The sequence below is a fragment of the Microtus oregoni genome, unplaced genomic scaffold, assembly GCF_018167655.1.
Source record: "Microtus oregoni isolate MIOR12 unplaced genomic scaffold, Mior012 000017F_ref0000208, whole genome shotgun sequence".
Lineage (NCBI taxonomy): Eukaryota > Metazoa > Chordata > Mammalia > Rodentia > Cricetidae > Microtus > Microtus oregoni.
The window spans coordinates 26,644,307-26,716,028 of record NW_024543076.1 but is presented as its reverse complement, the minus strand read 5'-3'; the positions used below and the strand labels follow the sequence as shown (position 1 = coordinate 26,716,028).

At 41.9% G+C, this 71,722-nt stretch overlaps 1 protein-coding gene across 1 annotated transcript; it reads left to right on the top strand.

Annotated features, from left to right (window-relative positions):
* The first annotated feature begins 12,439 nt into the window (after positions 1 to 12,439).
* Positions 12,440 to 40,348, top strand: Armc1 (armadillo repeat containing 1). Its single transcript, XM_041667756.1, has 7 exons — positions 12,440 to 12,596; positions 20,175 to 20,392; positions 27,659 to 27,750; positions 32,100 to 32,289; positions 37,208 to 37,324; positions 37,411 to 37,485; positions 38,147 to 40,348. Exons 2-7 carry the CDS (start codon positions 20,213 to 20,215, stop codon positions 38,336 to 38,338), a joined length of 846 nt encoding a protein of 281 aa, XP_041523690.1. The 5' UTR covers positions 12,440 to 12,596; positions 20,175 to 20,212; the 3' UTR covers positions 38,339 to 40,348.
* The last annotated feature ends 31,374 nt before the right edge of the window (positions 40,349 to 71,722 follow it).

Here is a 71,722-nt window from a genome sequence, read left to right as displayed (position 1 = left end):
CTAAAATCAAAACTCCCACAGATTCACAGAAATAGTAAAGTAACTCCTAGGTTGGAGCCTTCAACTCACCCTATTCCCTTCTCTTTCTCTCCCCTGCTCTCTCCAAACCCTGCCTGCTCAGAGAATCTCTTAACAAAGAAAAGACACCAAAAAGCCCAGTTCTGCATTCTTGGTGACTATGGCAACTTTCTACCCTGTTGCTACCAGCAACCCAAATCCCCACCTAAGCGCTCAGCTTTTGCCTATGCTTGGATACAAACCCAGCTTGTGGTGGACACATCATCACCCCTTGCCTACAACCTGTAAAGTCTCCCTGCTTTAGTTCAGGGGTGAGGTTTCTTTGGCCTTGATCTCTGGGACTGGCGAACTCACCCAAGAGTTGCTTGGCTCAAATAAACCTGTTGTTATACTTTTTCAATTTGGCTTGATTTGACTTTCTGCGTCAGTGGAGAAACTTGTTATCGGTGAGCAGAAGACCTATTAACTTTGTTTAAAAACAAGGCAATAACACATATCACATAAAAACAACACTGTTGGGATTGACAGCAGGCCACAGGAGTGTGAGTACTCAAGGACGCCACGTTACAGCCTGCACATTAATTCTTGCTGAGGCAGTTCTTGCTCTCTCTTGAACTTTTTTTTTAAAACTTTTTATTTATTTAACTTTATTATGTTCGTTGGTGTGAAGGTGTCAGATCTCATGGAACTGCATTTTCAGACAGTTGTGAGCTGCCATGTGGGTGCTGGGAATCGAACCCAGGTCCTCTGGAAGAGCAGTCAGTGCTCTTAACCGCTGAGCCATCTCTCCAGCCCCCTCTCTTGAACTTTTTACGTAGTCCAGGGTGGCTTAGAACTCACAGATTTTGTATTTTGTATTATTTGGGGGTTCTCTAAAGGGACAGAGCTTATAGAATAAATCTCTACACTAGGCCGGGTGGTGGTGGCGCACGCCTTTAATCCCAGCACTCAGGAGGCAGAGGCAGACAGATCTCTGTGAGTTCGAGGCCAGCCTGGTCTACAAGAGCTAGTTCCAGGACAGGAACCAAAAAGCTATGGAGAAACCCTGTCTCGAAAATCAAAAACAAAAAAAAAAAAAACAAAAAAAAACCCAAAAAACTCTACACTAAAGGGGGATTTATAGACTTGCTTACAGTATGTGGTCTGAGTATCTGACAATGACAGCCTGGTGATGGAAAGGCTGAGAACCTAGAGGTTGTTGAGCCCGACTCAGTCCCAGTCTGGCCCTGGAATCCTGAAGGAGTCCTGAAAAGCTGCTGTTTTCAGTCTATGTTGGAATCCCAAGAGAGTTGGACTTAATACTGCCTGCCCCAGTAGGATAGATGCACTTACTAGTGGGAATAAGAAAATGCAGACAAAAAGCAACGTTTCTTTCATGTCCTTTAATGTGGGCTGTTACCAGAAGCTATAGCCCAGATTCATGGGCTTAAATAATCCAAGAAAAAAAATTCCCACATGTGCCCAGAGATACTTGTGTTTTGGTTATTTGAGATGTAGTCTATTGACAACCAAAATTAGACACTACATCTCCTTAATTGAGTATAACAAACATGCACCACCATACTAGCTAACAGTCCATTGCTGATATGAGTTCATTAGATTTAGTTTTTGTTATTATACTAGTTTGAATGAGAATGACCTCCAATAGGCTCGTGTAACTTAAATGTTTGGTCCACAGGTGATGGAACTGTTTGGGAAGGATTAGGAGGTGTGGCCTTGTTGGAGGAAGTGTGTTTACTGGGGAGGGTGGGTTTTGAGAGTTTCAGAATCCCCACTCCAGGTTCAATCTCGCTGCCTGTCTTTTGGCCTCCTGCCTGTGGACCAGAATGTAAACTCCCAGTTACTGCCTCAGCACCATGCCTGCCTGCCACCATGAGGTCTCTGTGCTCATAGGTAAACATGACAGAAGCCAGAAATGTTAAGTACCAGGCTTGTCTCTTCAGAGGAAGGGATGTGCATACCTGTTTTCTACCAGAAGTGGAGGAATTAAAAGCCTGGTGATCTGTGCTATCTGTAGGGCTAGGGTGTAATGGATTATTAAAAAAATGCTGCAGGCAGTGGGTAGGGGAGTCTGCCGAGAGCAGCCAGTCCCAGGCAGGGACAGCACACAAGACCACAAGGCAGATCTCCGAAGGTGGCTGGTCCCCAGCAGTGGTGAACTGTGTGGTGGCGGCAGCGGGTGAGAAACAGATGGATAGGCACGCCATGCAGAGTGAGGTTGGATATTTATTCAGGGGGTTCTGGAAGGAAGGGGAGAAGAGGAGAAGAACAGAGAGGCAGAGAGAGAGAGAGAGAGAGAGAGAGAGAGAGAGAAGAGATGGAAGCTGTCTCTCTGAGAGGAAGACAGAAAAGAAGATCAGCTTGCCTTAGTGGATAGGGGAGGGAGTGGGCGTGGCTTGTCTCTTAAAGAGACAGATCATTACACAGGCCACACCCAAATTCACAGACTATTATGTTTATTCCAGACCCTTCTGTAGGAAATGTGATACAGTATTGGTGTTGGGATATCCTGACTCATGGGGAAAACAGGATATAATTATAGACATGATTGGACAATTCTGGGGTGGGGGGGCGTATTGAGCCACAATAGGACAGCTCAGCCCTGAAGGGAAAGGTGTCCTGACTATCGAGGAGACAGGCTACCTAAACCTGGGGTGCTGTGGGGGATGGTCTTCCTGCAGGATATAGGGATCCTGCTCCTCTCCTGGAGAGCTGCTACAGCTGAGTTCTGCTTTGTTCCCTTATGGGAGCTTCCTAGCAGAGCTGTCTGCTTCTTCTCTGACCCAAGATGTTTCTTCTTCTAACACTCTGCTAAAGGGAAGCCCCAGGCAGAAATGTAGCAATCTCCTGTGGCTCTGTTTCCTCCACTGGCCTTGCTCAGCCCCCTTAAGGAGTGTTCTAGCAAGGTTCTTCTGTTCTGCTCTGCCTTGCTGAAGCCCCCTAGGGAGCATCTCAGCAAGGTTTTTCAACTCAGTCCCCCAAGGGACATCCCAGCCAGGTTCTTCTGCTCTGCATGGGCCAATGACTCTTTTGAGAAAGCTTTAGGAAGGAGGAGTCCAGGAGAGTGGCTGCCTCTGCCAGGAAGGGATTAATAGCAGCTCTTAACTGAAAGGATGGAGAGGCTTACATAGGGCTTCTTAGAGGCAGAGTTTTCCCAGGGAGACAGGGGATTGGTCAGTTTAGCTGGTCAGGGCAGAGATGGCTCTGACATCATGGTCAAACTGTGTTTCTCTCACCGGTCCTTTTTAGCTTTTTTACTCTAATCTTAGGACCAGGGCATATTTCTTTCACTGGCTCTGATTCTAAGGACAAGGTGTGTTTCTTTGACACTAGCCAGGACCTGGCCCAGGTCTCAAATCCAGGGTGTGTTTCTTTCTCTGACTCTGGGTTCAGAGTCAGGGTGCTCAGTAATTGGTCGGTTTTCTGCTCCAGTTGTTCCTTTTACCCTACACTTCCTCCCTAGACCTTTAGCTTCAACTTTGTTTCTCCATCAATAGACTCCATCCTTAGGAGAGTTGTCACATGTAAGCCTGGTGACCTCTACCCTATCTGTGTGACTGAGTCCACACCACATCTAGGCCCTTAAGCTATAGAACCCATCTTCACGGTCAAGGTCACGTGTACTTTGCCAAAATTTCAACACAGTCATGCCTTAAGCTTTATTGTGGTAACTATCATGAGAAATTTCTTTTCTTAAAGTCATATTGTGTTTAAATTTGTCAAAGAAAATCTTCTCGGGGTCAGGCTCTAGAAGTTGGAACCAACACCAGCAAAGGAAGTCCTGTTGAACTGGATTTCCATCTTTTCTTGTGCAAATGTTAGTTGCAGGGACACTTACTAAAGGAATTAATACAGTTATTTATTATCAACAATGTTGCAGTACACATGGTTCTCTTTATAGTTTTAGATACTTTTTGTTTGTAAGGTTTAGATCAATGGTTCTCCACCTATGGATTGTGATTCTGGGAGGTCAAACAACCCTTTCACAGGGGTCGAATATCAGATACCCTGCATTTCTGATAGTTACATTACAATTCATAACAGTAGCAAAATGACAGTTATGAAGTAGCAAAACATAACTGTATGGTTGGGGGTCACCATAACATGAGGAGCTGTAAAGGGTTGCAGCAGTAGGAAGGCTGAGAAGTACTGGTTTAGGTACTTTGTTTCGTGGACGACCAACCTAGTTTAATTAGGGTTTTTTGCTTGAGCATTTTACTGAATCATTTAGCAGAGGATCCGCCAATGAAAGCAATTCCCTCTTTGTCAGCAACCATTACCCACCAATAGCTCTTCAAGGGGAGTGGGTCTTTCAAGTCTCTCCTTTTCCAAGATGTATTATTGAGAAGTTCCATCTTGTACGGGTCTTGTGACAGTAACCTGAGCCACTGTAAATTCAGAGTATGATGGTCAGGTCATCTCAAGAAGACGTCGATTCACAGCATTCTTCCTTACCCTTTGGCTCTTACAATCTTCAGAGATGCTCAGAAGACGGTTGGAGAGGGCGATAGTGACGTCTCATTTAGAGCTCAGCACTCAGCTGTCACTTATTCTCAGAACTTCGTCCGGATACAAGACTCTACCTCACCACTGTCTACTGCAAAGAGAAGCTAGGCTGACCATGGCAGGAAGAACTGGTCTATTGCCATAAACATCTGTATTTAGAAAGCAGTTTGACACCAGGCCCATTTAGAAAAACAACAGTAATAATTCTCTGTAGTAATGTGGAGGAGCTGACTGTGTCCTGCCACCAGACTGGCTTACACCCGGGCTGGCGGGCTGCTTGTAGTCCTGGCCACCCAGCTAGGTTATGCCCGAAATAATCACACAGAGATCTGTATTAACTAAATTACTGCCTGGCCCATTATCTCCAGCCCCTTATTGGCTAACTCTCACATATCAATTTAACCCATCTCCATTAATGTGTATCGTCACTTGACTGTGGCTTACCGGCATGAGTCTAACCAGCGTCCATCTTGACAAGGAGAGCCATGGCATCTGCCACACTGCCTTTTTACTCTCAGTATCCAGTCCTGTCTTCCCTGCCTATCTAAGTTCTGCCCTATCAAAAGGCCTAGGCAGTTTCTTTATTTGACCAATGAAAGCAACACATAGAAAGAAGACCCTCCTACACCATTTCCCCATTTTCTGTTTAAACAAAAAAGAAAGGCTTTCACTTTAACATAGTAAAATTACATATAACAAAAGAGTTATCAAGCAAGAATTACAGTTACAATATTTCTATCTATTTTATCTTTTATCATAACTAAGGAAAACTATAACTATCTATTCTTCAACTCCATCAAAGACTTCAGAAGGATATAATATTACCTAAGTAAACAGGAGGTACATTTTAAGCAGCTTCCAAAACTCTAGAAATGACAGAGACATCTCGCTGTCTGGACAGTCACCCAAAGTTCCCCTGTACCGTTGGGGCATCCATCTTCAGCCTACAGGCCCATAGTATCCAGCAGACATTTCCATGAAGCAGGAAATTTCAAAGACAGTTCAGCCACTTTCTTTTGTGTCCTGCAGAATGTCTCTCAGACTCTTTCATAAATCAGGAACCCCGAAGGATCATCTCACCTTTAGGCAAGTTCAGCAGTCCTCTCTCTGCGGGTTCTTTGTGTCCAGTTTATGCAACAGCCCAGGCAAGAGCAGTTTCTTGCCCAGATGGCTAACCAACTCCATAAGGAGCCTCTTCAATGTCCGTCTTCCTCTTGAAGTAGCTGGTGCTGCCAGGAGTAGACGTGTCTCATTGTCATAAAAAGCCCTAAGTTAGCCTGGCGGTGGTGGAGCACGCCTTTAATCCCAGCACTCGGGAGGTAGAGGCAGGCGGATCTCTGTGAGTTCGAGACCAGCCTGGTCTAATAGAGCTAGTTCCAGGACAGGCTCCAAAACCACAGAGAAACCCTGTCTCGAAAAAAGCAAAACAAACAAACAAACAAAAAAAAACAAAAAACAAAAAACCCTAAGTTATTAAAACATTAAATGCCACATTCTGTAGTCTTTGAAAGATATGAAGAATGCCTATCTAACTGAAATATATTTCTATATATCTAGAAAATCTAACTAACATGACTACAAGTTTGATTATTGATGATTATCCATTAACAACCTATATTTCCTAATTATACATTACATTTTTAAATGAACTACACAATCACAATACCTTAATTAAGAGCAGAAATATATATATAACAAAATTGACCTTAAATTTATATCAATAAAGCAAAATTTATATCATTGTAAATTATTCATATCTATATCATATCCACCTTTGAATATAAAAGAACATTTATAAACAATGTTTGGGAATATGGGTGCAGTTATTTCTCTCCAAACTGCTTTGTGCTGAATGGGGGCGCTGTTATTCAGGTCTTTCATGATGGAATGACTAGAAACAAGCCAAGTTAAGGCCGGTCATTCATAAGTAAGAATAAGTTTCCGTATATTTATTTGGGAGCTGGGTGACAGGCCCCCAAAGAGTTAAAAAAAGAAAGAAAGAAAAAAAGAAACAATCAACTACAAGCTAATAGCTTAGCTATGGCTTAATTTCCCTTTGCAACCATCCATTTCTCATGAGTAACCTATAAGAGCAGGAATAGTATGCACTGTTTTGGAGATTACTAGGACCTTAAAATCTTCAGATTCATTCTTTTTCTTTTCTTTCCTTCTTTCCTCCCTTTATTCTTTCCTCCCTCCTTCCCTTCCTCCCTTCCTTCTTCTTTTTTAAATTTTGCTCTTTTTTTTTTTTTTGCAAGAGAAGGTTTCTCTTTTAGCCTATTCACCCTGTTGTCCTGGAACTGTCTCTGTAAACCAGGCTGACCTCAAACCCACAGAGATACACCTGCCTCTGCCTCCTGGGTGCTGGAATTAAAGATGCGCACTACTGTGCCTGGCTAGATTCTTTTTTGAGATTTATTTTTATGTTTGTGCTATATTCATGCAGGTTCTCTCAGATTCCAGAAGAGGGTGTTGGATCTCCTGGAGCTAGACTTGCAGGCAATTATAAGCTGTCTAATGTAGATACTAGACACCAAATTGAGTTCCTCTGTAAGTGCAGTATGTACTCTTAAATACTGAGCCATCTTTCCAACTCCTAAATTCTTTTATAAAGATTGTTTTTTTTTGAGACAGAGTCTCAGTATATAGCTCTGGCTGCCCTGGACTCATTGTGTAGATCAGGCTGGCCTTGAACTTACAGACATTCATCTGCCTCTGCCTCCTAAGTATTGTGATTAAAGGTGTGTGCCATGACATGACACCTAGTGCAAACTGGTACAGCCCCTTTGGATATCAGTATGGTGATCTCTCAGAAAATTAGGAAACAACCATCCTCAAGACCAAGCAATACCACTTTTGGGCATATATCCAAAGGATGCTCAATTATACCGCAAAGACATATGCTCAACTATGTTCATAGCAGCATAGCAGCATTGTTTGTCATAGCCAGAACCTGGAAACAACCTAAATGTCTTTTTTTTTTTTTTTGGTTTTTCGAGACAGGGTTTCTCTAAATGTCCTTTGACTAAAGAATGGATAAGGAAAATGTGGTACACTTATACAATGGAGTACCAAACAACAGAAAAAAAGAATGACATCTTGAAATTTGTGAGCAAATGGATGACTCTAGAAAGCATCATATTGAGTGAGCTAACCAAGACCAGAAAGACAAATATCATATGGACTCACTCATACGTGACTTTTAGACTTAAAGCAAAGAAAAACCAGCCTACGGTCCACAACGTCAGAAAATCTAGACAACAAAGAGGACCCTAAGAGAGAGATACATGGGTCTAATCTACATGGGAAGTAGAAAAAGACAGGATCTCCTTAGTAAATTGGGAGCATGGGGAGCATGGGAGAAGGTTGAAGGGGAGGAGAGAGGAAGGAAAGGGAGAAGAGAAAAATATATAACTCAATAAAAATAATAGTTTTTTTAAACAACTAAAGTAGGTTAAGCAAGCCATGATGAGCAAGCCAGTATGCAGTGTTCCTCTATGGCCTCTGCTTCAGTTCCATTCTTGAGGTTCTTGCCTTGAGTTCCTTTGGTGGTGGACTGTGGTGAAGATTTTGTTTTGCTTTGTTTTTTGAGACAGGATTTCCCTGTGTAGTCCTGACTGTCCTGGAACTCATTCTGTAGACCCAGCTGTCCTCAAACTCAGAGATCCACCAGCCTCTGCCTCCCAAGTGCTGGGATTAAAGGTGTGCGCCACCACCGCCTGGCTGTGGTGAAGAACCGTAAACTGACATAAACATTGTCTTCCCCAAATCACTTTCTGCCGTGGTGTTTAATCCCAGAAATAGAAACCCCAATTAAAACACTGTGAGTAGACAGAAAGTGGTCTCTCTGCCTCCTGACTGCTTGTGGGCCACCAGCTCTTGCTGCCATGTCTAGCCTAACTTGATTCACTGTACACCTCCATGACTTAACCCCATTCTCCTCAAAGTCGCTTCTGGTCATGGAATTTCACCACAGCAACAGAAAGTAACTAATAAACATTCCAGGGAGCCAGCTAGGACAGGCTTGCATTATCAGGGGCGAGTGCCTTTATCTGCTGAGCCATCCTACTTGTCTAGCTGTAGGTTTTTTGAGATACAGTCTTATTTAGCCCAGGCTGGCCTAAAACTCACTAATAGCCAAGGATGTCATTAAACTCCCAATATTTTTGTCCCTGGTCCAGCAAAAATACTTTTGTTGTTATTTTTTTGAGACAGGGTTTCTCTGTGTAGTGCTGGCTGTCCTGAAACTTGCCCTGTAGACCAGGTTAGCCATGAACTCAGAAATCCACTTGCCTCTGCCTCCTGAGTGTAGAACTTCTATTTTTTTTCTTTTTCTTCCTGTTTTGTTTAAGTTACCATCCCTGCACCTCATATCTAGGTTGTATGTTGCAGTTCTTAAGGGCCAGGTGTAGTGGCGCAGGCCTGTAACCTCAGCACTTGTGAGGCTTGTGGCAGGGGTATCACAAGTTTGAAGCCAGCCTGAGCTGCCGCAATGTTATTTGATGAAAATAAAGATTATATAGCTCTGAAGATCTGATTTTTAATTCACCTGGAACTCTTTTGGGAAAAGGATGCATATATTCAAATTTATTTTCATCTAGATGGCCAGCTGGAGCTTCTATTTATCCTTATTTCTAATAATTTAACAATTTATATTTTGTATGCTTTAAAATATATGTATTTGATAGTATGTAGAATTTAAGATTAGAATTTATGAATAAATACATATGTGTGAGCTAAGTGCTCATTTTTTTTCTTTTTTGGAGACAGGGTCTCCTGTAGCTCAGGTTGGCTTCTAACCCACCACATAGCCAAGGATGGCCTTGAACTCCTGATCCTCCAGACTCAACATACAAAGTGCTAGGAAATTCAAAAGGGTTAGTTGGCATGCTGAGAAATAGATCAGGGAAGCAATCCAAGGCACAATTGCCGTGAAAAGGAAATAAGCAAGCAAGCAAGCAAACAAACAAACAGAAAATCACTTTGGAATAAATCTAACTAAGGAAGTAAAAAACCAATACAGTGAACAACTTAACCTTTAAAATACTCAAAAAAGACGTTGAAGAAGATACTAGAAGGTAGAAAGACCTATCCATCACCATGCTTATGTGAGAAATGCAGATCAAAACCAAGTTGAAATTCCATTGTATTTGAGTCAGAGCGTTAGAAGACTAATCTTGGCAAGGATGTGGATGAAAGGGAACCTTATCTCCTGCTGTTGGCAACGTAACCTAGCCTGGCAACTCTGGAAATCCGTATGGAAGTTTCCCAATAAACTATATATCAGTCTACCATATAACCCAGGCTGTGCCACACCCGTGTATTTATCTGAAAGACACTAAGACAAGGTATCTAAGAGACATTTGCACATTAATGTTTACTACAGCACTATCCATAATTGCTAAATGATGAAAGCAAGCCAGCTGGATAAAGACAATGAGGTAGGGAAACACAACGGAGTCTTTTCAGTCATAAAGAATGAAGTTATATTGCTTGTAGGAAAATAGACATAATTGGAAACAATTATATTAAATGAATTAAGCCAGTCTCAGGAAGATAAATATATTTTCTCTGTTTACAGTTCCTAAGTTTTACATGATCACGTAAAATCATGAATGTACACATGGCATGAAAGTAGAGGTGAAACTGTCTTGGGGAACAAAGGGGGACAATTGGAAGGACAATTAAAAGGCAGAGGATATGGGTGGGAGGGTAATATTCCTGACATATATCATATACCTGTAAGAAAATTAAAAATAAGTAGGATTAAAAATTTTAAAACTGAAAAAGGACCGTCTGATCTCAAAATGCTAGAAGCCAGTGCTCTTGGAGCCCCTGACTCTGAGCTCTCTGAAGGACTGCGTTGCCTGCTCTTTGAACCACAGACTGTCTCTGGCACAGTGTGTGGAATCAAAAGATGATGGGTAAATAAAACTGACAGGGTCTGAATGGTGTCTTAAGCAACACCGCGATTGAGAAACTTACATTCCAGCCTGTCCTGTAGCAAGATACCTAAGACTCAAGCTATGACTCATAATGGTAGGTATCATAGCTTCATAAGTGTCTGGTTCAGACACTTCAAAATCATGAATGAGAATTCATAAAAACTTCAAGACTTCCCTGAGGCTTGTAACCAATCTACACGAGTTCAGGAAGCACTAAGTATTTTTTTAAGGCATCCTTTGCTTTTTAGTTCCAGCCATCTCTTCTTGGTAATGGCAGTGTGCAGAAAGCTTAGCCCTTCAGAGCTTTAAAGGCAGAAGTGTGAATGCATTCAATTTCAGATGGGAACTTCCAGTGGATAAAGTCTTTGTGAAATATATTTTCCCAACAGTGTCAAAAACTTGTCAGTAATTACTATTTGAAAGAATACTCTATGTCTTTTCTTAATCTACAAATTAACCTTAGCCAAAATAGTAAATTTACATTTCTAGATTCCTGAATTACCTTTTATTAGAATATTAGACAATTTTTCATTTATTCAACCAGAGAGGTTATGTTTAACCGGGTATACCCTTTGGACTTAGTGTATTTACTTTTCTTCCTTTCCTTTTCTTTTCCTGTTTTCTACACTCACAGTTTTAATGTTCTCTTAGCACACTCCCCCTCGTGGCTTGGGGAATAGAGCACGCCAGACTTGTTTTTGCCCTAGGACAGCTAGCATTAGAGACGTGTCATTGTTTCCTACTGAGTTCTACTTTGCTTCTATTTTTATTTTAGGTTCATTATACTACGATAACCAAGAACAAGGGAACACAAAGAATCTCAACTACACGGATTCTTTTGCTGCTTTGTTTTTAAAGCCGAGGTCTCTGTGAAGCTCTATTTAGCCTAAACTGGCCTTGACTCTGGAATGATCCTCCGTCAGCCTTTGCCTACTTAGTGCTCGGATCACAGGCCTGGGCCACCCTGGACGTCTGGTTTATAAATTCACTTACAAAGTATTGAAGATAAAAATTTAGAGTACAGTCTGGTACTCTTCCACGCTCTTTCCAAATTAAGCCCCTTCAAATTCCTTGCGACGACAACCAATCTCTGTAACTTTAGTATGTGAACTACACGTCAGAACCAGACAGTAAAAGAGAAAATCCACAATGGCTGTAATGGATGCATTATTTTTCAGATTGGCCTGCGTGATTTGGCTACAATTCGAGAAATACTTTGGAAACTAAAGTATGTATCTAAAGAGACCTCTCAGTGACTACTATCGATAAAACAAGTATGTGTTTACCCTGATAAATAGAAAGCGGGATTAACAAAACTTCATGATGAACTTGAGAAGCTAACAGAAGACCCTCGAGACCAGCCTGGTCTACAGAGCTAGTTCCAGGACAGGCTCCAAAACCACAGAGAAACCTTGTCTCGAAAAAACCAAAAAAAAAAAAAAAAAAAAAAAAAAAAGAAAGAAGAAGACAAACTCGTTCCAAAGTCAAATCACCTCAGCCAACCCGAAAGCTCTTAGCGCCCTTAACTTTGCTAGAAAGCGACACTAACAAGAAATGAACGAAATCGAAGGACGCCAGAGTGCCGACGTTCATAGTAAAAACTACAAAGAAACGTCTGAAGATTCTGAGTAAAGACTCACAGACGCGGATGAAGGATTACGAGGTTGTTTTATTAGACCTGGAAGACTTGCTGCAGACGGAATATTCGGTTTGAATTTCTAAACGCAGTCGCTCTGCCGCGGGAACTCTGGGAATTGTAGTCCCGGAACAGCAAGGAATGCAAATTTAGTCAGTTCTCGGTGGACGGCGAGCTCTTGGGTCCAATTCAGTGTTCTGAGATCTCATTGGTCCTGGCTAGTTAACCAATGAGAGAGTGGGCTTGAAAAATATCCCTTCGCTGATTGGATATCCCTCCTCACGTTGGACGCATTTTCAGCCAATGGGACGACAAAGCCAGCAGAGGTGACAGGGTCACCGCGGAGCCTGCTGATCCTCCTCCGCCGGCGGCACAAGCCTGTGGTTCTTTGAGTCAGGCCCCGGCTAGGGCTTGCCGCGCCGCCGGTCGTGCGCCCTCGTGGGTGCGGCTCTGATGCTGCGGCTGGCTCCGGACGCCCGGAGCTCTGCAGGGTACGTGAGCCGGGGGCAGGCTGGGGCCGGGAGGCGGCCGCCGCACCGCGGGCCCGCCGCTGCGCTCGCCTCCTGCCAGCATCCCGCGGGACGCTCGCTCTCCTCCCCGCCTCCGACTTTGACCAGCCAGCCTGCCTTACGGGTAGCGGGTGTCGTCTGCCTCTTTGCTTTTGCTTCGTCTTGTCGGCGTGCTATCTGTAAATCCCGTCCACCCGCCAGTCTTAGCGCGCAGGCCTTCATTCAAGAGACACCCGTGTCTACAGGTGGTGGGCATTCGCTCAGTTAGCGGCTCCTTTCGTGCCAGCGCTTGCAGTCGAAGGCCCCGCTTGGGTCAGTTGTTCTGTGCTTGCTTGCTTGCCCGAAATTTTTCCTGTCTTGTGTTCTTATTTCCTGTCACTCTGAAACTCACTCAAGACTGTTATATGAAGAAACTGAGGCTTGGAGGAGGTAACTCAATTCCCAGAGAGTTACAGTTAGTTAATCGCAAGGAGAAGCCAGATCGGATCTCAGTGTTTGGTGGCGGTGTTGGCTTTTCAACCTCACTTAATTCCTTAAGGACTTAGGCTAGGTTTCTACCCGCCACAGCTGTCAGCACATGAGAGCTAAATACGTCTATGAATTAAGTGGTGATTTCTTGGCTGAAGGAAGAGAAGAACCTATCCGACCGACATCTGCCCAAGTACAGATGTCTCACATGCCCCGTGCTCCTAAGACTGCCTGCCTGTCAGCGGCATAGCCCTCATCTGGAAGCTGGTTGGACATCTCAGATTCCCAGACCCCATTGCACTCACTGCGCTTGAACTTGGCGTTTTAACAAGATTCCTTAGGTGATTGCAGTGCACATTAAAGTTTGAGGACTGTGTTTGTCCAGATAGAACCAAGGAAGAGAAAATAGGCTGGGTAGTGATGCTGTATGCCTTTAATCCTGGTGTTCGGGAGGTAGTGGCATACAGATCATTGTTAGTTCTAGGCGAGTCTCATTTATATAGGCCAACCAGGACTAAGTAAGGAGAAGAAAAGGTAAAGGCATACATTATATGCCTTCTGAGACTGAGATACAGACAGGCAAGGACACAGTTTTTTCAGTTTTGTCATTTTGCAAGACTGGCTTTTCTTTTTCAAAAATGAAATATGCCTCTCAACAGTTTTAACTTAACTCCAAATCTTAAAATAGGCATCATTAGTTACGGTATTTCCAAATTGTCTCGTAAGCCATCAGGTGCTGACTTTAAAGGTAAAAGAGCAAACTAAGACTACAGACATGTTAATTTACTGCTGACGGTTAAAACCCTTCCGTTTATTCACACACAGTTGCTGGAGCTGTCCTGTGTAAGGCGCACCCCTGTTTTCTCCGCTTTTCTTCATTTGCCATGAAGACCTTCTAGTAACTTTCTTTGTTTGGAAGGAAGGGTTTTTTCCAGCTTATTCATTTTGGTAATTTAATAATAAAGCTGAAACAAACAGCCAGATTCACAGTATCCCACGGCTCAATAATTAGTGTCTTGGAGAGTTTTAGTTTTCAGTGTTCTCTTAAGAATTAAAAAAAATTTTTTTCAGTGATTGCTTTGCCTGCATGTATGTCTGTGCACAGTGTGCATGCCTGGTACCGGAAGAGGGCATTGGATACCCTAGAACTGGATTTGCAGTTGTAAGCTGCTGTCTAAGTGCTGGGAATTGAACCTGGACTTCTGGAAGTTCAGCCTGTGTTCTAATTGCTGAGCGTCTCTCCAGCCCTACTTCAGTACTTTGTTTCGAGGCATTCACATATATGTACCAGTATAGTTTCAGGCTACTCTCTGCACCAGAAATCATTTGACGTGCTTGAGCTTAGGTCTTGCCTTCAAAACTATCTACTGACGTTTTGGAGACACTCAAAGAATCTTTTTTTATTTTTATTTATTTATTTTTTGTTTTTTTTCGAGACAGGGTTTCTCAATGTAGCCTTGACTGTCCTGGAACTAGCTCTGTAGACCAGGCTGGCCTCAAACTCACAGAGATGCACCTGCTTCTGCCTGCTGAGTGCTGGGGTTAAAGGCGTGCTCATCCACTGCCCAGCAAGAAATTGTCCAGGTCTGTGCTTGCCATTAATGCTTTGGATGAAAATACAATCAGCAAACAAATGAGCAAACATATTTGCATTTGACCTAGTGTGGTATTTACTGTAGAAAGTAAGGGAAGGATTTTGTTTGTTTCAATCTTTATTGTGGTTCATTATCTACTATAAACTTGCTCCGATCAGGATTTCAGTTATTTTAAATTCTTTTTGTGGGTGCTGTGTACTTGTTTGGGTATGTGTGCACTGTATGTGTGTGTTGTGTATATGTGCATGTATATTGTGTGTGTGTGAATGCCTGTGGAGGTTAACTTTGAGTATCTTCCTCTATCTCTTACTACCTTAGTTTTGGAAGCAGGGTCTTTTGCTGAACCCGGAGGCTCATTGATTTGGCTGATGTGTGAGTTCCAGGGCTCTCTGCAGCCTCAGCCCTGGAATGACCAGCGTATGCCACTGTGCATGGGTTTTGTTTGTTTGTTTGTCTTGTTTTACATTGGTGCTTGAGATTCAAATGGAGGTTCTTGGGCTTGCTCATTCATCCCTTTATCCACTGAGTCATCTCCCCAAGTGTGTGTGTGTGTTTTCAAGTGGGTGCGTGCATAAGGATGTGTGTATGTGTCTGTGCACATATGCGGATGCCAAAGATCAATATCAGGTGTCTTGTAAGTCTTCCTCTACTTTACTCTTTGTGATAGGTCTGTCACCGAACCTCCAGGTATCCACCTGTCTCCACTTCTGCAGCTAGGATTACGTACATGCACTGCGTTACCCTGCTTCTACATTTGGTGATGGGAATGCAAACGCAGTTTTCATGCTTGCACAGCAGACACTATAAACTGAACCATCATCAGCCCTAAAGTTATTTTTAGTGTACCACCAATGAATTTAAAAAACTGTCTTACATTAGCATGTGAAGTAATGGATTTCATAATGGCATCTTCATATGTCACTATATGTTGCTCTCATTCATTCCCTTCCTCTGTTTATTTTGAGGTCAACTAAATTCTAAATGGAGGAATTGTGGAGTGAATCCCTCAATAATCACTTACAACCATTTTTCCAGCTTGTGAAGGCCAATATCTTCATTATACGATTTAAGTTTACTTGATAGGTAACAAAAAAAAAAAACATACTGAGTATATTCAGTAAAAAAGGTTGTGTTTAAAACTTTAATTTAATAAAAGATTTGTTTTTATTTCTATGAGTGTGGGTATGTGTACGTAAGTGCAAGTGCCCATGGAGGACAGAGTACCCTGGAACTGAAGTTACAGGTGGCTGTGAGCTACCAATCATGAATGTTTGGAGCTGAACTTGGGTCCTCTGCAGGAGCAGTATGTGCACTTAACTGCTTAGCCATCTCGTCATCCCCCAGTTCTAACGTTTAAGCCAGGCAGCATAACCCTAGTACTTCAGAAGCAGAGAGAAGAATGTGTTTTTCCTCCTCCTCTTACTCCTCCTCCTTCCCTTCCTTCTCCCCTTCCTGTTTTCCCTTCTTTGTATGTATATGTGGCACTGCCTTGCAAATGCTAGACAAGTACCCTTTTATCCCCAAGCTTGTTTCCACCTTCTTAAGCCCAGTGTAACTCTTATGACATCATTGTTTTGACAGTCTTGCCATCTCAGCACTGAGGGCTTTAGCAAGGGGGTGCCTACTTTGGGCTGGTCAATGAGATATCTCAAAATTAAAATAAAATAAAAATTGCTTTTGTGAACTCAGCAGTCTACAGAAATATTGATTATTTTAAAAGATTCAGATGACATAGTTAGAAAGGGGTGTCTATAATCTGATGTTGTCAAGATATTAAAATAAGGTGAACTTTTGGCATTGAATAACTCTGCCCTGAAGTTTTACATCAAACCTGTAATTTGGAGGGCAAATCCGAGCTCCAGCCTGCTTTTTCTGGCCTCATTTAAAGTTGTAGTTGCCATGCCCTTGACCACAGCTCTGCTCATTGCGGTTGGGTTTGTCACTGCCTGATATTCCTGACTCTTCCTAGACAGACTTTAGTTTGAGCCTTTCTCACTAGGGTTTGAAGGTGGGACTTTTAGGATATTTTGACTTCAGGACATTCCAAAGGATCAGGAAGATTATGTACAACATTTAAGGGATAATATCCATTGAGTAGTTATCCAAGGGTGGCAGATAAAAACAGAACTCTAAGTCCCAGTGCTCCGGAGGGAGAGGCGGGTGGATCTCTGAGTTCGAGGCTACAAGAGCTAGTTCCAGGACAGCTATGGCTGTTACACAGAGAAACCCTGGCTTGAAAAACCAGACCAAAATTTCTAGAACTCTATAGTCTCAAGGACAGCCTGGGTTCTGTGAAAAAGCCAAAGTAGTGTTTGTTTTTGTTTTTGTTGTGTGTGTGTTAACATGCATTTATTTACTGTATGCAGGTTTAGGTATGTATTGACACACATGTCACAGTGTGCCAAGGGTGGAAATCAGAGGGCAAGATGTGGGAGTAGGTTCTTTGTTCTACTGTCTGGGTCCCAGAGGTAGGACTTAGTTGTCAAGTTTGGTAGCAAGTCTAACTGATGTGTGGTTTTGTTTCTGTTTTCCAATACAGTATCTCAGATAGCAAAGGCTGACCTCACTTGCTATATTATATATCTTGAGGATGACTTTGAACCACTTTCCCCTGCCTCTCAACTCTCTCAAGTGCAGGGTTTGCAGGCATGGACCACCATGCATGGTTGAGTATTTGGTTCTTCCTGCAGGTTGCTTGAGCCTGTGCCACTGACAGTACAAACCCTTGGGTAAGCTGTATTTATAAGCAGGGCTGCTCAGATGCTGATGGAATGACTGAGAAACCACCAGTCCTAAACCTGGTAGTTTATCATGTGCTCGATCCAGTGCCGCCTTTTATCCTGACTTTCAGAGTGGCAAAAATAACCATAATATTTTGATTCTAAGATAATTACTTGATAAAGGTTTTATTGTTATAAAGTCTTTTCCTTGAGTTCTTTGTATTTGCTTGGATATTAAAATCATTAATGTATTATATATATATTTTTTTCTTTTCAAATATGGTGTAAGTTAAAGACCATTACTGGTTTTAATAACATTGCTAAGTAGTTACTCTAACACTTTTTATTGAATAATCTTACCAGTTTTTATCAGTTTTTACTGAAAACTACCTTTTATTGAACATGTAATATGTGGAAGGCGTAGACAAAGCTCTTTGTATGTATGCATTGTCATTTTATTTATACGGTATGATGTTTTATAGTTTGTGTTGTCAGCCTCATTTTATAGTTGTGCACATTGACACAGAGTGCAAAGGGTTTCCATGACATTATAGCTTTTTAAAAAAGATTTTATTAATGTGCATGTGTGTGTGTGCCTGTATGTATGTGAGTGTATGCCACATGTGTGGGGGTGCCTTTTGAGGACAGGAGAGGCACTGGATGCCCTGGAGCTGAGGTTCCTTGCTGTTGTGAACCTCCTGGTGTAGGTGCTGGGAACTCATTCTGTTCTCTTGAACAGCAGGGAGCACTCATCTGCTGGGCCATCTCTCCAGTCATTTAAGGACCAAACCTCGGTCTGCTATGACTGGGAGACCTCTTGAATGCACGAAGAACCTGGAGGTGTATCTTTTGCAGAGGCGGATAGAACTCAAGTCAGTGTTCTATCCACATGCTAGTGTTAGGAAGGACCTTTTGTGAGTCAGGGTCGTGCTGTCCTCAGTGCGGCTGACCTTTGCCTCAGCCTCTAGAGGCCTGGGGCCACAGGCATGAGCTCCTGGCTGGGACACACTTACCTCTCTATCTCTGTACATGTCTGTATGTGCTACTTTGTTGCCTTTTCCCACAAAATAACTTCAGTAAACTTTTCTGGACTTTTAAGACTTTATCCATTTATGCAAGTTAACACTTGTATGTTCTTCAGAATAAGAAATGTAATGGAAACTCTTATTGATTGATGGTATAGATTTTAAAATCAATCCTTCCTTCCTTCCTTCCTTCCTTCCTTCCTTCCTTCCTTTCGAGACAGGGTTTCTCTGTAACTTTGGAACCTCTCCTGGAACTCTCTTTGTAGGCCAGGCTGGCCTCGAACTCACAGAGATCGGCCTGCCTCTGTCCCCCAAGTGCTGGTATTAAAGGCGTGCTCAACCACCGCCCGGGCAAAACTTGCTTCTTAATGTTTGTTTCTTTGTCTTTTACATGACCTGTACATTAGGTTTTCACAAATGCTCTGTTTTTTAAGGCAGAGACTTGCCTGTAACCTATGCCTTGAACTCATGAACTCATGATCCTCCCGCCTTCCTGAAGCCGTGTGTTGAGATTATAGGTGTGACCTACCAAACCCAGATATGCTGGTTACTTATATGGAGAAAAAAATATGCTGAGTTTGGAAGGAGGGTTTGGAAAGTAGAAAGACTGCTGAGAAACACAATACTAATAAGTAAGATCTCCCCCCCAGTCTGTACTGAGAGACATGGCGACTTGGAGCAGACATTTAACTTGTCTGACTGTTGCACTTCATATTCTGTCCCCTCTTCTCGATATGTTTCTGTTAGACATCAGGAGGTGGCAGATACAGAGATGAATCCAGCTGCATGATGGTCCTCCAGTCTTCTTGATTGAGGCACAGACAGGTCATACAAAATGGGCTCTTGGTTTCTTGTAGAGAAGCCCTTTTTAATTTTCTTCCCTGATCTTGGGATTGAACTCAGGAACTAAGTAATGTATACTAGGCATTGGTCTACCATTTAGCTAGTTGCTTGAGTAAAATTTTTGTTTTGACAGAGTCTTAGTAAGTCACCCCGGTGATCCTGAACTCCTTATCTTCTGCTGCAGTCTACAAGGTCGCATGGACCACAGGTGTGCCACCGTGTCTGGCAAGGACGTCTTTTGGTGCTCCCTTTTCCCTTGGAGATTTTGTCTTTTGTAGATAGTTTGCTGTGTCTCCCAACCCCTCCCCATAGACGAGCAATGAAAACCCAAGCTGTCAGCTCACCACTTCCCTTGAGGCACTTGTTTTAGCCTAGAAATGTTTCAGGAAAGGAAAAGTCCTGGCAGTGTTACAGTTTGAAAAGGAGAGCAAAGGTTACAAGCTTCTACATAAAGACCTTGTTTATTGGAACCATAGTGTTAAAATATGTATTGCTAAAATGAGATTTATTGGAATATTGAGGATGACATATGTTCTTTTGCATATATAAATAACTTGATTTCTTCCTTCAGCTTATGTTCATTTTATTTTTCACAAACTCTGGAATTGCCAGTTCTTATTTTTGTGTGTGATTTAGATTCATCTGCTTCCTTCTAAAGATATTATAATGCAGTTACTTTAAAAGCACCATAGCTGGGCATAGTTGGCGCATGCTTGTAACCCTAGCTTTTGAGAAGTAGAGGCAGGAGGATCAGGAGTATAAGGACATCCTCAGCAACATAGGTAGTCTGAGACCAGTCTGGACTGTGTGAGACCCCGCCTCAGCAAGTACAAGTCTAAGCAGATGGGATCCGAGTCACCTTGGCAGACTAGAACTAATTTTGTTAACCGTGCTTTTTCTTTTTTACAGAATTTAAGAAGATTTTATTCATGTGCATGTCATAGAAGATGAATTCATCTTCTACTATGAATGAAGAGCCTGATGCTCTGTCGGTAGTTAACCAGCTACGGGATTTAGCAGCAGATCCACTAAATAGAAGAGCCATCGTCCAGGATCAGGGATGTCTGCCTGGCCTTATTTTATTTATGGACCATCCCAACCCCCCTGTTGTTCACTCAGCTTTGCTTGTAAGTTGCTTTTAATATTTTCAGTCTCGGTGCTTTAATTTTGCGAGTAAGAATTTTCAAACACCTTTGATAACATGGTAAAAGACTAAAGGACATTGTTAGATCATGCAGTCTTTATTTTGGCATATAAAAATATGGAAATTATGACATGTAGTTCTTAACATAAATAGCCACATGTTGATTTGGTTCTTTAATGTAAATGGTAACTATGTAACATGTAAATAAAATGTTCTGGTACTCGGTATTTTTAATTAACATGATGATCTATTATTTGTGTTTTCTTTTTGATGTGGGATATTGCTGTGTTGACCAGGCTGTTCTCCAGCTCTTGGACTCAGGTCATCTTTTGACTGTAGACATATACCACCACACCTAGATCATTACTGCCCTCCCACATTTGTTTGATGCATGTTAATCAAGTCCTGTTACTGGTCTATGTCCCCTAGCCCATCACTTGAGAGAACTGGAGTTAGAAAGGTACTTTTTAGTACAAGGAATTGAAATCAGGGTGTCATGAATGCTAAGTACATGCCATACTAAACTACATCCATCACCCAAAAGATACTATTTTTTATTTTTAATTTCATAACAGCTTTTTTTTGTGAAGAGGGAGATGGAGACAGGATTTCACTTTGTATCGCAGGCTAACCTAGAACTCACTTATCCTGGCCCATCTTCCCAAGTACTGGGATTACAGATGGACAGAACCCCATCTGGTTCATAACAGCTTTTAAAGATGTAATTCCTATACCTTCATAAAGTTCATGCATTTAAAGTATATAGTTGAGTGACTTTTATTCACAGAGTGGTACAGCCATCTCTTTAGTCAATTTTAGAATGTTTTAATTTTGTTAAATTGTTTTGAGGCATAGTCTTGTTAATGTTTCTAAGACCTACCTGGATCTTGAGACCCTGTTGAGTCAGCCTCTCAGGTGTTGGGATTACTTTCGGACCTTTTTATCACCTCAGAGAGTGCTGTACTGGTCACCTCTTCTTCCCCCCTTGTGTAGGCAGTACTGGACTGTGTATTTGCTACTCTGCAAAATTACCTATGGAGTTTTCCTGTAGATACAGTCATATAATAGGTAATGTTCGTGACGTTGGCCTCATTTATATTATGTTGAACAGATATACCTCCACATGTTTCAGGGCTTTGTTTCTTTCCATGTCTGGGTAATATCTCAAACACCATTTTGTTTATCCCTCCACTAGTTGATGGACATAACACTTATTTTAATGTATGGTAAGGAGGACAGAAAGGAAAGAAAATAAACAGGATCAAAGCTAATGATTCAAAAGGGTTTATGAGAAATGTGGAGGGTAGAGAAATATGTTAAAGAGCAACAAGACCATCAGACAGATCCAGAATGGAGGAATTTCTGTGTGACAGGTAAAATCTGGGCCCTTCAGTAGCACTTCGTTTAGAAAAGAAAGGCAGCTGGAGTGGAGGAGAGAGCAGCGATGGAAGTGACTGTCACACGTTTGAAGGGACGTGTCAGTCAGACGTTATCCGTAGACCTGACTTCTATCCTGATTTGAACACATTCATCATCCTCACCTTCTGAGTGACTGGAAGTGAATGTGCAGTATTCAGTAGACGACACTAAACGTCACTGTGAAGGCTGCTGAGATGACTCAGCGGTTAGGAGCTCAGACTGCTCTGCAGGGTACCTTAGTTTGTGGTACACAGGCATACAGGGAAGCAAAATACCCGTATAAGTAAAATAAAACAATTTAAAAAAATTTAAAGTCATTTGACCAATGAGAAGGCTTGGTGGCAGGTAAAAGTGTTTGCCACCAAGCCTGATGACCTGAATTGATGCCTGGAACCCACATGTTGTGAGGAGAGAACCAACTTCTGTATCTCCTGTTTTGTGACTTCCAGACATTGTGCTGTGGTGCAGGGGCATGCATACAAAATAACTAATATAAAAATTAAATTAAAAATGTAATGCTTCATGTATGATGGTTAATGCCATCAGGTGTGGTGACACACACTAATCCTGGTACCTGAAAGGCAGAGGCAGGCTTATCTCTGTGAGTTTGAGACCAGCATGATCTACAGTAGTGAGTTCCAGATCAGTTAGCACTATATAGTGAGATTCTGTCAGAGCAAAACAAAAAATGCCTTGCTGTCGAAGTGTTATTAGCTAGAAAGTGAAAATGTGTTAAGACTTGAAGGTCATTACTTTTTTAAAAAGGTCATTTGTGTAGAATTTTGTAATAGTATTAAGATAATCTAAAACTAATTTCTTCCTGAGCATGGTGTCACCACCTTTAATCCTAGCACTGGGAGGCAGAGGCAGGTGGATCTCTTGAGTACAAGTCCCTCATGGTCTACATAGTGAGGTCCAAGTTGGCCAGATATACATGGTGGTATCCTGTTTTAAAACCAGAACAACAAATAAAAACACCAAACTAATTTCTTAGAGATGTAGTAAAATATCTACAGATGAGATGTTCTCTACTGTTCAGTTAGGATTATGGACCAGATTGTCGCTTATTGAAGCTGGATGATGGGTACATGGGAGTCACCACACATACTTTCTATGTGTGTCCCAGTATTTCTATTAGCTCAAAAGACAGGCAGGAAGATGAGGAGTTAAAGGTCAGCCTGTGTGCTGTGAGATGTTCCTTTGATAAAAAAACTGGCATAAACAGCAGAAGAGGGAGAGGTGTCCTTTGACTGGTGTTTGCAAGGGGACTTAGTTCATGCTGGGGAAGGCTTGGCAAGAGCAGCTCAGCTCATGAGTTCGTGGTGGTGAGAATACGTGGTAGACGCCTTACGGCACAGTCAAACAACTGAATGAATGCCAGCCAGGGATGGGTATAACCTTCAAAAGCCCCCCCCCCCCCCCCCCGCAGTGATCCAGCTAGACCTTCCTTAAAGGATCCACAGTCTTCAAAATGGTGCTTCAAACCAGATCAACTCTTCAAAACATGACCCTTTGCTGGGGGATATTCCAGATTCAAACCACATCAGCATTTTTTGTGTGTTTTATTTTGTTGTTTTGGAAATAGAATCTCCTACTATATATCACCTGTCCTGTCTCATCTCCCTTAGTTTGGGATTGCAGGTATGGCACTATCACATCTGACTTGAGTAGGTAATTTTTTTGTAGGCGGATTTTCTAAGTATAGAAACTAGGAAAGGCTGTTTACTGTGGGGAGGGTAAAATTGCTCGGCAGTGCTGAGAACTGCCTAGTGTAGTAGTATTGGATTGATATGATCCTATGACTGGATTATTAAACTACTTTTCTTCCCACTTCAGGCTTGCTAAGGCTCTGAGGGATTTGTCTAGGGTTGGTACTTGGCCAGGTAAGTTGGACAGAATGACTGCAAGGAAGTTAGAATAGGATCATGGCAAGAGTGGTTAAAGTGGTGAGATCATAGGTGCCAGCCTGAGTAGTGAGGGAGCGGAGATAGAAGGCGCGAGCTAATGAAAACCTAGAGGCCAGTAGATTGCGGTTCTAATAAGGATGAGAAACAGGTATGCATTTTAATAGTTCCCCTTTCATAAGGTAATTTCAGAACGTTATTTTAGTTCAGTGGTCACTCCCAGTTTGATAAGATGCATTTCAGACCTATTTGTCCACTTTTATCGTATGCTTTATGTATGTCCCCTTCTTTTCTCCCATCTTTGTTATGTATATATACCTACATTGCTTTAAGCAGTATGCTCTCAGTCTTTGTGTGTGATACTCAGGATTAACAGAACTTCATATATGCTAAGCAAGCACCTGGCTAACTTCCCAGCACTCAGCTTTAAAATATATTGAATTTTTAAAAATTCAGTTTGTTTTGTCTGTGACAGGATCTCACTAGATAGCCGTGGCTGTTGGCACTCATTGTATAAGGCTGGTTTTGAACTCACAAGAGTCCTGCCTGCCTCTGCCTCTCAAATGCTGGAATTACAGGCATGTGCTACCACAACCAGCTGTCACTTGAGAGTTTGGAGGATTTTTTGGAGTGCTGTTGCCCTGTAGTGAAGGCTTGTCTCCAATTCTGGTTTTGTTTTGAGAAAGGGTCTCATATCACCCTGGCTGGCCTGGACTTTACTCTGTAGACCAGGTTGGCCTTAAACTCACAGAGATCTGCCTTCTTCCTCTGTCTTCAGAGTGCTGGGATTAAAGGTGTGCACTGCCATACCCGGTGTTGCCTTCAGCTGTTAACCCCCCTTGTTTGTTTCTCTGAGTTAGAATTGAAGGTGTGTGCATCCATGTTCAGTTTCAAATGTCTTTGTTCTCATCTTCATCGTTTCCAGTGGTCTTCATTCCCAAACATAGACTAACGTGTACTAGCCTCCTTTTCTTTCCTGTCTGCCCGAGGAATTCTTTTTCTTTTTTCTCTTCCCTCCCCTCCCCTCCCCTCCCCTCCCCTCCCCTCCCCTCTCCTCCCCTTTCCCTCCCTCCCTCCCTCCCTCCCTCCCTCCTTCTTTCTTTCTTTTTAACATTTGCAGTGTTTGCTATTATCTTCCTCTACTTAAAAATTATTGCTGCTGTGTGTCTCCTGGATTATATGTTCTCTTTCCCTCCCCCCCCCCCAATAAGGTCTCACTCTTGTAGTCTAGGGCTGGCTTGGAACTTGCTATGTAAATCAGGCTTGCCTGAGCTCACGTCAATCAGCCTCTCGATACTGGGGAAACAGGAGTAAGCCGCTGACTGTATCAGGCTGCCAGCGTATATGATTTCTAATAAGAAAGTGTTATACTTATTTGAACACTTTATTTGTGTGTGCATACACATGTGTCATTGCTCACCTGTGGAGGTCAGAGACCAGTTTTCTAGGATGGATTTTCTCCTACTGTATACTCTGGGAACTGACCTCAGGACAGGAATTAAACTTAAGTTGGGATTGAACTCAGGTCATCTGGCTTCCATGACTCGAATTGTCTTATTTGCTGAGTCATCTTGGAACCCTAAATGACTTTTGTGACTTCATCTGTGAACTCATTACTGTTTTTCAGGAAATGCCTGATATATATATTTTAGATTTTTGAGGTATATTTTCTTTTTATTGTTATTTTATTTGTAATTTGTTGAATTTCTTGAGTCCCTGGATTTAAATCTTCTGAGGTTTAGGAAATTTTCATCCACTATTTTTTCATAGGTTTTTATTTTTAATTTTTGCTGAAAGTCTCCCTCCTTCCCATTCTTCATGTCCATATAACGTTAGCATGTATTGTCCTGTTGGCACTGCTACACTGAGCCTTTATGCCCCTGTATTTAATCCCTTTTCTTCCTTTCTGCACTTCATTTTGGCTAGTTTCTGTATTTTAGAGTCCACTGCTCGTTACTGTGTTTTCTAAACTGTTTTCATTTCACGTTTTGACCTGTAGAGGTTGTCTGCCTGCTTAATGACTTCCATTTCTCTAATCCTCACCCTCAAACATGAAACGTACTAGAATAGTTGTTTTTGATGTTTTTGTAATTCATAATCTCTATTTTACCTTGATTTGTATCTTTTGGTTACTTTTTGCTTAACTATTCTGGATATAGGTTACATTTACCTGCATCTTTTCTGATCTGGTGATTTTCTCCCTATGCCAGGTATTAAAGTCTTTTAATGTGTCAGGTTTTTGAAAATTGTTTTAAGTTAGGCATGGTGGTAAACCTTTAATCTAGCACTTAGGAAGCTGAGGCAGATGATTCTGAGTTTGACCAGCCTGGTCTACAGAGTGAGTTCCAGGACAGCCAGAGCTATACAGAGAAACCCTGTCTCAAAAACTTTAAAAAGAGAAGAAAATATTTCTATAAATGCTGTTGAACTTTTTTCAGTGTTGCTTTTAGGTAACTTGGGACCAATTTGATTTTTCAAGATTGCTTTCGGCTTTGTTAGTACAATCTGTGCTGCCTCCGTTGCCACGGTAAACACATCTAGGCATTCACCCTGATGCCTCATGGGTGGTGAGGTCTTTGTTCCTCTGGCAGATGCCATCCCAAACTATTCCCACCTCATCCTAAGCTCCGTTTCTGGTGATGGTATTCCCTTACCATGTGGCCTTTCACGCTTTGCATGTGCAGATTGCCACTCAAACACAGACTCTCTGGCCCCCTCTGTAGATCTTTGGAATTCTTACTGTTTGGACACTACTGTGTGCCTCTTCTCTGCAAGTATGACTGCTGTGTCTTCCTCAGTATGATGTCTGCCTCACAGACTCAAAAACCACCACGCCCATTTGAGTTCCTCTGAGTGCTACCGTCTAGACTGCCGCTATCTGTGCAGTGAGGAAAGGGTCTCCAGGACCTGCCTCGTCCCTTTTTCCTAAGGACAAAAGTACAGGGAAGGGCAATTTGCACATCAGGTAAACCTTCATTAAGGGAAGCAGAAGTCACAGCTTTATAATCACAGGAAGAGAAACAGGTGCTTGAGTTGGTGGCCTTAATAGCTGACACATTTTTAATAGACTCAGCACTTTTACTTGAAAGGCAGAAGACCCAGTAGAAACCTGAAAAATAGGTAGATTGAGATGATAGCATTTACTGTAAAGGTCAATAGCCGGACGACCCCAAAGAAGCCGCATGTGAGGGAATAGTGGGGAAATGTGCCTGTTGTAAGAGAACAGTACCTGGGAAAGTTAGCTTATCTCCTAAGTACAGAGCTGTGACTGTTAGTTCATCTTGTAATTTTCATTTTATTTATTCTGGTGTTTTGAGATTGTCTCCTTCTGTAGCCCAGGTTATCCTAAAACTTACTATGCAGTCATGGCTAGCCTCTGACTCAGAGAAAATCCTTCTACCCCAGCTTCCTTCCTGGTGTACTTGTTGGGAGTACACCGCTTTGCCTGTTTTTTTTTTTGTTTGTTTGCTTACTTGTTTTTCTGATTTACAACACATTGGAAAGGTGTAGTACAGTAAAACAGGAGTCAGTTCATTATATAAAGTTCATTGTATGCTTTGTCCCCCAGCAGTTTACTTTAATTAATGTGTAGAAAGCATCAGGGACATGATGGCTGTTGGAATTACTTTTTGAGATTAATAAATGGAATATAGCTCCTTGTGATCTTGTAAAGATGAAATGATAAATAAAAGTGGAACAACCTAATTTGACCTTGTGGATAAGGTCAGAATGTTCATGTCATAAGATACATTCAGTTACCACAGCTCCTAGGAGATTATTTTGAATGTTACATTTAAAGGAGAATTTAAAATCAATTGATGCTGAAAATAAAAACACTTATTTTTTTTTTCCTCTCCCAGTGAATTGTAAGTGACCATAGTTTCAAGCAGTCTGGATGTGTGAATTGACTGTTGTTTCTGCTGCAGGCGCTCCGGTACTTGGCTGAATGCCGTGCGAACAGAGAAAAGATGAAGGGAGAGTTGGGGATGATGTTAAGCTTACAGAATGTCATACAAAAGTAAGTACGGCAGGCAGTATTCTCTGAGGCAGAAGAAAAATGGGTCTGTGTAAGCCAAGGGATGACTCACATTTATAGAAATTTTATTTTCTTTTTCAATTTCAAATATTATTTAGAAATTTTAATGAACAAAAGATAGACTTCTGTAAGTTTTTTACCCAAAAATATTTTGCTAGTGAATATTTGTTTTCTGTGTAGCCCTGGCTGTGTTGGAATTTGTTTTTTACACCAGGCTGGCCTTGAATTCAGAGATCTGCCTGCCTCTGCCTCCTTGCTAGGTTTAAAAGTGTATACACTATGCTTGGCTGTTAATTTTGTTTTTACTGATAAACATGGTTATTAACAGTCGTTATAAATATGTTTATATTTTATTTAAAATGTTGACATCTATCCTTTCATTTTGGGATATTAATAAGTATTTAATAATTCGCTTCTCTCTCCTGTATTACAGTGATAATCCTAAGATATTTGCAACTGATGGGGCAGAAACAGGGCAGCAGAGGTTTTTGTTCAAATTTCAAGACAACTGAATATTCATGGCTCTTAGTATCTGTCAAACATTTCCTTCTCACTGTGTTTTCTAGTTCATTGACTGGTGCTTTATACTATAAAGATTTAAAATTCAGGTATCACTTACTCATAGGCCATTGCCTAGAAATAAAAGAATACTGTTTATGTGTGTTTATTTTACTTTTGAGATACTCTTCACATAGCTCAGGCTGGCCTTAAACTTACTCTTTGGCCAAGGATGACCTTGACCTACTGATCTTCCTGCCTTTACTTAGAGTGCTGGTATTGCAGGTGTGTGCTCCATACCTAGATTTTGTGGTGCAGGGGGTAAAACTCAGAGCTTCATGCATGCAGTCAAGCACTTTATCAGCTGAGCCACATTCCAGCCTTGTATGTATGTGATTGGTTATAATATTTTTTAAAAAGAAAAAGTTGTACACTAAATGAAGCTTTATAAAGTAAGTGAATTGATTTGGTAGCAGAGCAATGAGACAGCTAATCATAGTAAATAATCTGTAGTGATGTCATGGAGCACTGCTTCTGTGATGTCATCTGTAGTGATGTCGTGGAGCACTGCCCCTGTGACTCCATCTGTAGTGATGTCATGGAGCACTGTTCCTACGACTTCCATCTGTTTGATACTCAAAGGACCCTTCATCATGGTCTCGGAAATTCAGAGTTTCTTTTGGTGAGGTTGTTGGGAAACTGAAAGTTTGTGGAAACTTAGATTTTTACATACATCAACAAATCAGTGGCATGTGTATTCCTTCAACAGGCACAGTTACTGAAGTTGAAACTAAGTAGTGGTGCAAAGAAGATGTGGAAAATTAGATTTGAAAGTAGTGTGAAAGCCAGGAGGCAGTGGCCACACCTTTAATTCCAGCAGTCCAGAGGCAGAGAAGTAGGTGAATCTATGAGTGTGAGGCCCACCTCGTCTACAGAGTGAGTTCCAGGATATCCAGGGCTACACAGAGAAACCCTGTCTCAAAACAAAACAAAAGGAGTGTTGAGAGCCAACATTCCAGCACCCAAAAGTCTGAGGCAGAAGGACTGCCAGGAGCTAGAGTCGGCTTGGACTCTGGAGACTGCTTCTTTTTCTTTTTTTTTCTTTTTTTTCTTTTCTTTTTTTTTTTTTTTTTTTGGTTTTTCGAGACAGGGTTTCTCTGTGGTTTTGGAGCCTGTCCTGGAACTAGCTCTTGTAGACCAGGCTGGTCTCGAACTCACAGAGATCCGCCTGCCTCTGCCTCCCGAGTGCTGGGATTAAAGGCGTGTGCCACCACCGCCCGGCTTGGAGACTGCTTCTTAAAACAACAGGGATGGCTGAGGTTCAGGGCACTGGCTGCTCTTCCCATGGACCACCCACGCAGTCACTCACAGCTATCCAGAAGGCCAGTTTTTGGGGATCTGAGCCCCTCTTTTGGCCTCTTTGGGTATTGCATGTATGTAGTGCATAGACATGCATACAGACAAACCATATATACACATAAAAATAATAAAATATTTAAAAAACCCAAAATGTTGAAAAAATACATTTTCCATTTGAACTTTAACAATTTAGAGTGTGTTCAAGTAGCATGCCCCTAACCTATAAAGTAATTTCTTAAACTTGTGGTAAGGTGTTTGTGTGTGTGTGGAAAACATAGACGGGCAAAAAGTATGGAGACCACTGTGAAGTTACTGAGAGAAATTGAAGACATTATCTTGGCAGGTCATTAGGGAAGGTGATCTAAGGTAAAGTTAGAAATGTGGATTAATGTCTTAGACATAAAGAAGGCTGGGACAGGACTGGGCAGAGAAAGTCCCCAGGCTCCTGTACACTTTCGACAAGAAAGGAGCAGATAGCGTGACAGAATGCCATCTAGATCAGCCCTGTCCTGAATAGAAACGACGTCTTTCTGGGCTGCTTGGAAAGAGCATCCCTGCCCTTTGTCTGTGATGGTCTAAAACTGCTGTGCTGGCGGCTGGGACTGTAGCAGAGCAGTCCTTTATTTAGTTAATTTTACTTTTTAAATTTGCCTGGGTGTGTGCCTGGCTATAGAGGTTAGAGGACAGCTTGAGTAAGCACCTTTAAGCCTTTGACTGCTAAACCACCTCATTGGGTTGTAGGACTGCGTGCATGCCTCTTCAGAGGCTTGAAGGAGAATTGGGCCCAAAGGCATTTGCTGTGCTGGTGGGCCAGATCTTCCTGGCTTCTTTGTCATAAAGGCCTTTTTTTTTTTTGAGGTGAATCCAAGTGGCGTATCTACATGGTTTCTGAAAGTAACTTTTTCCTTTAAATAAAGTATACATTTTTAGAATAGTATGGTAATTGCTCCACTAATAATAAAACATTTATTACATACTCATTCTAATTTGGTCCCTTAGCCTTTTTAGTAGTGGAGATACAATGATCGATCAAACGTTGCAGTTTATTTGGCTTCTGTAGGTCTCAATATTTGAAGATTCCCTTTCCAGTTTCCTGTGTGTTGATTTTTTTTTTGTTCTAACTCCCCTTTCAAGCTTGAGGAAAGTCATTTCTGTTCACCAAAATAAGCATTGGAAGCACCTGTGTTTGAATGCTGTGTTAATGTAGTCACCCTAGTTCGTTGCTACCTGATTATGATAGAATTACAGGCAGACTCTCATGCTGCCTGGCATTTCCATGGGGGCTGGGGATCCAAACTCCATTTCTCACTCTTGCATGGCACAGGCGTTCCCTGGGAAGCTGTCTTCCTGGCTCTGTTAATATTTCTTTAGATGGCATTGCTAATATGCTTGCCAGCAGTTTCCATCTCATTAGATTTTTTTTCAGACATCAAAAAATATCTGCATTGCAGCTCTCTGCCTCTTCAGTTCAGCTTTAAAAATAGGCTACCTGAATCGATAGAAAAGAGATGGTTTGAGCAACGGTTGTGGCAGCAGAGAAATTTGGTAACCTGATCTATTTACTTGGTTTCTTATTTAATGATTTTAATTAAATGTGCTTTTGTACCGTGCTAGGATATATTCTGAATCTCAATAAATCATGTTTTAAATGAAGTTAGGAGATTGTTACAGGCTATGCAGGTATGGTAACTCATTATGAGTGTCTCAGTTAGGGTTTCTATTGCTGTGAAGAGGTACCATGACCACAGTAGCTCTTAAAGGAAATCTGGGGCTGCTTACAAATTCAGACACTTAGTCCATTATCATCATGGCTAAGAATTCTACATTTTTTTTCTTATGGTTTTTTTGAATCAGAGGTTCTTTGTGTAGCTTTGGAGCCTGTCCTAGAACTCACAGATCTACCTGCCTCTGCCTCTTAAGTGTTGGGATTAAAGGAAGGGAGAGTAACAATGGGACTGGCTTGAACCGTTGAAACCTCAAAGCGGCTTCCAGTGACGTACAAGGCCACACCTAATTGTGCTACTCCATGTGAGCCAGTTGGGGCCATTTTCATTCACACCATCACAGTAAGGTGGAGAAAGTTAGCCTGGACTGTGTGAAAAGTTGCATGAAGATCATACCGACTTGATGCTTTCCTTATTTTTTCCTTTTCATCCTTAAAGTAGAGTCTTATATTAGACTGATCTCAAGATTGTGTGGTCAAGGAGGACCTTGAGCTTCTGATCCTCTTGCCCCCACCTCTTGAGTGCTGTTGTTACAGCAGAGTCACTGCCCCTTGTTTGTGTGCTGCTGGAAATACAGGGCTCCAAGCCTGCTAGGCAAGAGCTCTGCCATCTGAACTATGCTCCCAGTTCTGAGACTCACTGGTGTTGCTTTTTTATTGAAAAGATAGCAGTATGAAATAAACAAAACTCACCGAAGTTGGGAAGTAAAATTACAGAATCAGCAAAAGTGACTATGCATTTCTTTTCAAGGACTACAACGCCAGGAGAAACAAAACTTCTGGCCTCTGAAATCTATGACATCCTTCAGTCCTCCAGTATGGCTGATGGTGATAGTTTTAATGAAGTGAATTCACGTCGAAGGAAAGCTCAGTTTTTCCTGGGAACTACAAACAAACGTGCCAAAACAGTAGTTTTGCAGATAGATGGTCTCGATGATACGGTAAGATTTAAAGATGTGCTTCATAAGATGGCAAGAGAAGTTGTATCACTACTTTCTTTACAGTCACTTGCTAACATTCTCTAAGGAAAAGTTGCAATATTAGAATTTTACCCTCTTAGGCTGGAGAGATGGCTCAGCGGTTAAGAGCATTGCCTGTTCTTCCAAAGGTCCGGAGTTCAATTCCCGGCAACCACATGGTGGCTCACAACCATCTGTAATGAGGTCTGGTGCTCTCTTCTGGCCTGCAGATATACACACAGACAGACAATTGTATACAAAATAAATAAAATATTTAAAACAAAAAAAAACAAAAGAATTTTACCCTCTTCACAAAAGGGACATCTTATGCTAAAGATACGGGCTAATCAGCATACATAGCAGTTTTAAATGTACATGTTCTTAATAGAAGGCCTAAAGAATATGCAGTGAAACACCTGAACCCATAGACATGCAGGAAGCAGACAGGTCTAATTAAAGCTGTGCATGATTTAAGTAGATACGAGGTATAGCTTCTAATGTCAGACATGAGATAGATACCACTAGGTCCTGTAGGCATTGAAAGGATCTATGGTTAGCATGACTTCTGAGGGCTCATTGGTGTTGTAGCATGTATCAGCACACTCGCTTCTGTATATATTCCATCTGTGGATGTGTGGTACTTTGCTTATCCATTTATCAACTGATAGACAGGTGGATTGTTTCTACCTTTGGCTCTTAGAAACCTGCTAGGAGCATGTTTAGACATTTATTGTTGTTGTTTTTAAGCACATGTTAACATCCTCTTGGGTATTTACCTAGTGGCATTGCTCAGGCATATGGTAATTATACGTTTAATTTTTAATGACCTGTCAGATTGTGTACTGTGACTATACAGTTCTATATTTCAACCAGTTTCTCCACGTGCTCATCAGCACTTGCCATTTGCCAGCTGTCCTAGTGGGTTGAAAGTGTTCCTTGATGGTTTTGGTTTACACTTTCCTAACTAATGTTGAGCAACATTCTAGAAATGTATTAGTCAGTTTGTTAGTGGTTGGATTGGGGGTTATTGTGTATCAGATTTATATTTGAGGGAAATGCTCATTTCCTCTTTGTTCTTTGATCAGTTTTAAGTGGTCTTTTATTGCTGAATTCTCTGAATTATGTGGGTGCTTATATTGAAGGTGAGTCCTCTGCTAGAGTAGATGCACTCTGAGCCATCTCTCCAGCCCCCTTTTTATACATTTTGTTGAAATTATCAATGAAGTCATTGGCCTTGGACTTTGCTTTGTGGGCAGCTTTTTGACCATTAATTGAATCTCTTTACTTGTCTATTCATCTTTTTCTTTTTTTTAATTAAGTTTCGGCTGTCTATGTCTTTGTATTGTGTACATTTTGTTGAGGTCTTTAATATGTTTCATGCAGTTATTCATAGTATTTATATAGGCTGTGTCCTTGATCCAAAAATGCACATTTTGAAATGCTTTAAGATCCAAAACTTGTTTTTTTTTTTTTTTTAAATTTTCAGTATGATACTCAGAAAGGTTTGGAGTTTGAACAATTTTTAATTTTAAAATTTCACTTTAGATTTTTAGATTTTATTTCATGTGTATGGCTGTTTTGCCTGCATGTGTATATGTGTACTAGAGACTGGCACTGGATCCCCTGGAGTTTATGAATGATTTTGAGCTATCTACCAGTAGTATTGAGCCTGGGCCCTATGCAAGAGCAATAGTTGCTCTAAACTGCTGAGCCATCTCTCCAGTGCTAAGAATTCATAAATTTTGAATTTGAGGTGTTTAGCAAGTGTAGTTTACATAAAATTGTAAAATCTGGGAAAGACTCCCAGATCTGAAACACTTTCATCCCAAGACCAGGTAGAGGAGACTTAGCCTTAGCTTTTACTAACTTTTTCTGTATGTAAGGTTGGCAATCATATTTCCCTCTTAATTCCTGAGTGTAGCAGTTGGCTTTTCTTGGAAGGTAAATGTATTTTAACTTCATCGATCTTTTCAAAGAACCAAGTGTTATTTTTTTCTTCCTTTTTTTATTTCGTTTTAATTTTTTCTTGGTTGGGGCACACATGTTGAGGTCAGTGGACGAGTTGCAGAAGGCGGTTCTCTTCTTCCACCATGTGGTCCTCAGAAGCAGACTGGGGCATCAGGCTTAGTGATAAGCACTCTTCCCCCTGTGACGTTCACTGGTTCTGAATTTTGTTCCTTTGTTTGGAGATCTGGTCTCACTTTATAGCCTAGGTTGACCTTGAACTCAGGCACGCCTAGTCCTCTGCCTTAGGAGTGCCACGGGCTGGGACTAAGAACCAACTTTTTAGATTCTTTTTAAATTTTAAAACATTCTTTTCTCATTTTGCATATCAATCCCAGTTCCCACTCTTTCCCTTCCTCCTGCTCCTTCCTCTCCTTCCACCCCCGGGAGGGGGGGGGGCATCCACTCTGAGAGAGGGTAAGCCTGCCCATGGGGAATCAGTAAAGTCTGCCATAGCACTGTGAGGCAGGACCAAGGTCTTTCCCCTATATCTAGGCCGAGCAAAGTGTTACTCCAAAGAGAATGGGCTCCATCAAGCACTAGAAAAGGTTGTGGCGATCCTAATCTGTGGGCACTTCTCAATCCAGTCAGGTTAACAGCCAGGATCAATATTAGTTCCAGCATGCTGTGCTAGACCTTGAAAACCTTCTGCGATAGGGAGCTCACCAGAGATGTTACGTTTCCAGTATCTAAGCTTCCCCGGTTTTTTAAAAAATTAATATTTTGTCTGTATTTTAATTGTTTAATCCTAATTTAGTATATGCAACTTGAGTTTGAGATAATTTCAGGAGAAATTATATATTACATATTCTGGGGTAGACACTTTTTTCTTTTACTCTTTTTTAATTGTTTTTATTGCATTATGTATTTTTCTCCACTCCCCTTCCTTCTTCCCCCTAAGGGGTGGACACTTAAACTGGTATTTCTCCACTTACCTCTTCACCTATGCCAGGCAGACTTTCTAAGGATCGCCACAACCTTTTCTGCTGGTTTATTTAAGGCCTTAAAGCTAAGCTTTTTCTATTTTTTTTTAAGGTTCAGTAGGGGTGTGTGTGTGTGTGTGTGTGTGTGTGTGTGTGTCTGTCTGTCTGTCTGTCTTTCTGTCTGTCTGTCTCTGTATGTGTTAGGGGAAGGCACTTTTACATTCTTCTTAACCTGTGACAGGATCAAATAAGTTAACAGCTACAAAAGTCCAAAAAATTTCTAGAAAATTTCTGCTGTATGAAAATTGATGAAATAGAATACCTTAATATACATAAAGTATCTCTAGTATGTCTTGTTCATTTTGTTGACTATGAATAAGTTACTTTTTTAAAGCTAACACAGAAATCCAAAGGGGGCTAGGGAGCTAGTTCAGTAGGTAAGAGTACTTGGTATGCAGTCCTGAGTACCTGATAGCTCAGTGGGTAAGAATCCTCAGTGTGCAGTCCTGAGGACCCAATAGCTCAGTGGGTAAGAATCCTCAGTGTGCAGTCCTGAGGACCCGATAGCTCAGTGGGTAAGAATACTCAGTGTGCAGTCCTGAGGACCCGATAGCTCAGTGGGTAAGAATCCTCAGTGTGCAGTCCTGAGGACCCGATAGCTCAGTGGGTAAGAATACTCAGTGTGCAATCATGAGGACCTGCATTGAAATCTCCAGAACCCATGTACAAAGCCAGGCATGGTTGCACAGATGCCTGAACCCCAGCACTGTGGGGCTAGAGACAGAGGATTGCTGGAACCTGCTGGTTGACAAACCTTATCTCCAGGTTAAGTGAAAGGTCTTGTCACAAAGGAATAAGAGAGTGATAAAGCTGGATACTTATTATGTCCCTTATATACTCCATGCATGCCTAGGTATACATACATAAATACATACATGCTTATACACCCTCTTCTCCCATATACACCACACACTCATAGTAACTACTTACAAAAAAGTATAGCCCAGTATACAGTAAGACCAAAAAATCAAAATATAGCTGAGATGATTAGAATGTCTCCTGAGAGTCGAAGCAGAAAGCAGTTTCTTAATTACAGGTACTGGACTGTGGGGATAAGAGGAAACAAATATAATAAGTTTTGGTGAAGTTAGAAACGGGATAATTAGTACCCTGCTTTAAAGTAGCAGAGACCATGTGGGTACCAGCAGAGGAAAATGACAACCAGAAGAGAATATTGATAATGCTTGATATCGCATGCCGTGAATAAGGAGGACATAATATTTATAAGGAACAGTGATTCAAACACAGAATACTTTTAATTCTAGCTTATGCCTAGAGATTTTTAGGCTAGAATAGAGGGCTAGGGAGTGAATGTTTTAGTATTCCATATGGTCTTTGTCGTAATTGTGCCAACTCTGCCTTAGATGAAACTGATATCAGAGGATCTGTAAAGGAATGTGGCTGTCTCAGTAGAACGTAACAAAAATGGCTGATGGCCTCTACTTTTCTGTTCTTGAGTACTTTGTTATGCATTGGGTGACAGTTATTAACACTACATATTAAGATTGAAGTTTGAAATATGCCAAGAATTACTGTTGTGTTGTAACTTTCTTCCTTTTCTATCTAATCCTAGTCCTTGCAATAACATGTAACAATGTTCCATGCTTCTGTCAGCCGTGGACCGCACATGTCACTGTGGCACCGCAAGATTAGATATGTTTAGGTAGACAAGCAAGTACCGCAATATTGAGTTCCCTGCAATGTCTGGTGTGGAATAAGCTGTTGTGGAAGCTTAGTGTAGCAGGCCATGCCTTACAGCCTGTGTGTAGTAGGCTTTGCTATGTAGGTTTGTGTAATTGGTTCTGTGGTCTTTTTACAGTGACAGAATTGGCACCAATGAATGGTTCAGTATGGCTCAAGTTGACTTATTTTCTCTACCTATTTTAATAACAGTTTGTTTTTTACTTTTTCAGTCTCGAAGAAATCTGTGTGAAGAGGCTTTGTTAAAAATTAAAGGTGTTATTAGCTTTACTTTTCAAATGGCTGTTCAAAGATGTGTGGTGCGAATCCGTTCAGATTTGAAGGCAGAGGTCAGTACTTTCAACAACTGAATGTGTGTGAAGTTACAATCAAGCAAGTCCTCATTCAGAATTGTTCCTTTATCCTTTCATCCCAGGCTTTGGCGTCAGCAATAGCATCAACCAAGGTCATGAAAGCCCAACAAGTTGTGAAAAGTGAAAGTGGGGAAGAGGTAAAGCTTGCATTTTATTTTACTCCTACCAGACTGGGACTCTTGATTCCTTTTTATGGTTAGTGGATTCATAACATTCCTAGAGGAATAGTTATGAAATATAAGGGTGTAGTATATCTTGATTTCTGTCTTAGCAGTATAGAGAGATCTTTTGTGAAGTTCAGAATGTGCTAATGGAATCTCTGAACGCGGTGGAGATGTGATGCAGATTGTATATGTTAAGGACAGGACAGTTCCTTACATTGCTCTTCAGTACTTTCTAACTTGAGCTAGTTTTGTGAATCCAAGACAATAAAGCATATTCTCTGAAGAAGTTAATATGGTGCACTCTAGATCTGTGTTGCGGAGGAGGGACCGACTGTAAGCTGTGAGCTTTGGTTTCCAGATGAGCGGCTTTGTGGTACTCTGCGAGTTCAGAGTGCCTGTCTAGACACAGGTTACTACTTCTGCCCTAGAACCCCGATAGATTGCAGCTGCCGTCTCCTGTGTGCACGGCGTGCTCAGTTCTTAGACTGTCCTGCAAGAAGAAAACACTAGAAGACACAGAGCCTTTGAGAATCTCCAGATGAAGATGACGCTTAAGATGAGGATGTGACTTAGGGCATGGATCGTGTCATGTTATGTTAGGTTAGTAATGGCTCTTCATGCTTCTCTGTGTCAGATGCTGGTCCCATTCCAAGATGCCCCTGTGGAAGTGGAAGAAAACACAGAGCTGCCTGACTACCTACCAGAGGACGAGAGTCCCACAAAGGAACAGGACAAGGCAGTGTCCCGGGTCGGCTCACACCCCGAAGGTGGAGCCAGCTGGTTGAGCACAGCTGCAAACTTTTTATCCAGATCATTTTACTGGTGACTTCAACTTCAGTTTGGGGCTCAAGGACTGTGCAAACCACCAGGGGGCCAGCTTTCCATTGTTGTGGTGAACTGTCAAGTGCAATTCGCAATAGATTATCATGGGAAGTCTCTAGATTACATGACTACGTATGCTGCATTTTACATTTTATTGGACATTTTCCTCACCGAATGGTAAACAGGACAGAGGCTGCAGGTGGAATGGTTTATGAAGGTATTTTGGTATTGTTTTCCTTTGCTTAATTGCCTCACTATTTTTTGAAAAACATGGGTCCACTGTTAAACCAAATGTATGTGCAGCTTTGTACTCTGTTTTCCATGGAGCATGCGACTAGAAGAACTCCTCTCGCCTCAGGAGCTTGCTGCAGAGAAGTTTCGCATAGCTCAAGTTGTGCATGAATTACTATTTTAGCAGCTTTTCTTCATGAATGATACATGACATATGCTTTGGTACCCTTCTCTGAAAGTTGAAAACATACCTAGTTAGCCCCCTTCTGTGCCTTTTTTATTTTGCCAACCATGTTTATAGAAAGGACATTATTAATGACATTTTGCATATGGAATTATATTAATTTGAATATAGCAGTACCTTAAAAAAAACTACAAAAACTGTACAATCTTACTTGATATAATTTTAACAAGGCTACCCATAAGCCAGTTAAGACAGTGGGGGCATGAACAGCAACAAAGTGCTTTTGGGAGAATTTGAATGTGACCATGCATGGCTCTGTTGATTCCTGCTCACTTAGGTTATGGTGGCTCTTGAGAATTCAGTCCACTGTGATCTTGTGGGCAGCCTTACCCTGTGATGCCACTGTATCCTGCTAGAGAAAATAGGTTTTTTGTTTGTTTGTTTGTTTGTTTGTTTTTTGTTTTTTAAATCTGGTTTTTCAAGACAGGGTTTCTCTGTGTAGCCCTGTCTTGAAACTCACTCTGTAGACTAGGCTGGCCTTGCTGAGATTAAAGGCACGCGCCACCACAACCTGGCGAGAAAGTAATAACTAATAGTTTAAAGAGCTGATAAACTTGAAAACAAAGTTGAATGCCTCAAATGACTTCAGACATAAACACCTAGCACATGCCTCTCCCAGAGATGTTTCTTTTTATTGCCTTTTTGTGGTTTTTAAGAAAATACTACACCAAACTGAATGAAAAAAGACCCAAATTGTTGCTTATAGGGAAAGAAAGCCAGCACTGGTCACTTAGTCTTATTTTTCATGCCAGGAAAAAAAAAGACTTCAGTGAAGGTAAGATACATAAATACAGACATGTTTTTGGTTTTTTTGTAGACTGAATTACATGTATGTGATGTGTTCTTAAGATCCTGAAATATTTGACAGCTAATGTTTTCTTTGTAGAAATCAAGCTAAATCTGTTTTCATGTCAACATTAAAAACTAACAGGAAGAAACTGAAATGTATCGCCATTACCATGTAGAGCTGCTGTTTTGCTCCTTGAAGAATGTGAAGTGAGATTGGACTCAGGAGGGCTTCCTCACATTCTCGTTGAAATCAGCCAGTGTTACCAGGGAAAAATAATTGTAAAATACTATGGCCCATGACAGCTTTTGAGTTTATTAACATTGTGGCTTTCTGGAATGAGGGTGTTGAAGGTATTTAGAGCATTTTTCTACATGTCTCGTCTCTGATTCAAGTGATACGCACAAGCAGAAAACAGAAGTTTTCAGGGCACATGGCTAACACATACTATTACTTGCTGCCAGAATTGGATGTGTTGAAAACAAAACAACAAAACCACCTCCTTTCTATAGCCATTAAAGCAAAGTTTACTTTCTATTTTAACACATTTTTCATTTTATTTTGCATTATCACACATTTATTTAAAAGTTATAGCAATTTGGTAGTGATGGTTCAGGACAGTTGATATTTTGAACTGACGTTTGTGTGTGTCTAGGTGTTTCTTTATTCCAGGGCTCTCAGAAGAGTCAAGGCAACTATAATGGCAGTTTTTGAAATATATTGTAAAATAATAAAATAACAATGAAAATTGAGTGGATATTGTATTTTTAAAATATTTATTTATTTGTATATGTCTGTCTCTCTATGTGCACATGCCTGAGGAGGTCAGAAGAGTGTCTGGTCCTGGAGCTGGAGTTAGAGACAGTTGTGAGCTGTCTGATATGGGTATTGGGAGTTGAGCTCAGTCCTTTATAAGAACAATACATGTTCTTAACCACTGCTCTCTTTATCTAGCCCTGGGATATTAGTACTCAGATTATTGAGACAGGTTCTTGTTGTCTAGTTCAAGCTGACCTGTATTTGGCCTACATTAACCTTGAACTTGCTCACCTCCTGAATGCAGGGGTTGTTAGGTATGTACCTGTAGGAGGCTCTTTAGCAGTTTGCACGGTCTTCATTCCACAGCTGCATCTGTGTGGACCGCTGAGCCAGAGGAACCAGAGCTAGAATCAGTGCACTTGCTCTCTGTCATACTTTTGAATTTGCTTTTCTAGAGGTTCTTGTGGAGGCTTGTGTTCTAGCTTCAGTGCTACCCTTATTTCTAGTTTAAAGAGTTGTTACGGGAGAAAAAAAGTTGCTTCTCATGTTAAAACTTGCTAGCTATGTAAGACTAGACAGCAATTTAATCGTGAACTGTATAGCAAAATGAAGGTCAATTTCTTCACAGGATAGTCCACAGAATCATTATATAAAAACATTTTATAAAATGTTTTATAAAAAATATTTCCAGTATTCAGTGGCATTGTTGCTACTGGCCATGTAACACAAGTGTCTTGTTGACATTGATGCACCCTCCACTTCCCTTAAATGTGCACATATACAAGGCACACATGTGAGTCAGGACAGCTTCTGGGAGTCACCTCTCTTCTTCCATCAGGGAAGTTCCCATGAACTGAGGTCATCAGGCATAGCTTTCCCTGCTGTGAGCCATCTTATTAGTCTCTTAAATCAGGAGATGACCAATACTAGCTTTGACTTACCTGTCTACATCGACTCAAAGTCTTTGCTTGGCCATCTGTGGTTTTTATCTAAAATTTTACTTTGAATTCTTTTATTTGTCGCCAGGATTTCCCTCCTTTTTTAGATGCTGAAATTTGTGGAGAAGGGAGGAAGTGGCAGAGCAGGTGTAAGAAATGCTGACATTTAAGGGCTTGCGCGCAAGAGCATCTGTACTATTCATAGAAGGTTTCTGTACGTCTCAAATGTAATTTATTAATTCTTTAGGAATTTCACACCATGCATCCCAATCCTGTTCACCTTCTGTGCCTCCACAACTGCAGCATCCCCTCCCAAAGGAAACTCCTCACCCCCCAATTATTTCAAAACCAAATCAGACCACTTGCTGCTCCGTCTTTCTCATCTCTCCAACACCTCTTCATTCGTCCTGTTGGATTGGGAGCTGTGGTGTGTTATGTGTTATACCTTTGTCCAGTCATAGGTCTGCTCAAGTCCTCCGCACACCACCATCACTGGACCCTCGCCGAAACTCCTCTTGGGTATCCTGCTGTTGCCCTGAGTCATGGAGATCTTGTGGCTACCGTCAGCAGGACCAGTCCCTTCACATGTTCCAGCAGGCCTTAGATGGCGCAGATGTTAGGGTGGGCCAACCCAAGGCCTAGGACGTGGGTCTGGGTGGTAGCTGAGCTGGTCAGGCTGGGCTGCCGAGACTGCCCCCTCAGGTGAAATGTGGAGTCAGCTCTCCTAGGCCCATGCCATCCAGGCCAGCTCTGCTATGCCCCGTGGTGAGGGGTGTGGTCATTTCTCCCAGGTGCAGGAGACAGCTCTCCATGAGGAGCAGGGCCAGCTCAGCACAGCCCTTGAATTTCAACACACAAGGTTCCTATGACTGACTCCCTGTGGTAACATGGGCCATGAGCGGCATCATAGACCTCCATCTACAGCAGGACCACCAACCCAGACATCACCATAGCCCCAGTGGCAACACAGGCTATCCAGTCAGTATGGCCCTGGTGGCACCATTGCCCTTGGACACCAAGATGGTCTCAGGTGGCTGATCACACCCTGGGCATCAGCATGCCCCTCAATGGCAATAGGACCCCACCCAGACTTGAATGTCACCATGGCCCCAAGTGGCAGTACAGGCCACCCAGATTGGCCCTCAGATACCAGTGTAGCTCCAGGTAGCTGTCTAGATCCATGGCATCAGCTTGGCCTTTGATGGTACCAGGAACCATGGGCATCAACACACCATGGCTGTAGTATGGCTACGAACCCAGACATGGCCCCAAACTTCATCTGTCCGTCCATCCATCCATCCTTTCTTTTCTTTCTAGATTTATTTATTTATTATATATGCAGTGTTCTGCTTACATGTATGCCTACAGGCCAGAACAGAACATCAGATCTCATAGATGGTTTTGAGCCACCATGTGGCTTCTGGGAATTGAACTCAGATCCTCTGGAAGAGCAGCCAGTGCTCTTAACCTCTGAGCCATCTCTCCAGCCGCCCCGCAACCCCCCAAACTTTACTTTTAAAAAGCAAATTTATAGGATACTGATAAATTACACCAACAGATTAAAAGAAATCACAGTTCACACAGAATAAGTGCAAGTTCAATGAATAACTGCACCAGACACTAAGTAATTATAGTGAAAGAATGGTAGAGAAGAGTCTTGCAATCACTTTTGTGGTGCTTTTTTTTTTTTAAGGCAAGAATTCATATAACCCAAACTGGCTTCAGATTTGCTATGTAGACAAAGATGACCTTGAATTCCTGGTCCTGAAAGCTGCAGTGGCAGGCGTGCATCACTGTACTCAGTGCTTGCTACTTTTACCAAAAATATATGGTCTGCTTCTAATTCTAACTGTAGGGCTGATGGGGTTTCATGTGGTCGCGTGCGTGCCTAGGCTCAAGCCCAAGTTCAATTTGATGTCAGAATCTCAGTTACTTTTGTGTAGGTAAATTCTAAACCCCCACTGTCACCATTTGCAGCTCTATAGTAGCCACCAAGTGTAAAGTCCAAGGGTTTTTGTTTGTTTTAACAGGGTTTCTCTATTAACCCTGGCTGTCCAGGAACTTGTTCTACTCTTGAGTTCTTATGTATGGTAGACCCATGCTTAGGAGAGGCATGCAACAAATTGTGTGTGCCAGGCACTCCGGTAAAAGTACAGATATTTCCTTATCTAGTCTTTAAAAGCCAAGGTAAGGATGTATTACTAAATTAGCATTTTATAAGCAGGAAAATAGACAGATTTAGTGAGTCAGGACTTTAACCTAGGCAGTCTGGCATCTCAGGTCCTGCTAAGCCTCCAGCATAGCTCTACCACCACAGCGCAGGCATGTCTGGGGCTTAGGCGTCTGATAGACGTGAGACTCCATGTCTGGCATTAGGTTCAGGGAAAAAAAGTGAATACACAGGGTCCTCAGTGTGGAAAGAGACCACATATTCCCTATGGATACCCAGATTTTCAGACTTCGAGCTTCAGGCCCTTTCAATGTTGCACACGCCTTACCCACTAGATTCAACTCTTATTTTCATAACTGCTCCCATTCTATTCAAACAGACTGTTTTTAAAATCTTTGAGACAGGGTTTATCTGTGTGTATCTTAGAACTCTATGTAGTAAGTAAAGGTTCACATCTTTTGGTCCATTCTTGTTTTTTGGGTATGTTTGTCTCTGTGTGTGTGTGTGCTTGTGCTTCGGGAAGAAGCATACAGTACATTTCTAACATGTTAAACATACGTTGACACAGAATAAAGTCACTGTACTCCCCTTTGCAGCCTTAGTCACTGGTTCTCACCATTACTGTCCTCTCAGATTGAATTTTATGTTACTATATATTCTCTACTTTGATGTCTTTAGAACTGAAATTTACATATGAGAAAAATGTGTTTGTCCTTTGAAATCTGACTTAGTATGCTTCATGTGACTTCTGATTCCATCCAATATCTTTGCAAATGATATCTTTTATTATTTTGTTGTATGTGTGAGAGCTTCATGAGTTTAAGGGTGCCATGTGAATGCCAGAACCCTTGGAGGCCACAAGAGCATTGAATCCCCTGGAACTGAAGTTGGAGATGCTTACGAGTAACATGGGTGCTGGGAAACAAACTTGTGTCCTCTGCAAGAGCTGTAAGCTCTCACAACTATGCAGCCATCCCTCCATGGATGGCTAATAATTATGGATGTAGATGACTCGTACTCCAATGTGTGTGTGTGTGTGTGAGGGAGGGAGAGAGGGAGGGAGGGAGGGAGGGAGGAGGGCTGCACTACCTTTATTCATTGTGGGCACTCAAGTTGCTTTCATACCTTGGCAATTGTAAAGAATGCAAAAAGCAAGTGGTACACAGTTATGATGGTTAGTATTAATTGTCAACTTGTCAAATTCTAGAATCACCCGAGAGACAGACTTCTGGGCATGCCTGTGCAGGTTGTCTTGATTGTAGTAATTGAAGTGGAAGGCTGCTGTGGGATAATGGTCTTGCACACTGTGAAGATTTGTCACTTAGATTGGTTTAATAGAATGCAGATTGGCTATAAGTCAGGCAGGAAGTATAGGCAGGGTGATTAGACTAAGAGAATTCTGGGTTGCAAGCCAGCCACAGAGGAAGCAAGATGAGAATGCCTTACTGAGAAAAGGTACCAAGCCACGTGGCTAAACATAGATAAGAATTATGGGTTAAGTTGTAAGAGCTTGTTAGTAATAAGCCTGAGCTAATAGGCCAAACAGTTTAATGAGTTCTCTATGAAATAGTTTCAATTTCAAATGGAGATTTTAAAGTTATTTATGAAGTTCTACCTTTAAAAAATACAGCAGATGAACTATCTGAAAAACAATAAGTAAACATTCATTTTACACTCACTTTTAAAAACTTTATATCAGGGTCTCATCATATACCCCTAACTGCCCTAGAAAGCACAGAGATCCACCTGCCTCTGCCTCCTGGTGCTGGGAGGAAATGAGGGATGTGCCCCACATCTGGACACACTCAACGCTTTAGAAATCGGACTTATGTGAATTTTAGAAAAGTGTTTTTTTCCTTTGTTTTTTATTTTCTGTGTATGTTTTGCCTGCATGCATGACTATGTATCCTATGCCTGCCAGGCCCCCAGGAGCCAGAAGAGGGCTTCGGATGTCCTGGAACTGAAGTTACCTACAGCAGTGAGCCATAGTGTGGGTGCGGGGAATGAGCATGGATCCCATGGGAGAGCAGACGGTGTTTCCAGCTGTTGAGCCATCTCTCCAACCCCTGTATGCATTTTAAAAGATGCTTCTAAGCAGGCTTGTTTGAGTAAAGCTTTGTGGTTTGAAATTCTTGATGTACATTTGTGTAAGGGCTTACCACTGTAATATTGTGTGTGTGTGTGTGTGTGTATTTTTTAAAAAACTTTTTATAGTAACTTCAGCTGATATATAAATGGCATAGAAATTTACTCTGTAAAATTAACAATATAAATAAACCTGAAGTACTTTATAGAAATCTTTTATGACGCAGAAAATTTAGAAGTAGAAGTGTGTTTATTTTCAGCTCCTTTATTTTTCAAGTTGAAGCCCAACTTTTTGTGTGGTAGCTGGAGTCAGAGGTGGGGTGTTGGGGAATATTGTGTTCAGGTGCGTGACTTCTGTTTACACTGCATTTGTTTAGCTCTGTGAAGCTGTGTTACTGTGCCTGTCTAAGATACCTGACAGTCCTAATAAAGAGCTGAATGGCCAGTAGCAAGGCAGGAGCAAGGACAGGCAGGGCTGGAAGGCAGAGAGTATTAATAGGAGGAGAAATGAGAAGGAAGAGCAAGAGATCAAGGAGAGGAGGACTTCGGGCTAGCCACCCAGCCAGCCACGGAGAAAGAAGTAAAGAAAGGTATACAGAAATAGAGAAAGATAAAAGCCCAGAGGGTAAAGGTAGTTGGGATAATTTAAGAAAAAGCTGGCAAGAAACAAGCCAAGCGAAGGCCAGGCATCATAACTAAGAATAAGCCTCTGTGTGTGATTTATGTGGGAACTGGGTGGTGGGCCCCTCAGTTTTTTACAAAAGAGTAAAAATCACATAACGGTGAGGGACAGAGTGGACTCAGAAGTATAAATCCTGAGTTTATAGACTTTTTACTTAAGTCTGTCTTTAACATAAATGAGCACAATTATTTGCTTAATTGAGTATTCTCAGTATCACATAGATATATTGTTGTGAAAATTCTAATTGGTCTCAATAAAAAAAACAAACCAAAAAAAAAAATACCAAAACCAAACCTCGGAGTCAGATATCAGGGTAAATACTGAAAAAATCAGAGAAGTAAAGGAACCAATCACCACTAGAAAAATGTTTTACCTCTACCGAATCCTCAGAGCCAAGAGGGCAAGATCCTGTCTCTATGAATCCTCAGACTGAATGTGCTATCCTGTCTCTACAAGTTCTCAGACTGAAAGCCTTAGCTTCTGTCTTCTCCCATTTTATAGCCCTTTCTCCACCCAGCTATAATTTCCCGTCTCCACCTCCCTACTGTTGGGATTAAAGGCGTGTGACTCCCAAGTACTGGGATTAAAGGTGTTGAGCCATCTCCACCTAGATCTGTTTCTCTTTTAAACTGGATCAATTTCATGAACTCACAGAGATGCATCTGCCCCTGTCTCCTGAGTGCTGGGATTAAAAGTGTATGCCACCACTGCCTGACCTTTATGGCTAAATAGTGGCTTAGCTCCACATTCTGATCTTCAGGCAAGCTTTGTTTGTTAAATCACAAACACAATATCATCCACAATATATTGCTCAGAAGTTAATTGCAGCTAGATAATGAAATCAGCAGGTATGTGGTGGATTATTATCAGAAGGTAATACACCGAGTCTGTCTAGTTTCCTAAGCAATGATACATAGGGCTCAGCAAGATAGCTCGGTGGATGATGGCACTTATACCTCAGCCTGATGACTGGAGTTCCATCCCTGGGACCCTCACCACAGAAGGTTATCCTCTGACACTTGCACCATTTGGTATGTGTACTCTCACCTCCCATATTCACAAAACAAATTAATGTAATAAAAGAATTAGAAAAATACCCAAGAAGCTAGCTATCCTTACCAACTTCCCACAGTTCTACTATAAAGTCAATCATATGGATAGATACATGAAGGGCATTAGGGCAGCAGGAAGTTTGGAGCTAACTGGACTCAGGGTCATGATTGTGCCTAGACACTCCACAGCTGGAGTAACTGGAAGGAGCCTTGTGTGCCTAAAAATGCCCTGTCTGCCAGTGCTCAGGATAGTCCAAAATGTTGAGAATCAGTGAGTGGGCAACACTTGTTAACAAAGTGAACCCCAGCAAGTGAAAAGAAAAAGGCCATAATTTTACTTGATAATAAAATACTTAAACACAATTTCTTTAGTTATTCTCAGTTGATCTAAAATGCAAGGTGTGGCCGGTCTGAAACATCATTCAAGCGCTGAGTGTAAGAAGCAGGTACCTTCATTGAGAGCCAGATGGCTAATTTTTGAGTAAATATGTTAACCTTAATACATCAATTTGAAAAATTCAAGCATCAGCTTTCCAGTGACTCTTAGTTTTCTTAAAATATTATTCCTAGGTTTTGCTGATATTGTTTGTGGCAAGGTCTTATCACATGATCCAGACTGGCTTTAAATTAGACCTTCTTGTCCTAGCTTCCTGAGTGCTGGAATTACAGTGTGTGTATCCTCCCATGCCCAGGAAAAAATATTATTTTTACCATAAAAGTAAAATTGAGATAGTTTACCCAATTCAGTGGCTTTAGAGAAATAACCTACAAAGGGAAAGACAGTCTTACTAGGAAAGTCATTTTGACACTTTCGTTGTTCTGCTTTTGTGAACTAAGTATGGACGACAGTCTTGTTTTTTATTATGTGGCTGCAGTTGCTGTCAAGAGACACCATGACCATGGCAACTCCTATAAGGAAAACATTCAATTGGGGTGGCTCACTCACAGCTTCAGAGGTTAAATCCATTATCATCATGGCAGGGAGCGTTGCAGCATGCGGGCAGATGTGGAGATATGGTGCTGGCTATATCTTGATTGGAAGGCAACAAGCAGTGGACTGTGTCACTGGACTGTATCTTTCCATAGGAGATCTCAAAGCCTATTCCCACAGAGACACACTCCCTCCAATAAGGACACACCTACTCCAATACAGTCCCACCTCCTAATAGTGCCACTCCCTATGAGTTTATGGGGGGTCAATTATATTCAAATTACCATACTCACCAAGTTTATATTTTCCAACATGCAACTTTCTTTTCTAGATTTCTTTCTTTTCTAGACTTCCAGGAGAAAGGAACTTGGGTTTAATAAATTTAGCAAAAACTTGCATAGTAACCATTTCATATATTTTTTCATGTTCCTGTGATGTTAACACCAAAGTTAGCTCTTGATCTAGACAGTAAGAAAGTAAGGGATTGGAGAGATAGCTTGGTTGTTAAGCATACTTGTTACTCTTGCAAAGGGCCAGAGTTTGGTTCCCAACATCCATGTGGGATAGTTGCAACCTCCTGTAACTCCAGCTCCTGGAGGGCCAGTGTAGTGGTTTGAATAGGTATGGCCCCAAAGACTCCTATGTTTAAATGTTTAACCCAGAGGAAGTGGCACTATTAGGAGGTGTGGGCTTGTAGGAGGAAGTGTGTCAGACTTTGAGTTTTTATATGCTCAAGCTACTCCCAATGTTGAAGACAGTTTACTTCCTGCTGCCTGAGGATCAAAATGTATGACTCTCATTCTCCAGCACCATGTCTTCTCCATACCTCCTGCCATGAAGATAATGGACTGAACCTCTGAAAATGTAAGTGAGCCCTAATTAAATGTTTTCCTTTATAAGAGTTGCTATGGTCATGGTGTCTCTTGACAGCAAAAGAAACCCTAACAAGACCAATGCCTTCTTCTATTCTCTGTGGAAAATTGCACTCACGTACATACCCATACACAAAAGCACACTTGCGTACCTGTAACTAAAAACATAAATAAATCCTTTTATTTTGGGGGGATGACAGTCTCACTATGTAGCCCTGGTTGGTCCGAAACTTGCTATGTAAACAGTGCTGGCCTTGAAATCAGAGAGAATCACCTACCCCTGCCTCCAATGCTAGGATTAAAGGTACGTTGTAGTAGGAGGGCCGCTTGTTTTTTCCTGGCCACCCCACAGCTCAGACCTAAAATAATCAGACAAAAACTATATTATTTAAAACACTGCTTGGCCCATTAGCTCTAGCTTCTTATTGGCTAACTCTTATATTTTAATTTAACCCATTTCTAATAATCTGTGTATTGCCACTAGGCTGTAGCTTACCCAGTAAAGTTCCAGCATCTGTGTCTGGCAGGACTCCATGGCTTCTCACTGACTCTGCCTCCTTTCTCCCAGCATTCAGTTTAGTTATCCCTGCATACCTAAGTTCTGTCCTATCAACAGGATAGGCAGTTTCTTTATTTACCAATGGTATTCACAGCATACAGAGGGGAATCCCACATCAGTATATGATACCATACCTGATTTTTTTCTTTTTAAATGAGCAAAATTTTGGCTTTCTTAGAATCAGGATACCTGGCTTGCACTCATCAAGTTCTCATATGTAAATCACAATTAATAGCCATCTCTCTGACTTGTATATCATTCACTTAGATAACATTTAAAACATTTTATCTTGTTTTTTTTTTGAGACAAGATTTCTTTGTGCATCCCTAGCTGTCTTAGAACTAGCTCTGTAGACCAGGTTGGCCTCAAAATCACAAAGACTAGCCTGTCTCTGCCTCCTGAGTGCTGGGATTAAAGATGTACACCACCACTGCCCAGCAACATTTAAAATTCTTGTTTATAAACTTGTAAACTTTGACTTAATTGTTTTTTTATATTTATTTATTTATTTATTATGGATACAATATTCTGTTTGCCTATATGCCTACAGGCTAGAAGAGGGCACCAGACCCCATTACAGATGGTTGTGAGCCACCATGTGGTTGCTGGGAATTGAACTCAGGTCCTTTGGAAGAGCACACAATGCTCTTAACCGCTGAGCCATCTCTCCAGCCCCCTTAATTGTTTTTTTGAAACAGAATTTTATGTAGCCTAGGCTTGCCTCAAACTTGCTATACACTGCATACTTTATGTAGCTAAGAGATGACCTTGCACTGCTGATTCTCCAGCCATCATCTGAGTTTTGGGGTTATAGGCATTCACTACCATGCTTGGATTATATGGTGCTGGGGACTAAGTCCAGGGCTTCACGCATGCTAGCCTGAACTCTACCAACTAAGCTATATTACCAGTCCTACTTAATCGTATTCTTAATAATTTAGCCATATATTACTTTCTACACATAATTTCATTGTAATACCGAGAAGAATCAATCTGGTTCAAAACAATGCTTGTTATCATTTGGAAGGGCTGGCCATTATTTGTATAAATGAAGATGAAGTGATAGCATGTTTATTAAGTTGCTGTTGTCAGTGTAGCTACCTTAAGCAGCTTTTCCTGTTTTATGTTGCTGATTACACTGAAGACCACAACCCTCCATAGATGGTAGCTGGTGCTTGAGACCTGTTAGAAACTCCAGCATGGACTGTGTAGAGCTAAACATCTCCAGTGTGGACACACATGCTAAATAATCTAAACTGTTAGGATTGGTAATGATGTCGAGATTTCCTTAAAAATACCTCTATGCCACCTTTAATCCCAGCACTCGTAGGCAGAGGCAGGCAGATCTCTGTGAGTTCGATGCCAGCCTGGTTTACAAGAGCTAGTTCCCGGACAGGCTCCAAAGCTACAGAGAAACCCAGTCTCGAAATACCCCTATGCTTATAAATTTGCCTAGGGTTTTCTCTTATATTATGAGCATTGCAATAATAAAAAAACTGGTACCAGGATTGGATTTCAGTTATTTGAAGATTTTTTTTGAGACAAGCTTTCTCTGTGTAGCCTTGGCTGTCCTGGAACTCACTTTGTAGACCAGGTTGGCCTGGAATTTAGAGGTTCTCCCAAGTGCTGGGATTAAAGGTGTGCAACAGTATGCCCAGCTCTATTTGAAGAACTTTATTTCATCATTGGCATTTTCATGAAAGGAGCAGAGGTTCACCAGGGGCAACTTAAGTTTTTGTATTCTACTCTCTGTGCTGGGCCAGAGAGAAAGAGGTTGAGAAGTTATGTCACTTCTGACTGCCCAGATAGTTCCCAGAGTAGTGGCTAAGTTAAAGGAGGCATTGAACTGCCCCCCCCCGCCCCCCCTTGGTTATGATCTCTGTGTGCTGTGCAGTGTGAGCGCCTCACTGCAGAGTGCGACTCCAGTGCTTAAAGATAAAGAGTTTTTCTGTACAAGACGGCCTCACATGCAAGCCAACAACTTTATCTGGTGCTCGACCAAAGAGTGGCCATCTGTTTGACGAGTGCAGGAAAAACTGGCTGTGTTGGACATATTGAGGCTGTGCTGATAACACAATCTGCAAACGTTAGAGACTGTATTTTAAAGGTGACTTACATTTCTATGCATAATGTGGATTCCAGGATTTTTTCCCTTAAGTCTATAACCATGAAATGCAACTCCATTGTAAGAGGTGCTCTAAACTTATGCTTTTCCTTTGTTACTAGGTAGCATAGATAATTGTAGCAATCTTTTACCTTCCAAGGTGTGAAGAGGTGCCTTTTTAAAAATTAGTCTTTCTAGCTTTTTTTTTTGAAAATTTTTAAAACTTTTTATTGATCCTTTGTGGATTTTATATTTTGCATCCGATGCCACTCATCTCCCCATTTTCTTGTTTTCACCGTTTGCCCCCCCCAAAAAAACAAAAACAAAAACAAAACAAAACCAGCTCAGCGGTGGAAGCTATCATGAGGCTCAGTGAGTCACACAGTCTATCCTTTAGTCCACACATCTTTACTTGTGTTTACTGCAATGAGTCAATGGTCTGGTTTGAGGCCTCTGGTTTCTGCTCCACTATTGATCCTGGGTCCTCATTGGGACCCCATTTGGATATCTTGTTGTTGTCCTGTGTTATGGAGATTCTGTAGCTTTGGCGCTGCAGGTCTGGCCACTTTGTGAGCTCCAGGAGTTCATAGATGAGGTGAATGTTGGGGTGGACCAACTCAGAGCCCTGGGTCTGGACCTGTGAGGTAGCAGGGTTCGTCAGCCCAGCAGCTTTCCCCCATTGTCATTACACAGAAGAGCTTTTCAGCACTACCCCGGCTAGCTCACACATGCAGCAGACAGCAAGGAGCACAGCCAGTTCTGCTTTCACACCCTTGGGTCTGCCTTATCTGCACTCACAACACTAGGGCTAGTTCTACTGTTTAGCCCAGGCAAGGTGCAGGGTCCACTCTCCAGATTGCTGCACTTAGGGAGGCCAGGGTTAGCTCTTCTGTTCTCATGCCCCCGAGGCTGGCTTTCCCATCTGTGCAGGTTCAGGGGGCCACCCATGCCACCACAGGGCAGACGAGGGGGATGGGGTCAGTCCTCTTGGTCTCATGCCCACCTCCCAGGCCAGCTTACCTGTGCCCCTGCCAACAGAGTCAGCTCTATTGTGCTGCCCGTGGAAGATGCAGGGCCTGCTCTCCCGACTGCGGCTGTCAGTGAAGGCAGTGCCAATTCTCCCAGTCTTTCGACCCCAGGGCCAGTTCTTCCTGCCACAGGCATTGGAGGAGGGAAGAGGTCATCTCTCCCTTTCCCACCCCATCACATGGTAGATGAAGGGGTGCTGGATCATCTCCGCCCTCAGCTCTACTGTGCTGCTCAGGGTAGGTGCAGGGCCCACTTGCTGGAGTGCTGCAGTCAGTGAGGGGCAGGATCAGTTACCCACTCTTGTTACCCTGGAACCAACTTTTCTCGGCTGCAGTAAGTGGTGAGGGGCTAGGGGCAAGGAGCGAGAGGTGAGGGGGGCCAAGAGGTAAGGAGGTATCTCTCGCCCTCACCATCATGGGACAGGCTACTTCACCCGCTCTTCTGCCCTCAGGATCAGCTCACCCACATTCCCACCAACAGAGACAGTTCTACTGTGCCTTCCAGGAGAGGTGCAGGACCCACTCTCCTGAGAGCTGTTGCTGGTGAGGGGCAGGGCCAGTTCTCCCGAGTGCTGCAGCCAGCGAGGGACTGGGTGAACTCTGTGCAGCCCTATCCTCATTGCTTTCGGTGGTAACAGGAGCCATGGGCATCGATACAGACCTCAGCTGTCGTAGGACCACAGACAAGGTTCTTGGCAGCAACTTGTTCCCGGATGTCACCACGGCCCTGATTGACGGTGCGAATCACCCAGCTCAGCATGGCTCCAGTAGCTGCGCGACCCTCAAATGTCAACATGTCTTCAGGTGGCAGCCCAGACCTCAGGCATCCACCTAGATGGCAACAGAAGGTACAGATATTGACACAGATCCAGGCTGTGCCCATGGCCACAGTTTGGGACTGGACAACAACATGGTCCCAGGTGAGAGCATGGGTGACCCAAGTCTGATTGGCCCTGGTGGCAACTTGACCCTCTAAGACCAACATGGCCTCAGGTGCTGGCCTGGACCATGGACCTCTGCAAGGCCCTTGAAGGCATCAGGAGCCACAGATGTCAACTCAGAGCCCAGTCACAGAAGAAGGGCCATGGACCCAAACATACTGTCTCCCCTAGCAACTGTCAGGGCCAGAAGTCACCGGGGTCCTGGGTGGCAGTGCAGGGTTCTGTGGGGGGAACATCCCTTGGACATCAGCATTGTCACAGGTAATGGCCCAGACTCTAGGTGTCCACAAAGCCCTCGGTGGTAGCAGGAACCACAGACATCAACCCAGACCCCAACAGTTACATCAGGGCCAGGGACCAAGTCACGGTCTTTGCCTCAGCCCAGACCCAGACATCACCCTGGCCCTGGGTGGCAAAGAGAACATCTACCTAAGCCTCCCCCATCCAAATCCGCCCCTCTCACAGCACATGAATAGCTCTGTATCTCTCTCTCTCATTTCACCACCCTGTACTCACTCACTCTTCATAATGGTGACCGACTGCCCCTGTGATTTGTGGGTGAATTCTTCCTGCCCCAGGTCTAGATACTTGGGGTGAAGTTATGTTTGTCCTCCAGAGCAGATTTTTAAAATTAATCTTTCCATTAAGGAAATTAAAAGTGACATGACTGAAAACTGTTATTCTGTGCAAATGTTTTCACCTTTTACATGAAGCTGGAAATGATTAAAGAGCCAAGGTTGTAAAAAAAAAAATCAATAAAATAAGCCATAGTCATGTCTGCAGCCTTAGAGCGCTCCTTAACCCTCCTCTTCGGTCAGTGACACACCAGGTTACCAGGTTGGCTAAGGGACAGAGGACTTGTATGGTAGGGACCAACAGTTGCTTCTATAATGACCTCAAGATTTTGTAGGATATAAAGTACTCACTTTTGCTGTGCCGTTGTGAAAGCAGCCATGGACACTGAATAAATGACAGTGTTGTGTGTGTAAAGTAGAACTACAGGGCCTAGAAAGGGCATAAAATAGATCTTATGGGACTGGGCAGAGTGTGGACATAGACACTAGCAGCTGTTAGTATCTAGGCATCTCAGAATGAGCAGTGGTTAAGTGGATTCTGGATCCGCAGAGCATGAAGGAACGGTGTTATGTCTAGAAAGAAGAGGGTGGTACCTTGTATCCCATTCAAAGTTTACACTGTCCTTATAGACCTCGGGGTGGGTGCCTTTTGGGCTTTGTTCCTTGAAGGAACTTCAAAGTTAAAAGAACAGGGACTCCATATTAAGAATAATGCTGCTATGAACATAGGTGAGCAAGAGTCCTTGTGGTCCAGTTGATTATCCTTTGGTTGTATGCCCAAGAGTGGTACTTCTAGGTCTTGAGGTAGATTGATTCTCAATTTTCTGATTTCCAAAGTGACTGTACAAGTTTGCACTCCCACCAGCAATGGAGGAGTGTTCTCCTTGCTCCACATCTTCTCCAACTTGGGCTGTCATTAATGTCTTTGTTCTTAGCCATTCTGAAGGGTGTATCTGACAGATGGTATCTCAGAGTCTTTTTGATTTTCATTCCCTTGATAGCTAAGGATGTTGAACAATTCTTTAAGTGTATTTCAGTTATTTGAGATTCTTCTGTTGAGAATTCTCTGTTTAAATCTGTACCCCACTTTTAATGGAATTATTTGGTATTTTGATGTCTAGTTTCCTGAATTCTTTATATGTTTTGGTTATCAGTCCTCTGTCAGATGTGGGGTTAGTGAAGATCTTTTCCCATTCTGAAGGCTGCCATTTGTCTTAAGGCACAACTATCAGCTATTCTGACTGACTAGAAAGCTCTGCCGATCTGCTTGTCCCTGCCCACCCTTCCTCCCCAACACTGGGGTTATGGATACTCGCCACCATGTTTGGCTTTGGTGTGGGTCCTGGGGATCTGAACCCAGGTCCTTGTGCATGCACAGCAGACACCTTACTCACTGAGCTGTGTCCTCAGCTTCTGCGGATTCTTTTTCATTGTTGGAATAACCTGGTTTTAATTCTTTTTGATTTATTTCATCTCCTGGGAACTCACTCAAGTTATTGAGCCAAAGATGAATGATGATAGCCTGGGAACAGATTCAAATGACCCCAGATACCATGTTCCAACCAACACATCCCTGCTATAAGTCTGGAGGGGTACCTTAATCTAGGAGTAGGAAGCATTGTGTTGGGAGGTTCCCATGGACAGCTGGATCAAGGAGTGTGAAGGGAGCGACATTACCCTGCTTGCAGTCTAATGAGTTAGCCTGTAGTCAATTCATATCTGCTGACAGATGATGTCAGTCTCCAGGGTTAGGCACACGTCTTTTATTACTCACAGGGCAATAAACCATGAGCCTCGGCACACTTGTGTTCTCTTACCCCACATCCCACAGGGAGTTGGCTTCCCAGGCTGAGATTACACGAACACAAGCAATGGGTTCTCTTCCAGGGGAAGAAGCCAGGGCCAAGCGCCCAGTGCTTTCTGAGCAAGTGGCAAACATTGCGGCAAACAGCAAGCAGGCCAGTTCCTCCCCTCCACCCCTGCCCCCAGAGGAAAGCAGTTAGAGAGTAGTGTAGTGGGTTGGAGTGAGGATGAGGCTAGGGCCAGGGCTGTGGTGCACAAGAGAGGGGCACTCAGGCTTAGGCTTGTGGGAAGACAGCTCTGGTGTCTGGGTAAGCATCTGATGGTCTCCTTGCTTCCAAAGCTGACTCTGCAACCAGCTATGGCATTGCTCAATATCAGAAGGCATGGCAACCTGGCAGTCTTCACTGAGCACCCAGCAGGAGATCAGAACCTCCAAACAACTGTTGTAACTCATTGGCCAGGTCCAGTGCCAGCTCACGGTGTTGACAGTGCTAAGGATTGCAGATCAAATAGGATATTTGTAACCCACAAAGATGGAAATAATTACTGTGTAGACCCTCACAGAAAAAGTCCACTGATCTTTGTAATAACTAAAAAGCATTTAATTTGGTTATCTTTTTTTTTAAATGTAGCTCTAATACAAGTCAAGACAGTATTTCCCTAAAGAGGTATGTATGTTTATTAACATTGTTACCTACATGTTATAACAATTGGCTTCTTTTATCCAACTTTATAGCTGGGAAGAATCTGATGGTTCATGTAGGTCCAGCAGAGAGGGTAGGTACAGACCCTGACCAGGTAGATTGGGCCTGAAAGCTTAGTGCCATTGGAACTTTGTGGACATTCCGCCTTCATTTCTGCCTCTGATCACTACAGGTTTAAATGTTTTCTCAAAAAGTTGCCTTAAATTTTAGTTACACCCCTAAAAGCACACTTGGGAAGGAAATGCCAGTTGGATGCTGTATTTTTCATGATCTTATCCAATAAATTAGTTTGCTTTTTTTTTTCTGTTTCCTTAAAGCTCTGAAATGATCAGAGTCTTTGAACTCTGCAAATTAAAGGACTTAATCTTTCCCTAAAAGCTTTCATTATAAGAGTATTTTGTGAGATAGTAATAAGAGTGTAGCTACATTTTATTTGTATTTTAATAAATAAAACTTGTCTGAAGATCAGAGTGCAAAACTAAGCCACTAGAGGCCAGGGAGTAGTGGCACACATGTTTAATCCCAGGACTGGGGAGAAAGAGGCAGAGGGATCTCTGTGAGTTCAAAGCTACCCTGGGCTACACAAAATCAATCTAGAAACAGAATCAGGTGGTGGTGGCTCACACCTTTAATCCCAGTGTTTGAGAGGTGGAGACAGGAGCGATATGGCTGGGGTGGAGAAAGAAATATAGAAGGGAAGAGACTGGAGCTCACTGGAGTGTGGAGTCTGAGGTCTATAAGAGACACAGCACAGTCTGGGCAGTCTGAGGATCACCCCTTTGCTCTGAGCATTGATCGAGATAAAGGGTCTCTCTAGTGACTTATTGCTCTGCTTCTCTCATCTTCAGTTTTAATCCCTATATCTGTCTCTGGGTTTTTATTATATGTGCTGCATAGGAGCAAATATTTTTCTTTTAATAATTTTTCATTTTTTATTAAAATATTATTACATCCTATCTCCTTTCCCTTTTCTCCCTCCAGCCTTTCCTGTGCCTCCTCTTACTCCCTCTCAAATTCATGGCCTTCTTGCTCTTTGTTATTGTCCCCCACACATAGAGACACGTAAACATATAGGCACTATCTACTGAGTTCATTGTCATTTGTATGTGTGTGATTTTGGGGCTGACTGCTTGGAATAACCAACTGTGTGTGGGATCATCCCCCGAAAGACTAATTCTCCCTCAACAGTCCTTAGTCTTTGTCTAGGGGTGGAACCCCTTGAGCTATCCCCCCCACTCCGTGTTAGCATGTTATTGGTGTTGTCCCTGTTTAGGTCTTGTTTAGGCAGCCATATTGTCAAGGCGTCACGGATGTAGCTTCCCTGTCAGTTCCAGGAAGTACAATTGCCTAACACACTTCTTAGTACCCTGGCTTCCACACTCTTTCCAGCCCTATTCCACAGTGCTCCTCGAGTCTTTGGTGCCGGAGTCGTGTCATAGATGCGTCCATTGTGGAGAGGTACCACCTCACACTCATTTTTCCCTTGTATTTTTTTACCAGCTGTGATTTTTCTTTTTGTGATGATCTGCTACAAAGAAAAGCTTCTTTGATGAGAGGGTAAAGTTACACCTACTCACAAGGGGACAAGGAAAGGAAATTAGAATGCAGCTAGGAATTATGTTCATTTAATAGAGTGGTGGTGGTGGATTCTCTTCTAAGATCCGTGACTTTACTAGCCCCAGGGAGCTGGCTGTGTTTCTAGGACTTAGCGTGATTTCTTTCTGTTGAGCAGAAGTCCAATTAGAGAATTGTTGACTGGTGCCATAACAGGCCAAGACACCTTTAGAAGTAAGTATCCTGCCACTATGGTCTTTGCTGTGGCTCATACAGTATTCCAGCTAGGTAGGACTATAGAGTGGTCCCCACCTTGGAAGCTGGTACAGTATCTTCTGATATTGAAAGCTCATCCTCAGGGAGGAGGCTTTCAAGCCAGATCCAGCTTGAGTCTTCTGAGTCCTGTGTCCAAAGTGCATGGCAACTTCACCAGTTGGAACTTAATTTTGCCCTTTGGGAGGCAACCAAGGGCCACAGAAATAACTGTATGGTCTGGGGAGTCCCTTGGACTTCCCTGACCAACATTAAAAAGAGAATTTTCTCATGCCCGGTGCTGGGATTATTGTTAGATGGTCTACGGCCCTTGTGGGGGGCACTGTCAGCCCAAGTATCTTAATTTTGTTTAAGTTCTATTTAGAAAAGGGGTTTACTGTTCCAAAGGAGTGGAGATGGTGGACAGCCTTGTTTCAGGTATGATTTTAATATAGTTGCTTCAATGTGTCATATAAAGTCTTTATTAAGTTGAGGTATGTTCCTGCCAGTCCTACTGTCTGCAGGGCAGTGATGCAGACGCCATGAAGGGGTCTTACTGGCTTACTGCCCATGGTTTGCTCAGCCAATCTTCCTTCCTTCCTTCCTTCCTTCCTCCCTCCCTCCCTCCCTCCCTCCCTCCCTCCCTCCCTCCCTTCCTGTTGGAGAAGAAAAGGTTTGTTTGGCTTATACTTTTATATCATTATTCATCACCAAAGGAAGTCAATTCAGGAAATCAAACAGGACAGGAACCTGGAAGCAGGAGCTGATGCAGAGGTCATAGAGAGGTCCTGGTTACTGGCTTGCTTCCCAAGGCTTATTCAGCATATTTTCTTATAGAACCCAGGACCACCAGCTTAGGAATGACATCACCCACAATGGGCTGGACCTCCCCCATTAATCATTAAATAAGAAAATGCCTTATAGCTGGATTTTTTTTTGTTTTTTTCGAGACAGGGTTTCTCTGTGGTTTTGGAGCCTGTCCTGGAACTAGATCTTATAGACCAGGCTGGTCTTGAACTCATAGAGATACGCCTGCCTCTGCCTCCCTAGTGCTGGGATTAAAGGCGTGCGCCACCACCACCCGGCAATAGCTGGATCTTATGGAGATTTTTTTTTAATATTTATTTATTTATTATGTATACAATATTCTGTCTGTATGCCTGAAGGCCAGAAGAGGGTGCCAGACCTCTTTACAGATGGTTGTGAGCCACCATGTGGTTGCTGGGAATTGAACTCAGGACCTTTGGAAGAGCAGGCAATGCTCTTAACCACTGAGCCATCTCTCCAGCCCCTGGAGATATTTTTTTAATTGAGGTTCCCTCCTTTCAGAGAACTGTAGCTTGGGTCAAGTTGACATAAAAGTAGCCAGCACAGTTGTCTAACTCTATTACTCTCTACCATATATATTTTTTGAGACAGGGTTTCTCTGTGTATTTTTGACTATCCAGTAACTCTCTCTGTAGACCAGGTTGGCCGGAAACTCAGAGATCCTCCTATCTCTGCTTCCCAAGTACTAGGATTAAATAGTATTAAAAGTGTGCACCACAACAGCCTGGTTAGAAATTTTATTTTGTGTTTATGAATGTTTTATTTGCATATATATGTATATATATACATATATGCATCATGGGTATGTCTGGTGCCCATAGGGGCCAGAAGAGGGGATTGGATCACTGGAACCAGAGACATAGATGGTTGTGACCTGCCATGTGGGTTCTGGGCATTGAACCCAGGTCCTCTGGAAGAGTGGATGGTCCTTTTATCTACCGAGCCATTTCTCCAGCTCCATGTCTACCTTACTTTTGAGTTCGGGTCTCTCACTGAATGTAGATCTTATTGATTGCATAGACTGGATGGCCAGGAAGCTCCAGGATCCACCTCTTTGCTTCTCCAGCACAAAGGTTACAGAGTTTTATGGCTTTTTATGTGGGTTTTAGGGACCCAAACTCAGGTCCTCTTGTTTATTCAACAAACAGGTTCCCCATTGAGCCACCTCCCTAGCTCCATAGTCACAGTGTGTGGAAGTTCAGAACTTTGTTGAGGAGCTACAGTTAGCATATGCAATATAAAGAGGCGGATTTGCGTTCTGAAGACAAAATTCTACATTTGCAGTCATTATGATCAAAGTCATACTTGCGCACAGTTAAAGATAAGTGATGTCATATAGTTTTGACTAGGAAACAAAAGCATTCTTTTCTATCCTTAGTACCACTCTCCAAAATTACATCACTCCTTGACTGGTCTATTTTTAGTTCTAAATGTGGCCACCGCCCACTAAAGAGTATTTTTGCTTCTCTGCTTCTGGAGGAATCTGTTTTAGATTATTCCGGCCAATTTCCTTTATGAAGAATGGCTTCCTCCTTCTTCATGCTTCTTTCTTAGGTCTTATTCCTTACAATGTTATGTCCTGTGGGGAGTGGAGGAAGCCCCGAGTCTGTGAATACCTGAGTCGATGTGTGCCATCGACATGAGAGAGTCATGTTAAGGGCTGAAGCCTCAGACTCATGGGAAATTTTGACAAAGCCTTCTTGTTGGTAAGGTTCAGGGAGATGACAAATCCTTTCTCTGATCCATGTTCAAATATTAGTAGTGTGTGAATAACACATCCACTGTAGCTTTCTCCCCCAGGTATTTTAGACCCCAAGGCTATTCCCCTACAGAGTCTGATCCTACTGCCCTTAGCTAAATCTACCTTCTGAGACGCACAGAGGTGGAGCGGCGGCGGCCAGACACGGCGGAGCAACACCGCATACAGGAAGAGGCTTTCGGGGACCGGCGCAGCGGCAGACCCAAACGGCGGGGACAGGCGTGCAATAAGGAGAGCAGATCGCCCTACTACAATTGAATCAAAGAGGTAGGCCTTTGGTTGGCCAGGTCACTGGCTCACGGGGAGCCTGGTCGTGTCCTGAAGATCCTTCGGAGGGGTGAGAGGGTTCTTGGCCTGCAGCAGGAACCACAAAAGAGAGTAAGGGCATTTTGTAAGCAGAGCCCTTGGCCAGCAGGGAAACCTGATCCGGTTTTTAAAGAACCAATTGGATAGGATCAATAGGAGGAGATGGGCAGGCGCCAAGGCAAGAATTCACCCAATAATCTGAAAAACAACATGAAAACACCAGAACCCAATGATCTTACAACAGAAGTATTTGAACAACCTAACACAGAAGAAGTGGAAAAAAATCGACTTTATGAAGGCAATAGAGTCCCTTAAACAACATGTAAAAAATGCCCTTATATCCCAGCACTCGGGAGGCAGAGGCAGGCAGATCTCTGTGAGTTCAAGACCAGCCTGGTCTACAGAGCTAGTTCCAGGAGAGGCTCCAAAGCCACAGAGAAACCCTGTCTCGAAAAAAAAAATGCCCTTATAGAAATGGATGAGAAGTATAACAAAAAGTTTGAAGAAATGAGTAAATACGTACATGATACCCTGGGAAACCAAGAAAAAACGATCAAACAGGTAATGGAAACAGTTCAAGAATTGAAAACTGAAATGAAGGCAAGGAAGAAAATACAAACTGAGGACCAGCTGGATATGGAAAATCTAGGCCAACGAGCAGAGTCTACAGAAACAAGCATAATCAATAGAATACAAGAGCTAGAATAAAGAATCTCAGATGCTGAGGACACCATAGAGAAAATAAACGAACAGATCAAAGAAAACAGCAAAGCCAACAAATTCTCAACACAAAACATTCAGGAACTATGGGACACAATATAAAAAACAAACCTAAGAATAATAGGAATAGAAGAAGGAGAAGAGTCACAGCTCAAAGGCCCAGAAAATATTTTCAACAAAATTATGGAAGAAAACTTTCCCAACTTAAAGAAAGATATTCATTTAAATATTCAAGAAGCATACAGAACACCAAACAGACTGGATCAAAGAAAAACATCTCCTCGCCATATAATAATCAAAACACAAAATATACAGGTTAAAGAAAGAATATTAAGAGCTGCAAAGGAAAAAGGGCAAGTAACTTATAAAGGTAAACCGATCAGACTTACACCTGACTTCTCTATGGAAACTATGAAAGCCAGAAGGTCCTGGGTAGAGGTTCTGCAGAAGCTAAGAGACCATGGATGCAAACCCAAACTACTATACCCAGCCAAGCTATCGTTCATTATCAATGGAGAAAATAAGACATTCCAGGATAAGAACAAATTTAAACAATACGTAGCCACAAATCCAGCCCTACAGAAAGTAATAGAAGGAAAATCGCAACCCAAGGAATCCAACACTGCCAACACTGCCTACAATAACCCAGGCATCTAATGACCCTTCACGAGCACATCTCAAAGAAGGGAGACACACAATCTCTACTACCAAAAGCAATAAGAATAACCGGAGTAAACAACCACTGGTCATTAATATCACTTAATATTAATGGGCTCAATTCACCTATAAAAAGGCACAGGCTAAAAGATTGGATACGAAAACAGGATCCAACATTCTGCTGTTTGCAAGAAACACATCTCAACCACAAAGACAGGCACCTACTCAGAGTAAAGGGTTGGGAAAAGGTGTTTCAAGCAAATGATCCTAAGAAAAAAGCAGGTGTGGCCATACTAATTTCTAACAAAACTGACTTCAAACTAAAATCAATCAGAAGAGACCGAGACGTTCACTTTATACTCATAACAGGAACAATTCATCAGGAGGATGTCTCAATCCTGAATATATATGCCCCCAAGATAAAAGCACCTACTTATGTAAAAGAAATATTACTAGAACTCAAGGCAGACATCAAACCACACACACTAGTAGTAGGAGACTTCAACACACCTCTCTCTCCAAGGGACAGGTCAATCAGACAGAAACCTAATAGAGAATTAAGAGAATTATTGGAGGTAATGAAGCAAATGGACTTAACAGACATCTATAGAACATTCCACCCAAATAGGAAAGAATATACCTTCTTCTCTGCAGCTCATGGAACCTTCTCAAAAATTGACCACATACTCGGAAACAAAGGAAACCTCCACAGATACAAAAAAATATCAGTGTCCACCTGTGTCTTATCAGATCACCACGGATTAAAGTTAGAAGGCAACAACCACACTACCCCCAAAAAACCGACAAACTCATGGAAACTGAACAGTCAACTACTGAACCACACCTGGGTCAAGGAAGAAATCAAGAAAGAAATTAAAGTCTTCCTTGAATTTAATGAAAATAAAGGGACAACATACTCAAACCTATGGGGCACAATGAAAGCAGTGCTAAGAGGAAAGTACGGAGAATGTATACATTGGGGACTTAACAACACACCTGAAAGCTCTAGAAAAAAAAGAAGCAGATGCGCCCAGGAGAAGTAGAAGACTGGAAATAATAAAACTGAGGGCTGAAATCAACAAAATAGAAACACAGAAAACAGTCCAAAGAATCAATGAAACAAAAAGCTGGTTCTTGGAGAAAATCAACAAGATTGACAAACCCCTATCCAAACTAATTAAATGACAGAGAGAGAACACGCAAATAAATAAGCTCAGAAATGAAAAGGGGGACATAACCACAGACACAGAGGAAATTCAGAGAATCATTAGATCTTACTACAAAAGCCTGTATGCCACAAAACTGGAAAATACAAAAGAAATGGACATTTTTTTAAATAAGTACCATATACCAAAGCTAAACCAAGACCAGGTGAATGATCTAAATAGACCGGTCTCTCGCGAAGAATTAGAAATGGTTATCAAAAATCTCCCTTCGAAAAAAAGCCCAGGACCAGATGGTTTCAATGCAGAATTCTACAAGAACTTCCAAGAAGAACTAATACCTATACTCCTTAATGTATTTCACAAAATAGAAACAGAAGAGTCATTGCCAAATTCCTTTTATGAAGCTACAGTTACCCTGATATCAAAACCACACAAAGACCCTACCAAGAAAGAGAATTACAGACCTATCTCACTCATGAACATCGACGCAAAAATTCTCAATAAAATACTGGCAAACCGAATCCAAGAACACATAAGAAAAATTATCCATTATGATCAAGTAGGCTTCATCCCAGAGATGCAGGGCTGGTTCAACATACGCAAATCTATCAATGTAATCCACCATATAAACAAACTGAAAGAAAAAAACCATATGATCATTTCATTAGATGCTGAAAAAGCATTCGACAAAATTCAACACCCCTTTATGATAAAGGTCTTGGAGAGAATAGGGATACAAGGGTCCTACCTAAATATAATAAAAGCTATTTACAGCAAGCCAACAGCTAACATTAAATTAAACGGAGAAAAACTCAAAGCCATCCCACTAAAATCAGGAACACGACAAGGATGTCCACTCTCTCCATACCTCTTCAACATAGTGCTTGAAATTCTAGCAATAGCAATAAGACAACATAAGGAGATCAAGGGGATTCGTATTGGAAAGGAAGAAGTTAAGCTTTCGTTATTTGCAGATGATATGATAGTGTACATAAGCGACCCCAAAAATTCTATCAAAGAACTCCTACAGCTGATAAACACCTTTAGTAATGTGGCAGGATACAAGATCAACTCCAAAAAATCAGTTGCCTTCCTATACACTAAGGATAAGGAAGCAGAGAGGGAAATCAGAGAAGCATTACCTTTCACGATAGCCACAAATAGCATAAAATATCTTGGGGTAACTCTGACCAAGGAAGTGAAAGATCTACTTGACAAGAACTATAAGTCTTTGAAGAAAGAAATTGAAGAAGACACCAGAAAATGGAAAGACCTCCCTTGCTCTTAGATTGGGAGGATCAACATAGTAAAAATGGCAATTCTACCAAAAGCAATCTATAGATTCAATGCAATCCCCATCAAAATCCCATCAAAATTCTTCACAGATCTGGAGAAGACAATAATCAACTTTATATGGAAAAACAAAAAAACCCTGGATAGCCAAAACAATCTTATACAATAAAGGATTGTCTGGAGGCATTACCATCCCTGACTTCAAACTCTATTACAGAGCTACAGTATTGAAAACAGCTTGGTATTGGCATAAAAACAGAGAAGTCGACCAATGGAATCGAATAGAAGACCCCGACATTAACCCACAAACCTATGAACACCTGATTTTCGATAAAGGAGCTAAAAGTATACAATGGAAAAAAGAGAGCATCTTCAACAAATTGTGCTGGCAAAACTGGATGTCAATCTGTAGAAGAATGAAAATAGATCCATATCTATCACCATGCACAAAACTCAAGTCCAAATGGATTAAAGACCTCAATATCAGTCCGAACACACTGAACCTGATAGAAGAGAAAGTGGGAAGTACTCTGCAGCACATGGGCACAGGAGACCACTTCCTACGTATAACCCCAGCAGCACAGACACTAAGGGCATCATTGAATAAATGGGACTTCCTGAGGCTGAAAAGCTTCTGTAAAGCAAAGGACACTGTCACTAAGACAAAAAGGCAACCCACTTACTGGGAGAAGATCTTCACCAACCCCGCAACTGACAAAGGTTTGATCTCCAAAATATATAAAGAACTCAAGAAACTAGACCGCAAAAGGCTAATCAACCCAATTATAAAATGGGGCACTGAGTCGAACAGAGAATTCTCAACAGAAGAACTTCAAATGGCCAAAAGACACTTAAGGTCATCCTCAACTTCCTTAGCGATCAGGGAAATGCAAATCAAGACAACTTTAAGATACCACCTTGCACCTGTCAGAATGGCTAAAATAAAAAACACCAATGATAGCCTTTGCTGGAGAGGTTGTGGAGAAAGGGGTACACTCACCCATTGCTGGTGGGAATGCAAACTTGTGCAACCACTCTGGAAAGCAGTGTTTCGGTTTCTCAGAAAATTCGGGATCAACCTACCCCTGGATCCAGCAATACCACTCTTGGGAATATACCCAAGAGAGGCCCTATCATACAACAAAAGTATATGCTCAACTATGTTCATGGCAGCATTGTTTGTAATAGCCAGAACCTGGAAACAACCTAGATGCCCTTCAACGGAAGAATGGATGAAGAAAGTATGGAATATATACATATTAGAGTATTACTCAGCAGTAAAAAAACAAGGACTTCTTGAATTTTGCATACAAATGGATGGAAATAGAAAACACTATCCTGAGTGAGGTAAGCCAGACCCAAAAAGAGGAATATGGGATGTATTCACTCATATTTGGTTTCTAGCCATAAATAAAGGACATTGAGCCTATAATTCATGTTCCTAGAGAAGCTAAATAAGAAGGTGAATCCAAAGACAAACACATTGGCATCCTCATGAATATTAACCTTCATCAGGCGATGAAAGGAGACAGAGACAGAGACCCACATGGGAGCACTGGACAGAAATCTCAAGGTCCAAATCAGGAGCAGAAGGAGACGGAGCACGAGCAAGGAACTCAGGACCACGAGGGGTGCACCCACACACTAAGACATTGGGGATGTTCTATTGGGAACTCACCAAGGCCAGCTGGCCTAGGTTTGAAAAAGCATGGGATAAACCCGGACTAGCTGAACATAGCGGACAATGAGGAATACTGAGAATTCAAGAACAATTGCAGTGGTTTTTTGATCCTACTGCACGTACTGGCTTTGTGGGAGCCTAGGCAGTTTGGATGCTCACCTTAGGAGACCTGGATAGAGGTGGGCAGTCCTTGGGCTTCCCACAGGTCAGGGAACCCTGATTGCTCTTAGAGCAGATGAGGGAGGGGGACTTGATCGGGGGAGGGGGAGGGAAATGGGAAGCGGTTGCGGGGACGAGGCAGAAATCCTTAATAAATAAATAAATTTAAATAAAAAAAAGCAAGTTGGTATAACCCCTTTGAATGACAATGTGGCAATTTCTCAGAAAATTAGGAAACAGCCTTCCACAAGACCCAGTGTTTTTTAAAATTTTTTTAAGGAATTTGTTCGTTTCCTCACACTGTTTGTGTTCTACTGGATTTCTTTAAGGAATTTACTAATTTAATCTTTGAGGACCTCTATCATCTCCATACAGGCTTTTGAGATCTCTTTTTCTTGTGCTTTAACTGTGTTGGAATATTCAGGGCTATCTGGGCTCTAATGGAGACCTATTGACATGGATGTTATTGATTGTGTTTTTATGCCGACATCTAGGGATCTGGAATTGTAATGATTATAGGTCTAGGTGCTAATATCTGAATTTGTTTTTGTTTAGGTGGGTGTTCTGTACCTTGCTTACTGTTTATTCTGATTATAGGAGAGTGTGATGGGTGTTTGCTGCCTGGTAGGAAATTTTATGCACCTAATATTTGTGGTCAGTGAGGTTTCCCAGAAAATTTTATTTTTTATCATTGACAGCTGGCTGTTAGGAATGGGGCTAGGCTAAGAGTCTGAAGGAATTCACAGAAGGGAGGAGATCAGAGTGTTCTACAAGGACCTGCTTCTTTAGTCTCCTATGAGACTAAATAATAGGAGGTGTTGGGTCCCTAGATGACAGACCTTCGCACCCTGGCTTGATCTGTTTTGCACTCTTGTGGTTGGTTGAAAACAGGAACAAAAACAGGAAAAAACTGTTGTTTTCAGTAATGTTTCTAAGGATGTTTACCCCTAAGCCATGTGAGTTACAGCGATGAGCTTCCCGCTTTTGCTGGCTTGTCCTCCCCTGCTGAGGGCTTTATATACTGTGTGAAAAAGTGGAATAAAGGCTTGTCTGCAGAAAAAAAAAAAAAGAAAAAAAAAGAAAAGTAGATAACTTCAACAATACCAGAGGAAAGGTATTGAGGGCAAGACCCCATCAATCAACTTAATCTTCTGAAAATGCAAGTCAATTTGACAGAAGAGTGTTTAATTTGAGAAACCACTAAAGGCCTTCCAATCTCTCCAAACAAATCACTAGGAAGTATTTTCTCAGAATTGAGAGCCAGAAACAGATTAAAATTTGATCCAGGCTCCATCATGAGTTAGCAATAGAACTTGGCTGCATCACTCATGTGGTAGTGGTTTTGCAGGAATAAAAAGCAAAACACTCTGAGGTGTAACAATGTCTTCTTCCAAGGTTCTACAGATATATCAATGTGTGTCAGTGTTAGAGTACCTGAGAGGCTACTGTGTGTCTCAACTTTTCAAGTTATTGACAGTAGGTAAATTCAATGGGGACAGCCACACCTTCTCCCTTTCCATGATGAACATAAGCTATGAGACTGGAAATCTAAATTAGCTTCCCCAAGACACTTTTCTAACGTATTTTGTTGCAACAAATGATAAGTAACTAATACATCATCAATGTTCATCGTGGCCAAAAGTGTGTGTTCGATTTGAAAGTTCTTCAATAATTTTTGCATTGATGTTCATCATAGAAATTGATTTTTCACTTTCTCTTTCTGTTTTAGCCTAGTAATTTTCAACTGTATTTACTTTCAAAGGACCAACTACATTTAATTGATTCTTTGTATTCCTATAGACTATATTGCATTAATTTCATGAATTTTTCTGTGATCTCTGTTATTTCAACTGTGTTTATTCCTATTTTCCTAATATATTGAAGGGCATTATTAGATTCTTACAAGATCTGATTACTTAGTGTATGTACCCAAAGCTATAACCTGTGGTCTTAAGACCACTTTTTTTTTATTTTTTTAAATTTATTTATTTATTAAGGATTTCTGCCTCCTCCCTGCCACCGCCTCCCATTTCCCTCCCCCTCCCCCGATCAAGTCCCTCTCCCTCATCAGCTCGAAGAGCAAACAGGGTTCCCTGACCTATGGGAAGTCCAAGGATTAAGACCACTTTTATTGTATCTCAAAAGTTCTGATAATTTCTTTCAATTTTCTAGGAATTCTTAAAATTAAAAAGGATTAGAATATTAAAAGTTTTCTCTCTGATTTATTTTTTGACTACTCTTCTTTGAATAACATATTTTTCAATATCTTTTAGCTAGTATGTCTCCTATTACTTTTGATTTCTAGCTCATATTTCATAATGACCTAATAAGGTAGGAAGCAATATTTCATTTTATTACACATATGAAGCCCTAAATAAAATTAAAAAAAAGAAAAAATAAATAAATCTACCTTCTTGATTCAGCTGTATAGCGTGGAATTCACCCCCTTGCTATCAGTGTTTAATACACATGCCGAGCTTCCAAAGAGCTGGACTTCTTCATCGGAGAGCCAGGTCACCCAACCCCAGCTTATCTGTGTGGATGTCTGCTATTTCTTCTGTGTCTTTTTTTTTTTTTTAAGAATTTATTTATTTGTTTTGTATACAGTGTTCTGTCTGCATATACACCTGCAAGCCAGAAGAGGGCATCAGATTTCATTACAGATGACTGTGAGTCGTGGTGCTGAGAATTGAACTCCGGTCCTCTGGAAGAGCAGTCAGTGCTCTTAACCTCTGAGCCATCTCCCAGCCCCTACTGTGTCTATTTTTTTTTTTAATTCAGTGTCTGCCCTTTCTTTCTCTCAGTGTCTCTAGACAGGGTTCCGGGACCAAGGCCGTGCAAAGTCACAGTAATGTCCTATTCTATTGGAAGTTGTAACTATCAGAACTTTGAATAGTGTACTTAAAATTCTATTCTTTCTTATTAACCTTAGTCAAAAAGTATTTACGTGTTCCCCCCGGGATCAGACTCCTCTTATACCCTGTCCGTGCCAACTCCACTGCTCACTCTGGGTGTTGCCCATTGCCCAGAACTGTCCTGAATGAGCAGTAAAATGTTGCAAAATTATCTCTGATTGCTAAAGCTAGGTCAGAAAACGTGTGTTTCTGTCTATCTTTCTCTTGGAGGAAGACAAGTGGCTGTCATGAGTACACTTGAACAAGCTTGAGGAGAGGTTTGGAGGGCAAACAACCAAGGCTTCCTGCTTGTAATCCACAAGGAATTTGTCAGCCATGTGAGTGGGCCACCTTGCAAGAAGTCCCTCAGCCGTAATAAGGCTCGAAGCTGATTTCTTGACAGCAGTCTCATGAGAAACCCTAAAAGCCGGAGTCAGAGCCACTCAGCTCATTTGCTGCCTCTGAATTTTTGACCAGCAGAATTTGGGGGGGGGGAATAAGAAATGTTAGATAGTACAGGACTGTTACACATATCAATTCACAGAGACTCTTAACATGCATGAGACCTGTATGAGTTCAAACTAGACAAGCTTGCAGTTCAAAGAAGGGGAAGTGGGTACATAGTCCCACCCTTTACCAAGAAACTGGTTGTAATTGATACCTGCTGGGAGAGAGAAAATCAGTTTTCTTCACGGAGTATGTGCTGGTTTGAACAGGTCTGGCTCCCCCAGACTCGTTCATGTGAATGCTTGTACCATATGCAGTGGCACCATTAGGAGGTGTGGCCCTGTTGGAGTAGGTGTGGCTCTGTTGGAGGAAGTGTGTCACTGTGGGGGCAGGCTTTGAGGTTTCGTGTATATACTCAAGCTATGCCCAGTGCACGGTCTCCTGCTGCTGCTTGCAGATCAAGATGTAGAACTCTCAGCTCTTTCTTCAACGCCGCGTCTGCCTGCTTGCCACCATGTCTTACCGTGAATTAATGGACTAAACCTCTGAAACTGTAAGTCACCCCAATTAAATGTTTTCCTTTATAAGAGTTGCCATGGTCATGGTGACTCTTCACAGCAATAGAAACCCTAAGACAGACTGACACTGGGTATATTAATCATATTCTAGGACAAGTCCCATGCCCAGGAGTAGTGGGTCAACACAAAAGGACTTCATGGACTTTTTCTCTTTCTTTCTTTCTTTCTTTCTTTCTTTCTTTCTTTCTTTCTTTCTTTCTTTTGTGTGTGTGTGATTTTTGTTATTTTGGTAGTTTTTGTCTTTTTGTTTGATTTTCTTTTCTTTCTAATTTTTTAAAATATTTATTTATTTTATATATATGGGTGCTCAGTCTTTCTGGGCATCACATCTCATTACAGATGGTTGTGAGACACCATATGGTTGCTGGGAATTGAACTCAGGACCTCAGGAAGAGCAGCCAATGCTCTTAACCACTGAGCCAGTTTTCCAGCCCCATTTTTTTTTTTTTTGAGAGAGAGAGGACAAAGTTGGCTGGGTAGGGAGGTGGGAAGGAGCCAAGAAGAGCTGGTGGAGAGAAAAGAATATGATCAAAATATATTGAATGAAAAAAATTTTAAAAAGTCAATAAAAAATACTTGGATGAGACGTGTGTGCCCTTGTACATGCTTGTGCATGTGTGTGCAACAGT

What these genes read in the sequence shown, in the direction of transcription:
- Armc1 (XM_041667756.1), top strand. Translation starts at nt 20,213, where the DNA reads ATGAATTCATCTTCTACTATGAATGAAGAGCCTGATGCTCTGTCGGTA. An exon ending in TTACAGAATGTCATACAAAA is followed by an intron (nt 27,751 to 32,099) that starts GTAAGTACGGCA and finishes TTTCTTTTCAAG; the next exon opens with GACTACAACGCCAGGAGAAA. An exon ending in TAGATGGTCTCGATGATACG is followed by an intron (nt 32,290 to 37,207) that starts GTAAGATTTAAA and finishes TTACTTTTTCAG; the next exon opens with TCTCGAAGAAATCTGTGTGA.